The sequence below is a fragment of the Carcharhinus amblyrhynchos genome, chromosome 11, assembly GCF_965287045.1.
Source record: "Carcharhinus amblyrhynchos chromosome 11, sCarAmb.v2.hapA, whole genome shotgun sequence".
Taxonomy (NCBI): Eukaryota; Metazoa; Chordata; class Chondrichthyes; order Carcharhiniformes; family Carcharhinidae; genus Carcharhinus; species Carcharhinus amblyrhynchos.
In genome coordinates, this window is record NC_137334.1 from 5,419,119 (window position 1) to 5,482,888 (window position 63,770).

Here is a 63,770-nt window from a genome sequence, read left to right on the forward strand (position 1 = left end):
TAAGAGGCAAGGTACCTTTTGGTATGTCTCCAAGTAGCCATTCTCCGCAGGTAAGCTTAGACATTGATTTATGCAGACTTTACAATCTGAAAAGAATGAAACACAGCTGAACCTTATCATGTCCTCACCTAATGCTCAAGTACATACAAATACTAGTAAAGATCACAGGATAATAGAGATAGTAGCACAGTGGTAACGTTTCTGGATTAGTAATCCAGGGGTCAGTACTAATGCTCTGGAGACATGAGTTCAAATCCCACCACGACAGCTGCAAAAATGTGAATTCAATTAACAAATCAGGAATAAAATCAGTAATAATGATCATAACCAAATTGTTGTAAAATCCTACTGGTTTACAAATGTCCTTTAAGGGAAGACAGTCTAATCTACATGTGATTTCAGACCCACAGGGATGGGCAATAAATACTGGCCTTGTAAATAATGCCCACATCCCAGGAACAAATTTTAAAAATGACCAATAGGAATAGTAAGCAACCTGATTCTTCTACTCAGTAACACAGAGATGACGAAATCAATCGTGTTTCTCTTTTGATAGGCTAGGTTGAGATCTGTGTGACTCAATGCTGCACCTGGCAGTGCCTTTACTTTCTGAACCACTCAAGGATTGCACCAAAACCGATCAGGTTGATGTAGCTACAATGAATAAGTCTACCTATGGATTTTAGTGAGTAAAGGGTACCAGATGGTAAAAGAATTGGAGCTATACTGCTATAGAAGGATGGCCACAGTGAAATGTAAGTGTACGTGAGTGCATATGCACATGTGTGAAAATTTTCTTCAAAGGTTTTACTCCATTCGTGGTTTCACCCCGTCATGTAAATATATATATAATCTTTTTACATTTTTACTGCCTTCTTAAAGTTACAAAGCCAATGCACAGAGTGGACTGAGCAAACTCGAATTCACCTCCTTGCTTGCTCCAAAAATCAAATTTAAATTGAATCTCATCCATGGTCCCTACAAGAGAGAGACATACAACATCTAATCAGACAAGAAGACATTGCACTTGATATTGGGTTTGATGTAATACTCGTTCTTAGCCAAAGGGTAGGTAATGTTTTTTTAGTGTATATTTTCAAAGTTTTTTACTTCATCTTTAAAGTTACAAAGCCAATGCTCAGGATGGACTGGGCAAATCCAAATCCATTCAAAATCCAACTGAATCCAATTCATGGTCCAATCAAGGGATCATGATATGGATATGCCGACGTTGGACTGGGGTAAACACAGTAAAATGTCTGACAACACCAGGTTTAAGTCCAATCGATTTATTTGATAGTAAATTCACTAGCTTTCGAGGTTACCCTCTTCGTCAGCTGAATGGAGAGTTCTGGCCTCAGACAGAGCATATATAAAAGCACAGACAGTTTACAGATTACTGATTAGAATGCGAATCTTTACACCTAACCTGCTGTTCAAGTCCTAACGTGGCCGACAATGTGAGTGGAAGGAGCACTGATCACAGGTTAAAGAGATGTGTATTGTCTCCAGACAGTACAGTAAGTGAGGTTTTGCAAACCCAGGCAAATCACGGGGGCTACAGATAGTGCGACATGAATCCAAGATCCCTGTTGATACCAACCTCATGTGTGTGGAACTTGGCTATCAGTCTCTGCTCAGCGACTCTGCGCTGTCGTGTGTCGTGAAGGCCGCCTTGGAGAATGCTTACCTGAAGGTCAGAGGCTGAATGCCCGTGACCACTGAAGTGTTCGCCAACAGGAAGGAAGGGAACAGTCTTGCCTGGTGATTGTCGAGCAATGTTCATTCATCCGTTGTGGTAACGTCTGCATGGTCTCCCCAATGTACCATGCTTCGGGACATCCTTTCTTGCAACGTATCAGGTAGACAACGTTGGCCGAGTTGCAAGAGTATGCGCCATGTACCTGGTGGATGGTATTCTCACGTGTGATGATGTCATCCATGTCGATGATCCAGCATGTCTTGCAGAGGTTGCTGTGGCAAGGTTGTGTGGTATTATGGTCACTGTTCTCCTGAAGGCTGGGTAGTTTGCTGCGAACAATGGTCTGTTTGAGGTTGCGTGGCTGTCTGAAGGCAAGAAGTGGGGGTGTGGGGATGGCCCTGGCGAGATGTTCGTCTTCATCAATGATATGTTGAAGACTCTGGAGAAGATGTCGTAGCTTCTCCGCTCCGGGGAAGTACTGGATGACGAAGGGTACTCTGTCCACCGTGTCCCGTGTTTGTCTTCTGAGGAGATCGGTGCGGTTTTTCGCTGTGACGCATCGGAAATGTTGATCTATGAGTCGAGCGCCATATCCTGTTCTTATGAGGGCATCTTTCAGCGTCTGGAGGTGTCTGTCACGATCCTCCTCATCTGAGCAAATCCTGTGTATACGGAGGGCTTGCCCATAGGGGATGGCTTCTTTAACATGTTTAGGGTGGAAGCTGGAGAAGTGGAGCATTGTGAGATTGTCTGTGGGATTGCGGTACAGTGAGGTGCTGAGGTGACCGTCCTTGATGGAGATGCGTGTGTCCAAGAATGCAACTGATTCTGGGGAATAGTCCATGGTGAGTCTGATGGTGGGATGGAACTTGTTGATATCATCATATAGTTGTTTCAGTGATTGTTCACCATGAGGCCAAAGGAAGAAAATGTCATTGATGTATCTAGTGTATAGCATCGGTTGAAGATTCTGTGCAGTGAAGAAGTCTTGTTCAAACCTATGCATGAAGATGTTGGCATACTGAAGTGCAAATTTGGTCCCCATGGCTGTTCCGTGTGTCTGGACGAAAAACTAGTTGTTGAAGGTGAAGACACTGTGGTCCAGGATAAAGCGGATGAGTTGTAAAATTGCATCTGGAAACTGGCAGTTGTCAGCATTGAGTACTGAGGCAGTTGCAGCAATACCATCGTTGTGGGGGATGTTGGTGTAGAGCGCCGAGACATCCATTGTGACAAGGAGTGTCCCTGGTTCAACTGCTCCATGTGTGATGAGTTTCTCTAGGAAGTCCGTAGTGTCACGACAAAAACTGGGGGTTCTTTGTACAATGGGTTTCAGGATGCCCTCGACATAGCCGGAGAGGTTCTCACATAGAGTCCCATTGCCCGATACGATGGGACGGCTGGGTGTGTTTGCCTTGTGTATCTTTGGGAGGCAGTAGAGATCTCCAACGCGGAGAGTACGTGGAATGAGAGCACGGAGGGTGCTCTGAAGGTCCAGATCAAAGGTCTCTCATTCCACGTACTCCGTGCTCTCATCAGACTCACCATGGACTATTCCCCAGAATCAGTTGCATTCTTGGACACATGCATCTCCATCAAGGATGGTCACCTCAGCACCTCACTGTACCGCAAGCCCACAGACAATCTCACAATGCTCCACTTCTCCAGCTTCCACCCTAAACATGTTAAAGAAGCCATCCCCTAAGGACAAGCCCTCCGTATACACAGGATTTGCTCAGATGAGGAGGATCGTGACAGACACCTCCAGATGCTGAAAGATGCACTCATAAGAACAGGATATGGCGCTCGACTCATAGATCAACAGTTCCGATGCACCACAGCAAAAAACCACACCGATCTCCTCAGAAGACAAACACGGGACACGGTGGACAGAGTACCCTTCGTCGTCCAGTACTTCCCCGGAGCGGAGAAACTACAACATCTTCTCCAGAGTCTTCAACATATCATTGATGAAGACGAACATCTCGCCAGGGCCATCCCCACACCCCCACTTCTTGCCTCCAGACAACCATGCAACCTCAAACAGACCATTGTTCGCAGCAAACTACCCAGCCTTCAGGAGAACAGTGACCACAATATCACACAACCTTGCCACAGCAACCTCTGCAAGACATGCTGGATCATCGACATGGATGACATCATCACACGTGAGAATACCATCCACCAGGTACACGGCACATACTCTTGCAACTCGGCCAACGTTGTCTACCTGATACGTTGCAAGAAAGGATGTCCCGAAGCATGGTACATTGGGGAGACCATGCAGACGCTACCACAACAGATGAATGAACATCGCTCGACAATCACCAGGCAAGACTGTTCCCTTCCTTCCTGTTGGCGAACACTTCAGTGGTCACGGGCATTCAGCCTCTGACCTTCAGGTAAGCATTCTCCAAGGCGGCCTTCACAACACACGACAGCGCAGAGTTGCTGAGCAGAGACTGATAGCCAAGTTCCACACACATGAGGTTGGTATCAACAGGGATCTTGGGTTCATGTCGCACTATCTGTAGCCCCCGTGACTTGCCTGGGTTTGCAAAACCTCACTTACTGTACTGTCTGGAGACAATACACATCTCTTTAACCTGTGATCAGTGCTCCTTCCACTCACATTGTCGGCCACGTTAGGACTTGAACAGCAGGTTAGGTGTAAAGATTCGCATTCTAATCAGTAATCTGTAAACTGTCTGTGCTTTTATGTATGCTCTGTCTGAGGCCAGAACTCTCCATTCAGCTGACGAAGAGGGTAACCTCGAAAGCTAGTGAATTTACTATCAAATAAATCGATTGGACTTAAACCTGGTGTTGTCAGACTTTTTACTGTGTTTACCCAATCAAGGGAGACATACAAGTTCCAAGTTGACAAGATAAGGCACTGACCCCATCTTAGGCTTCATCTGACACTTGATCTTAGCAAAACAGCTGAGAATATTAAGACCTAGAATATGTACATACACCAATAAAGCAATATTTCAGGAATAGATCGGATGGAATTGATTAATTTCTACTGTGTAGGGAGAAGTAAAGTTCATTAACAGAATATAGTGTCCATCCTACTTTTCTTTTGTGCAGCTTTCTGAGATTGAAACATGTAGATGAAAGTAACTTAATAACAATCATGAATGATCAGTTAACATATATTTACAAAGGTGAGTCTGATGCAGTGACTGCTATTCAAATTTATTCCAAATGTTAATTGGCAGAGGACAGATAGCTGATGGTATAATCATAATGTTAACACTAGCATGATCAATGGCAACAATTCAATACAGCACCCTCACAATGGCTTTTAAATGTAAGGCGATCAACATTTTCCTACAGTTAAAACTTTTCACAATTCTTGGTTTGGGAATAAAACAATAAATATAATAAGTCTAATAGAGGTGTTAGGGAGGTGCCTTGACTTATGTTCAAACAAATTTGTAAAAAGACATGTGATCCTGTCAGGTTTGTTATAGACATTAAAGTAAATAAAGATTTAAAAAAAACAAGTGTAGGTTTCAATGAAGTCTCCAAGCAAAATGGGTACTATCACAGCTAGCCCTACTCTGAACAGATGGTGGCGCCTTCTGAAATACCAAATACATCTCACACAATCTTCTATGTTTTTGAAGAGCTGCTTATAAGATTTTAAAGAATGTCAAGAATAAATGGTATTTCTTCTTTAAAGCCATTCTTTCTCATTTTCCAAGCATTGGTCAACTTTATAATACCACAAACTAAGCATTTTTAGTATCATCTCCACATGAAAACACCTATAACTTAAACAATTAACCTAATGCAGTGTTCACCACATACTTTTGTTCGTCCATCGTCATCGATGAGGACCTCGACACCATTAGTCGTTTTGAGGCTGGATGCGATGTGTCCGAAGATGACTGATCAGGCCAACTCGGGCACGGAATGTCCTGGGACATATTGGACAGACTTGTGTAGGCACTGTAGTTGTTGTGCTGTGGTTCTGGACTTGCGCAGCTTGTGCTTAAGTTGTGCTTCAGCAATGCATCTTGCTTCGTAAGCTTGACAGCCCTTGTGGATGGGGCAGCATTTCCCAGGTGGTCATGTCTATATCAAGTGACTTCAGGGGAGCCTTGAGTGTGTCTTTGTAACGTTTCTTCTGCTCTCATGCGAGCATCTTCCAGCAGAGGGTTTCCCAAAAAGGAGCTGCTCGTCCGGCATACAGATGACATGACCTGCCCACCGGGTCTGTGCTTTCATCGGCAGTGTGTGGATTGATGGTAGGCTTGCTCAAGAGAGAACTTCAGTGTCTGGTACTTTGTCTTGCCATCTGATGCGTAATATTCTGCGAAGACAAGTCATGTGGAAATGATTGAGCTGTCTTGCATGCCTTCGATACACAGTCCACGTTTCACAGGTATACAGGAGGGTAGTGAATACTGCGGCGCTGTAGACCTTCTGTTTTGTTGCTGGGCTGATTCCTCAACATTTCCATACTGTGGAGCGCAGTCTACTGAACGCAGAACTTGCCTTTGCTATTCTGCAGTTAACTTCTGTATCAATAGTCACTACTTGGGAGAGGGTGTTGCCAAGATAAGTGAACTGGTCCACTGCCTGTACTTTCTGCCCTTTGATTGTGATTATGGGTTCTGTGTACAGTGCATGAGGAACAGGCTGGTGCGTGACTTCGGTCTTTTTAATGTTGATGGTGAATCCAAAGTTGTCACAAGCCGTGGAAGATTTGTCCATACTGACTTGCGTCTCTGGCTCTGAGCCAGTTTAGAGGGCGCAGTCATCGGCAAAGAGGAAGTGTCTCAGAACAGTCTCCTTCACTTTGGTAATAGCTTGAAGTCTCCTCAGGCTGAACAGCTTCCCATTCACTCTGTACTTGAGGCTGATTCCAGCAACACTGTCCTGGAAGGCATCATTCAGCATGGCAGTAAACATCATGCTGAACAGTGTGGGTGCGAGCACACAGCCCTGTTTGATGCCACTGGTGACTGGGAACACCTCAGAGGATTCTCCACCATCCAGTACTCTGGCCATCATGCCATCATGGAACTGGTGTACCATCTGAATGAATTTGGGGGGGCAGCCGAACTTTGACATGATCTTCCACAGGCCTTGTTGGCTGACAGTATTGAAGGCTTTCGCGAGGTCAACAAAGGTTGTGTAGAGCTCGCGATTCTGCTCCTGACACTTCTCCTGAAGTGGGGGCACAGCAAAAATCATGTCAATAGTCCCGTGACCATTGCGGAAGACACACTGTGACTCTGGAAGCAGGCCCAGCTCCAGATGAGTGACCAGACAACTTAGCAGGACTCTTGCGAGGGTTTTTCCTGTGATGGAGAGCAGCGAGATTCCTCGGTGGTTGTTGCATACTTGCCGATTGCTCTTCCTCTTGTAGAGGTGTACGGTGGAAGCATCTTTAAGTTCCTGAGGAATGGATCCTTACTTCCAAAAGGACTGGAACAACTCAGTGAGCTTCTCTATAAGTATAGGACCAGCAGCTTTGTAGATCTCTGGGGGTATGGCATCTGCCCCTGGGGTTTTGCCACTGGATAGCTGGCTGACAGCTTTCGTGACTTTGGCTACTATCGGTGGGTCATCCATGGCGCTGTTGATATCGAGTTGGGGAAGCCTGTCTATTGCCTCATCGTTAATAGATGACCGTCGGTTGAGGACAGCTTCAAAGTGTTCAGCCCATCTTTGCAAGATCTGAGCCCTCTCTGTAATGAGAGTTGTACCATCTGTACTCAGGAGGGGGGAACTCCCGAGAGATTGAGATCCATAGAGACTGCTGAAGGCTTCATAGAACATTTTCAAGTCGTTTCTGTCAGCGTATCCCTGTATTTCATCTGTCTTAGCGCCCAGTCAGGCATCCTGCATTTTATGCAGTTTATTCTGGACTGTCCTGCAAACACTACTAAAAACATTTTTCTTGGCAGCTGATGATGGGTCGTTCTGACAGGCCCAATGAAGATGGCGCTTTTCAACAAGTAGAGCCTGTATCTTCTCATCATTCTCATCGAACCAGTCATGCTGCTTGTGGGTAGAGGTCCCGAGCACCTTCAGTCCAGATGAATGGGCAGTATCCCTGAAGCGTTCACCACATATGTCTAATCACAGAATACAGTTTCCCAGAGGAAATACATTCAGTGTGTAACAAATACATTTTGGAAACATGAAATATATGCTAAACATAACTACAGGGTTATAGAAATCGTTGTCCTATCTGGCTCTAATTCCTATGTTATGGTGCTAAGATATGGGCAAACATGTCCCTAGTCATTGTTACTTCACTGTCAGACAGCCATTGCTTACTGTAATACTAAAATGGCTCTTATCAAAGCCACAAATTACATCCTATATGACCATGATAAAAGTAATCTAACCCTTCTCATCCTTCTCAAACTTTGCAGTTTTTAAACAGAAGCCGCAGCTGGAGTACTGTGTGCAGTTTTGGGCGCCATACTTACGCAAGGATATTTTGGCCTTGGATGGAGTGCAGAGGAGGTTTATTAGGCTGATGCCGGAGTTGAGGGGGTTGAGCTATGAGGAGAGGCTGAATAAACTAGGCTTGTACTCGTTAGAGTTTAGAAGAATGAGGGGAGATCTCATTGAGACATATAAGATGATGAATGGGATGGATAGGATAGAGGTGGAGAGACTCTTCCCGCTCAGAAAGGATAGCAGGACTAGGGGCACAGCCTCAAGATAAAGGGGGGGCGGTTTAGAATGGAGTTGAGGAGGAACTTCTTCACTCAAAGGGTGGTGAATCTCTGGAATTCTCTGCCCGTTGAAGTGGTGGAGGCTACCTCGCTAAATATTTTTAAGACACGGGTTGATGGGTTTTTGATAAGAGGGGATTAAGGGTTATGGGGAGAGGGCGGGAATGTGGAACTGAGCCACGACAGATCAGCCATGATCTTATTGAATGGCGGGGCAGGCTCGAAGGGCTAGATGGCCTACTCCTGCTCCTATTTCTTATGTTCTTATGTTCTTAAGGCAGGCATCATCTCCTTCAAAACTTTGCCACCATTTCATTATCCATCTAGGTGTAGCCGTAGAATAACCAACAAAGGTTTCTTTTCAGCTCCTGCACTTTACCTCTGGTGAACACCTACATTTCAACTATATGCTGGTCCACTGTGATAGTAAAAACAGAGTCCCACATGAGAGCTGACAACAGCCATCTCCACCTCAACACTATCTCTCTCAACTACTCCACTGTCAGACTGCTTATACATCCAGTACTAGATGAATAGAAATTTTCTCCCCATAAACACTGGGAAGAGAAAAGCCAGTGCCTTTGATACATTCTACAAATTCTGTTCCTGAGCTACAAACGCTATCCTGTCCCCTGGTAAATGTCTCAGACTCAACCAGACTGTTCGCAATTTTGATGTCATATTTTACCCCAATATGAGCTTCTGACTTCAGGCACACCATCACTAAGACTGCCTATTTCCACCTCTCTCATATCACCCCATTCCAACCCTGCCTCTGTTCATCCACTGCTAAAACACTCATCCATGTCATTTCATTATTCCAAGGCAATTCAGGTCAGACTGCCACATTCTAATCTCCATAAACATGACATAATCATGACATTGGTAGCAATAATAGGAAGACAGATTATTACTTGAATGGGTGTAAATTGAGAGAGGTGGATAATCAATGAGATCTTGGAGTCCTTGTGCTTTAGTCGCTGAAAGTAAGCACGCAGGTACAGCAGGCAGTAAAGAAAGCAGATGGTATGTTGTCCTTCATAGCGAGAAGATTTGAGTACAGGAAAACGATGTTTTGCTGCAATTGTACAGGGCATTGGTAAGACCACATCTGGAATACTGTGTGCAGTTTTGGTGTCCTTAACTGAAGAAGAATGTCTTTGAAGATTTGCCAGGTCTGGCACGTGAGGAGAGACTAATCATTAAGATTATAGTCATTGGTGTTTAGAAGAGTGAGAGGGAATGTCATAAAAAACTTATAAATTCCTAGCAGGATTAGACAGCATAGATTCAGAAAGAATGTCCCCAGTGGTGGGGAATCAAGAACTAGGGGCCATAGTTTGGGGATAAGGGGTAAATCTTTTATAACTGAGACAAGGGGATATGTCTTCATCCAAAGGGTGGTGAATGTGTGGAATTCACTCTCACAGAAAATAGTTGAGGCCAAAACATTGTGTGATTGATTTCAAGAATAAATTAGATTTTGCTCTTGGCCTAAAGAGATCAAGGGATTGGGGGGGGGGGGGGGCGGCGGCGGCGGCGGCGGCGCATCAGGATATTGAATTTGAAGATCAGCCGTGATTAAAATGACTGGCAGAGCAGGCTCCAAAGATTAAATGGCCAACTCCTGCTTCTAATTTCTATGTTTCTACAATGTAAATCACTGCTGCCCACGTTCTAACTCACACCAAGCTCCATTCATCCATCACCCGTATGCTTTCTGATCTACACTGGCTACTACCTACTGCTTAAGCAATGTCTCTGTGTTAAACTTTGCATTCTTGATTTTAAATCTTCCCCTGGCTCCACAAATATCCCCAAGCTCAATGATGGAGGAACCCAGCACATCAGTGCAAAAGACAAGACTGAAATATTCGCAGGTGATGATCATCAGAATGCAGGATTCTGTTGAAAATGGCAATACTGCAACTCCAATCTTACCCTTATCTTCAGTAATGACATGGTAGAGACCATCAAATTTAATACTATCTTTGGCAACATTATCACCATTGTTTTCTATGAAGCCTATATTTAGTCAGTGATGCAACACTGTAGCCTATCTGGCAACTGGTAAAGAAAACCTAACTCATTAGACTGCAAATCCACTTATTTCAATGGACCCAAAGGCCCAAGTCTATTGCATACTATAAGTAACCTTCTGCAACATCTAATGGAGTCATCAGTCCTCTAACTGAAAGACCCAAATTAATGTGAGAGTTGATAATCCTTATGCCAAAATACCAAAATTGCTGCAATTTCCCCTCAATTTTAATAACAATCCACAAACTTCACACACAATTCCAGAACCATAGCCTTTGATACCATCTTTGCTGCTTGTGAACCTCTGCATTGTCCACTGATGTTATCTAACATTTGTTTTCTTACATGCAGACATTTAACTGAAGTTTGTTATAATCCCCTTAGAGACTGATAACTTTTAAAAAGATACTTTAATTCAAAGTTACTAACCTAAAGGAATTGCATGACAAGACATCAAGTTTTAAGATTTTTGCTGTAGCAAATGAACTAAAGGCAACATTGACTGAACATTACTTAGTAGGCAACTAGTACTCTAAACTACAGAAAATATGTTCCCTTTAAATTTGTAACACAAACAATTACTGCATGCTACAGTTATACTACACTGCCTTCACAAACCAGTCCAATGTCAACTGGCTCGTTTCGCCCTGTTCCACTGTAACACTGCGATCTTCAAAAAACACTTTTCCCAGTTTCCATCAAATTTCCAAACCAACTATCAGCAATAAGGCCAACTCCTGGCAATTCTTTTCCCCACCGTGCCAGGATAAATTTCCAGAGTCTTTAGATTGCCATGGGATATGTATTTTTGATGAGAGACCATTTTCCTGCCTGCATTCTGCCTGGTAGTCCATGGAAAAGCAATATGTTCCTCTCTGCTAACTATATTAGCTGCAGCTTTTTATTGTTATTTAAGAAACCCTTCTCTTTCTTTTTTGAAGTAAGGTCGGTGAAACATGTATTTGTATATGGACAACTGTTCAACTAAATTGAAATGCAATTCTCATTCAATTACATGAAATTCTTATTTTAGGGATTTGGTTTATTGGTTCTATTCACTTATGACTGAGGTTACTTATTTATTACTGACCAATTAAATCAATTTCATGTTTATTCTGTGGTGAATTTTCAGTATTTTACCAGCATTATTGGAATTTCACTTTGGACCTTCCATTCATTTTTCCATGAAAGTTGTAAATGCTTACTCCTCCCTACTGGAAATCTGTACTTTACCCACTAGCGCCCCCCACAGAATCAACCCATCATTGGTGGTGGGGGAGATGTTGAAAACCATTATTACAAACAAATTAAAACTGAATTTGGAAAGGTATAAGTTAATCATGGAGAGCCAGCACAGATCTGTTGAAGATAAATTATGTCTAACTTCATTATGTTATTTGATGAGGTAAAAAAGACAGTCACTTAAGGTAATGTAATAGATATCTATATTGTTGAAAGGTGTTTAACAAAGTGGCAAAGAGGAGGTTTATATTATTGAAAAACTCACAGCTTTAAGGAGAAGTAGTGACAAGGTACAAAATTGTTTCTGTGTCAGGAAGCAAAGTTGCTGCTGGATGGGTGCTTTCAGACTGGGAGCTGGTTCACAGTGATGTTCCCAATTGATTTGTCTTTAGGTTCTTTACTCATTGCAATTTTTTTAATGACTTGGGTATAGGAAGCAGAATAATGAAGTTTGTATATGATAGAAAACTTGGCAAAGTAGTAGTAAAGAGGACAGTTATGGCCGTCAGAGTGACAAACAAAATAGTGAAATGGGCAAAAATACAGCAGATGAAGTTCAATGTAGAGAAATGTGGAGTGATGCACTTTGGGAAGACTAAAGTAGAAAAACAGTATATTATAAATGGCATGATTTTGAGCTGAGTGACCTTAGTGCTTACATAAACAAATCCTTAAATAAGTGCAAGTTGATAAGATGGTTACAAAAATGTAGATTGCTTGTATATATTGATAGAAGAATACAATATAAAAATAGAGATCATGCTAGAACTTTATAAGTCACTCGTTACATCTCAGCTGGGATATTGTAGATAACTGGGCACCACACTTCAGAAAAGATATAAATGGATTGGCAAATGTACAGAGGAAATCTACCACTATGTCACAAGAATGAGGGACTTTAGTTAGAAGAGAGATTGGAAAAAGTTAGCATTATTCTCTTTAGAACAGAGGAGGTTAAGAGGGGATCCAACTGAGGTATTTTATGATGATAACAAGTTTAACAGAGTAAACTTCTGGCAAGTGGATTGTTGTAACCTTTGGCGAGACCCCAAGTCATTGGTGAGATTCTGTTAAGAATCAATAATATTTAGTCTAGATAGTCAAAGGTTGAGATTCAAGACACTTGTTAATAGAATAAAGCCACAAGATTCTACGGGTTTTGGACAACAAAAATAAAGTTTTACTCAACAAGGCCAAAAAGTTCAAACTATTGACAATATCCATCTTACATTCTAACATTCAGGGAAAATACGAGCTACATGCAAATTAAAAGGCAAACTGTGTTTGAACATACCATACTGCATAATAATGACAGATTGCATGAATTTTTCAACAACCTGCCCAGATATCTGTTACTCTGTGAGCCAACTAATCTCACTGAAACTTGTTTTCCTCATGAAGGTTTCCAATCTTCACATTTAAGATCTCACCTGGGAATTCGCTCCAAACATTGCTCAAACTTGGGACAGTTTTAACAGTGGCCAACTCAGCAGAGTTTCAGTCTCACCTTCCAAGATTCTGTTTCCCTGGATTCCAGAGTACACTCATCCAATAACTTACAAACACAATTTCAAATCTTTGGCCATGCCAGCCAGAGCACCGCTGCTCCAAAGGTGTGCAACAGTCTGAGCATAGGGTCACCAATCTGCGGCTGCCTTCTCTTCTTTTCCTCTTTGACTATCAGAAGCTTTCTTTAGTTGGAGTCTGTTTCTCCTTTTCTTAACTCTACTGGGACCTGTTTTGTTTCCTATCTGGGACAATTCTTGGAACCTCTCCATGCCCCCTGTCACCCCCTTTTATCCCTCTTCCTAGGATGCTTACTTGACTCTGCCATACAGTATCTGGTCACCTTACTTGGGTTTTCATGCCATTCTTCATTTTTCTCTATGTGCAGAATCACAGAGCCTGTCCTGGTCTGAATGACGCGAAATTTCCAAACTGCACATGTGTAGCCAGTACATGACCAACTGCCTGGGTTCATCGGGAATTGGAGTTCCCAACTTATCAGGTAAGTTTAAGATTCTTAGCAGGATCAATAACTAGAATCCATACATTTTAAAAGAAGATGTAGAGGGGAGATGAGTAGAATTTTTTACTCAGAATTGCCAGGATCTGGAAAACGCCAACTGAAAAGATCATGAAAGCCAATTCCACAGGTAATTTTAAAAGGGAGTAGGACAGGTGCTAGGGGATGAGGAACTTAATGAAAAGAGCGGATGTGGATTAAGTATGACTGCTCTTTCAAAGAGCTACCTTGGCATGCAGGCTAAATGAGCTCCTTCAGTGCTGTAAGTTTCGACAATTCTATTATCCCACCTCACACTCTGGAATTCTCTTCCTAAAGCCTAATAATCTGACTTCAAAAATCTCCTCAAACCTATCTCTATTACAAATCTCCCAGTCCTTCTCCCATTGCTCAATATCTGTTCCTATGCCCATGAAGTGTTTGGGTACAATTACTGCATTAAGCATATAAATACACATTGTATTAGCGATATAACCGTAGACCAAGTTAAATATGGAAATCAAAGGATTGATACATAAAATCCATAAGAACCTACTTTATTTTCTTAATATTGTATTAGCTACAGGAAGCAAACATGAACACAATTCACAATGCAAAAGATATTGGTTACTAAAGTAATCAGAAGAAAGTGTTAATGCTTCCTTAATAAGCTTTACCAATGTAAATCTTTCAAAGTGTTTCATCACTTATGGATGAAATAAATCTAGAATGTAGATTTTGCATACATTGGATCAAAGTAGGAAACACAGCGTAAAAGCTTTTATGTCAACAATCCTTGCATCAGTGACAGAAAAATTCTACAATTTAAATATGAAAATATAATGCTGTCTTAACACTTTTCACCTTGCATAAGGGTTTCTGTTAGACTAATAACCAGTAGATTAATACTATTGCTTTGAGAATTTTTGTGCATAGATATTCCACATGCTTTGCTTAAATACATAACTAGGGAAAGCAGTTAAAATAGTAAAATAGAGCATTAAAGTCCAATCACCATGTAGCCTCTCCATAATTTCGCTTCATTATATTTTTATAAAAGGTGTACACGCTCACATCTCAATCTCCGGACAATAATCCAATCAAAAAACAAGATATTATTACAAACTCAGTGTGAAGTCCATTCAGACATGTTCAGTGATGTTTCATTGATGCGATTAATCACTTTCCAGCATGGAATTGTTAACTCCATTTCACACCAAGCTGAGTCAACAGGGGTGACTAGACAAAAGACAGTAAAGCTGCTTTTAAAGAGCCGAAACAATTTGAACAGAATGTAATGATTAAAAAACAATGCTCAATTTACTTTTGTGCTGTGCTTGCTTCTTTAAGAGACATAATTGGCCTATCATATCCTACAGAGCACTTTTCTAAGGAATGATATATCTATAGTATGTTTAAAAGAAATTTCTGAAAAGCCTTACTGGCATTTTATCTGTATTGACTTCCTGTAAGCCTAACATTGTTTTATTTTTGCTGTAAAAAGGACAGTAAAAGGAAACACTAATTCACGTTTTCCCACTGAGTGCCACGAGTCTGTTATTCACAATAATTACTACTCAATCTTATTAAGATATTTTGTCTGACCAAAGTTCTCTGGGGATAATACTGTGAGCTTAATGACCCCATTGTATTGAAACAGAAAGTTACCAATTTGGAGAATAATCCAGGCTGAAATGAGTAAAGGATATAATATTAACCACTCCACGATGGGTAGAAAAGAGGTTGGGGGATTAAATAGGTAAAAATGTGAAACCTGACTCCAATCTGCCATGAACATGCCTACTTCAACCATGTCCGGTCTGGGGTTGGCCAAGTAACCTGCTATGAAGAGGTGCATTCATGATTTAATTTGTGTAGGGGGCTCTGTGTCTGACTTTAGGAGCCATTTAAATTTAATGGCTGTGGAATGTGTTTCCCAAGACACATGAAACCCAGCATCCAAACAAAGGTGGGAGCTGCCAGATGCAGCAAGAAAGTGGTTTTACAGCACTGCAGAAGTTCTTGCCTAGCTCCTCAAGTAAGCTATCGTTAACTCTCTCAATTTCCTATTCTCCAACCCCCCTATACTCACCCCAGCACATGGGCTCTCTGTTCTTCCCTTCTGCCTCACCTGAGCCCCTTCTACGTGCTCTGAGCCCGCTCCACCAACTACCGACCTTCTCGATTCATGGGAACAAATTCTTGCTGCTATTTTCCACTACAGATTTTCAAGCTGATAACCTTTCAAACATGAAAACAATCAAGCTAAATAACATCCAATAATTACTTACCACTTTTTATGTGCTCACCATGGCACTTTCACATAACTCCTAGCCACTTACTTGCCACCACAATAGTCAGATAATAGAAATTGTTTGAGCAGGAGCATCACTGAGACCTAGCTTTTCATTAAAAAGATCCTTGTTTCACCAATGTTCTTTAGGGAAGAAATCTGCTCTCCTTCCCTGTCTCTCTTTGTGATTACAACACCACACCAATATGTTTAACTCTTAAGTGCCCTCTGAGTGGTCTTGCAAAGCCTAAGATGCTAGCATGTTTGCAGCAGCTTAGCAGCTTATGTCAACTAGGAATGGACAACAAATGCCAGTCTGCCAGCAATATCCATGTTGAGAAAAATTAAAACCTTAGTGGGGCACATAGTGCAAACAACATGCACAATTTTGGTATGAAAAAAATGAAACAATTGGGAACTTTTTAAATCCAAATTTTAACAATCAACCACCGTACAGAATCTAGGACCTTTTCATAGAATCATACAATGCAGAAGAGGCCATTTGGCCCATCAAGTCTGTACCAACATATTAGAAACACCTGAACTCCCATCTAATCCCATCTATTAGCATTTGGCCTTGAATGTTATGACCTGCCAAGTGCTCATCCAGGTACTTTTTAAAGAGTGTGAAGCAACCTGTCTCCACCATCCTCTCAGGCAGCACATTCCAGACTATCACTCTCTGGGTAAAAAAGATTCTCCTCTCATCCCCCTTAAACCTCCTGCCCCTTACCTTGAATCTATGTCCCCTCGTGACTGATCCTTCAACTAATTTCCAGTGGAAATCAGCAAAACATAATTTTAATGATAAAAATTTCAAAAGCAGAGTACTGCAGATGCTGAAAATCTGAAATCAACACAGAAAATAAAGAAACACTTCTGATGAAAGGTCTTGATCTGAAAGGTTTCTCTCTCCACAGATACTGCCAGATTTTCTTAGTATTTTCATTGTTTTCTATTTTGGCTTAAACGATCCTCAGTCATATACCTTATTCGGGAATATTTTTAAGATGTCAGCTTTTCTACATTTGGTAGCTTGGCATGTATGTCACAGGTGTGCTGGGGCCAATGGATACATTGCTTATCTTGCAACATGTCAGAACTCATCTAACAATAAAACTGAGCCACAGATTGTCTCATACGCAGGGTTTCCAGTTCTGGCTAGACATATTGCTTTGATTTCATCAATAACTTTTACCTCCAAACAACGCTCCCACCATTGGTCAGCCCACGTCCACCCTCACAGGGCATTGCCTCCCCATGCTAATTGGAAGGCAAACAGCCTCAAATGGAAGATTCTTCACTGTCAAACAGTCTTTATTTTAAGAAAAAAACTTCTCCAATATTTTTATAAACAATGGAGAAATGTTCACCAAAAATGAAAACAACATTTTAAAAGTCCCTTTGCTGTTGGTTTATTTGCAGCAGTGTCCTGTAAATTTAACTCTAATTCACCAGGACAATTCTAGAGAGTTGGCAACCCTTTGCATACGAATTAGGAAATGGGATGGTCATTCAAAAATGCCAACTGTTTGAAAGAAACGGCAAACAAACATTTCACAGTGGCACAATAGTTAGCATTGGTGCCTCACAGCGCCAGGGATCTGGGTTTGGTTCCGGCTTGGGTCATTGTCTGTGCAGAGTCTGCATGTTCTCTCCGTGTCTGCATGGATTTCCTCTGGGTGCTCCGGTTTCCTCGCACAATCCAAAAGACGTACTGGCTAGGTGCATTGGCTATGCTAAATTCTCCCTCAGTGTACCCAACTGGTGCTGGAGTGTGGTGACTTTTAGGGGATTTCACAGTAGCTTCATTGCAGTGTTAATGTAAGCCTACTTGTGCTAGTGATGGCAGAACCCTTAAGAGTATTGATAGGCAAAGTGATCTGGGTGTACAGGTACACAGATCACTGAAAGTGTCAATGCAGGTGGAGAAGGTAGTCAAGAAGGCATATGGCATGCTTGCCTTCATTGGCCAGGGTATTGAGTTTAAAAATTGGCAAGTCATGTTGCAGCTTTATAGAACCTTAGTTAGGCCGCACTTGGAATAGAGTGTTCAATTCTGGTCACCACACTACCAGAAGGATGTGGAGGCTTTGGAGAGGGTACAGAAAAGATTTACCAGGATGCTGCCTGGTATGGAGAGCATGAGGGATGAGGAGAGGTTGGAGATACTTGGTTTGTTCTCACTTGAATGAGGTTGAAAGGAGACCTGATAGAAGTCTACAAGATTATGAGAGCACGAACAGAGTGGATATTCAAAAGCTTTTTCCCAGAGTCGAAGAGTCAGTTACTAGGGGGCATAGGTTTAAGGAGCAAGGGGCAAGATTTAAAGGAGATGTACGACGCAGATTTTTTACACAGAGAGTAGTGGGTGCCTGGAACTTATTGCCAGGGGAGGTAGTGGGAGCAGATACGGTAGTGACTTTTAAGGGGTGTCTTGACAAGTACATGAATGAGATGGGAATAGAGGGATATGGTCCTTGAGAGGGTAGGGGGACAGCATGGTCAGTGCAGGCTTGGAGGGCCAAAGGGCCTGTTCCTGTGCTGGAATTTTCTTTGTTCTTTGTAATAAATAAGCTTTAAACAATTGGAAGGCAAACAGACTCAATTGGAAGATTCTTCACTGTCAAACAGCCTTTTTAAAAAAACTTTTTCGAATACTTTTATAAACAAGGAAGAAGTGTTCACCAAAAATGAAAACAAGAACATTTTAAAAAGTCCCTTTGCTGCTTGTATGTTTGCAGCAGTGTCTTCTAAATTTAACTTTAATTCACAGTAACTTTGTTACAATGTTGATGTAAGCCTACTTGTGACATTAATAAATAATCTTTAAACAATTGGAAGGCAGACAGACTCACTTGGAAGATTCTTCATTGTCAAACAGTCTTCTCTTCAAAAAAAGTTCTCCAATATTTTTACAAACAATGAAGAAGTGTTCACCGAAAAGAACATTAGAAAAGCCCCTTTGCTGCTGGTTTGTTTGCATCGGTGCCCTGTAAATTTAACTTTAAATCACAGTAACTTCATTGCAGTGTTTGTGTAAGCGTACTTGTGATACTAATAAATTAACTTTAAAGAAATTCTGAATTAGGAAAACGGATTGCCACTCGATCCGTTTGCAAGAAACTGCAAAGAAAGGCTCCACACACACATTATGAACAGGAACGTTCGCCCCCCGCCCCCACTAACTATGTGGCTGTCGAGGCCCAGGAATGTGCAATGTGAAAATCTATGGAACAGCGGCAGAAACATAGCAGAATGACTGATCTACTGCACCTGAATGTCACACTGCCATCTATTCCTTCTCCAGACTGGCAGTGTTTGCTGAGTGGACTCGCCATGATGCTCAGGTAGGTTCAGCCAGGTGAACCTGTCCAAATCCCCGCGCGCCTGCAAGTGCCAACGGTTTCTGCGCGTGGGTGCAGGTGGCGGCGGCGCGCGGGCCGGGGCTGCCGGCTTTGCAGCTCGGCGGGATTGCACTGCAAGGTTGAAGCATTTAGACTCTCCAGGTACTACTCTCAATCGCTGCACCATCAAGGATTCCCGTTCTGCTTCTCGCTCACTCTACATTATTTTACAATGCTGCAAAAACGTGGTTAGTCACAACAAGACGGCTAAGCTGCCTTGTCATCTCTTTCAATGTCTTAAGGGTACTGTGGCACCAACCTGCGCCACAGGGCGGTTATTCTCCATCTTGGGCATCAGAATGGATGTAGTGGGCTGAACCCCGTTAAGAGCCGAGGATGGGGCCATGGAGCTTGCCCATCACAGCAAAATATTGTTGCTGCCATGCTGTGACTCTCAGCAGATGCCATCATCTATTACATGGAACAATTTAACGCTGAAACCTGTAGTGCAGCCAGTTCAAAAAGGGAGACAATGGCGACCAGGAAAACTATTTGTCCTACTGTTAGGGTACTGATCAGAAACCCCAAAGTTTGCTATGAAGCCCAGCTAGACCCCAACGATTTTGCTACCCGAAAGACACACACACACACACACAACAGTTTTGCTATTTTGGCATTAGTGTGAGGATAAGTTGTTTACGGTTTAAGTTTATTAATTAGTGTCACAAGTAGACTTACATTAACACTGCAATGAAGTTACTGTGAAAATCCCGTAGTCACCACACACTGATGCCTGTTTGGGGACACTGAGGGAGAACTTAGCATGATCAATTCACATAACCAGTACATCTTTTGGAGTGTGAGAGGAAACTGGAGCACTCAGAGGAAATCCACACCAACATGGGGAGAACACGCAGACTGTGCGCAGACAGTGATCCAAGCTGGGAATTGAACCTGTGCCACACCTATTTCATTCCAAGTGTGATTATATTGACACACTAGGAAGCTTTTATCAAAACAACTTTATTTAACAATACAGTTTAACTGACAAAATGAATCAACTTAATATTTGAACAATACTTAAACATGACAAGGTACAATTCTTAACTGCTAACCTATCCCTATGAGTTCCAATTCAAGCAATATTCCTTTCATAGATTTAAACTCTTCAAAATCAATTGGCAACACACAGGCTTGCGTACTTGTACTTGGGCTGCCAATCCTTGAGTCTCCAAAACACTTCTGCAGCAAGAGAGAGATAGAGATACCCATTTCTCCAAGCAGGTCCCAAACAGCAGTCTCTGGAGAGAGAGAGACCAATTGCTTCTTTCAGCATCAACAGTAACTGCCTGCTTTTCCTTGTAAGGTTAGTTTATCCTTTTAAGCACGTGACTCTGCCAGTCGACCTAAGCAAAACCCTACTGTGAAGACCCAGAGGGAAAAAACAGAAACAAAAATGCACCAACTCTGATTAAAACACTAAGAAGTCTCTCAACACCAGGTTAAAGTCCAACAGGTTTATTTGGAACCACAAGCTTTTGGACCGCTAGTCCTTCAGGTGAGACTCACCTGAGGTAGGAGCAATACTCTGAAAGCTCGTGATTCCAAATAAACCTGTTGGACTTTAACCTGGTGTTGTGAAACTTCTTACTGTGCTATCCCAGTCCAACAGTGGCTTTTCCACATTCTGATTAAAACAAACATCCCTACGCTAAAATCAACCATTAGTCTGCATTCTCAGCAATTAAGCTGCCAATTTGCAGACAAATTGGCCCTGTATAAAACAGGGCTTTCTTTTAAACATACCCGCTACAAGAAACATTTATGTATATTTTTTAAAGGAACACTATCATCACTCTTCCGCTCTTAACAATTGAGTGAATATGAAAATGTGGCGTCATTTTCCAAAACCTCATTTCACATTCTTAGTACTTTATAATATATATTTGTATATATACATTTTATTATATCCAAGCATACAAGCATAACAGTAGTATAATTCAGTTAAGTCTTTGTCTTCCAGCAATGAATTTTCCTTCTTCTTTCATCAAATTTGGGATAAAGCATCTGCAATCACATCTCTCTTCTGGCTTTTCTCGACACACTGCTGTTGTTCAGCTGCTTCCTCTTTTTTTGCAGAGGCCGACATTTGTTTTCGATCTTGCTTTAATTCCAAGGTTGAACTTGACTTAGTTGTCATGATTGTAAATCAATTCTGGTAATGTCCTCAGAGAGCTGGGCAGGATCTGGAGGGTAAAACTTTACGTTGAATGCATACTGGCACAGACTACTTAAGATTTGCTACTTAATTTGCTATTTAAGTCCAACCAGTTCTTTTGGTTTTCAGAGTCCCAAAATGTCAAAATGAAGCAATTCTTTTCAGAGAGTTGAGATGCTCACAGAATGTGTCATAGAGAACTTGTCCCTCTGCATACTTTCTTAACGTCATATGTATTCAAGACCATCCAGAAGGGTCACCTTATCTCTGTCCTCTTTCTTGTTAACTGGTCTTAGTTCCTCTGTCAGGCAGTCCAATCCCTCCTTCTGTTGCAAAATGATTTGTTCAAAATTATTTCCAACATTCCCAATTGTACATCCTTCTGTCCCAAAGTAGTTTATCAATTCATTTGTTTGTTCTGGGTGTTCATCATCATTTTCTACATATTATTTTGCAAATTTATATAGCAGATTGGCTTCGTTGGTGTCAGGATTTGTTGTAATTATGGTTTTGGCAATCGTTGTGACAGTCATGCTGTCACAAAAACAAGTTCCATCAAACAATTTTACTTCACATTGCTGTCCCTTTTCTTCTGTCTACAATAGTGAAATACTTCTCTCCTCAATCTCCCTGCTTGGATCACAAGTTGACTGTGAATTGATCTACATTTTCTTCCTCTACCTCCAGCAGTTTCACATTGTACTCATCTGCCTCCATTTGTATCTTCATTAAGGGGCGACATGGCGGCTAGCACTGCTGCCTCATAGCGCCAGGGACCCGGATTCGATTCCCAGCTTGGGTCACTGTCTATGTGGAGTCTTCATGTTCTCCCCATGTCTACGTGGGTTTCCTCCGAGTGTCCTGGTTCCTCCCACAGTCTGAAAGATGTGTTTGCTGGACGCATTGACCCAAACAGGCTTTGAAATGTGGTGACTAAGGAAATTTCACAGTAACTTCATTGCAGTGTTAATGTAAGCCTATTTTTGACTAATAAATAAACTTTAACTGAGATTTGGAACTGTCAACCAGCCCTTCGTTATGTTTGATTAAGACTTTCAACCATTGCATCTCAGACTGAGCAAACATTAGCTTCTCTTTCTGAAGCTGTGCCAACTTTAGTGGATTAAGCCTGTATGGATTTTACTCAGCTGGAACAGCATTTTCTGCACCTATCTCATGAGCAATTAGTTAGTTCTTCCCAGTTTGTTCCCATATGTAACTTCATGAGACTGTAATAACTCTTTCAGGTCATTTGGATTCCCCCCCCAGAGGGTAACTCTGTAATTTATTCCAATATATGATTCCTTAAATTAGATGAGGAAGTAATGTCAAATTCAGAATAATCCGGATTTGTTTCTTCACTCTGGGAATCATAACAACTAACACATCCCTCTTCTGCTTTCTTTTCCTATCAAAATACCATTTGAGCATATTCATATAAGAACATAAGAAATAGGAGCAGGAGTAGGCCATCCAGCCCCTCGAGCCTGCCCCGCCATTCAACAAGACCATGGCTGATCTGTCGCTGCTCAGTTCACTTTCCCGCCCTCTCCCCATAACCCTTAATCCCCTCTCCTATCAAAAACCCATCAACCCGCGTCTTAAAAATATTTAGTGAGGCAGCCTCCACCACTTCAACGGGCAGAGAATTCCAGAGATTCACCACCCTTTGAGTGAAGAAGTTCCTCCTCAACTCCGTTCTAAACCGCCCCCCTTTTATCTTGAGGCTGTGCCCCCTAGTCCTACTGTCTTTTTATGATATGATACAGTTTTCCTTCTATCAGGTATTCTTATCAAATACTTCATCTTACTCAATTTCCTTTCAAATTGATAAAAGCCACTAAAATTTGCTTTTATTGGTTCACCTGGGCAGCACAGTGGCATAGTGGTTAGCACTGCTGCCTCACAGTGCCAGGGACCCAGTTCAATTCTGACCTCAGGTCAGTCTGTGGAGTTTGCACATTCTCCCCATGTCTGTGTGGTTTTCCTCTGTAAGAAGTCTGACAACACCAGGTTTAAGTCCAACCGATTTATTTGATAGCAAACTCGCATTTGCAAGATTCGCAATCTAATCTGTAAACTGTGCTGTTGCATGTTCTGTCTGAGGCCAGAACTCTGCATTCGCCTGACGAAGGGGCAAACCCCGAAAGCTTGCGAGTTTACTATCAAATAAACTAGTTCATAGACACTTAAGATGGCTTTTTTCACTTCATCATAATTCCTTGATACATTCTCTGATAGTGATGCAAATACCTCACTAGCTCTACCTACCAACTTTGTTTGAACCAACAATACCCACAAAGTCTGTGGCCATTTTACTTGTTTAGGTATTTTTTCAAATGAAATGAAAAAGGCTTCTGCATTCTTCTCATCAATCCTTTGCAATGCGTAAACATATTTAAACAGATCCACACCAAGCCTTTGACTACGAGGAATCTATTCTTCCTCACTGTCCTCATCACTACTCCCAACTTTTCTTACTTTGCCTCCATCAGTTTATGTTGCTGTTTTTTACCCCCAAGTCAAAAACTCTCTTTTTCTTTTTGTTCTGCAATTGCTATTTTCTTTTTGTTCTGCCAGGACTATTCTTTTTATGCTGCTCTTAATTGCAATTCATACTGCATCAATCCTTTTTCCTGTTCAGACTATTTGAATTATTTTTCTCTTTGTTCCACTGCAACTGACTCTCTTATTTCTGCCATGTTCTCTCTTCTGCTTTTAATTCAAGCTGTTTCATTTTTAGCTGAATTCGAGCCAATTCCAATGCTTCTCACTGTGTCTGGCAATTTTAAACGCTGAGCTACCATTACAATTATCTCTGCCTTCTTCGCCCCTTCATGTAAGTCAGCTGCAGCTTGTTTGCCAAATTCCAAAAGTTTTGTTTTAACCACCTTTTGTAAACTACTCTAAGTGACCTCTTCCACACTCAGGAAATATTTAGCCACTGAAAGAGCCTTTATTTCACAACATACTCCGTATTTAAACTAATTGAATGCAAAACCGGAGAAGAAAAAACAGGACCTCAATACCCACTATCTTATGAATTTTAATCCCAACTTTATTAGGTACGGATAAAAGAAAAACCAAAGTATGTTATGAAGCCTAACTAGACCCCAACAGTTTTTTTGTTTTGGTGTTAGTGTGAAGATAAGGTGTTTCACTCCAGGTGTGATTCTAATGACACACTAGGAAACTTTTATCAAAACAAACTTTATTTAACAATACAGTTTAACTAACAAAATTAATCAGCTTAACATTTAATGTTTGAACAATACTTAAACATAACAAGGTCCAATTGTTAACTGATAACCTATCCCTAGGAGTTCCAGTTCAAGCAATATTCATTACATAGATTTAAAACTCCTCTTCAAAATCAGTTAGCAACACACAGGCTTAAGTGCTTATATTTGGGTTGCCAGTTCTTGAGCCTCCAGAACATCTTTGGAGAGAAAGAGAGAGAGAGACAGACCTATTTCTCCTGGCAAGTCCCAAATAGCAGCCTTCACAGAAGGAGAAGGACCTCTTGCATCTTTCAGAAACCAACAATAAGTTCCTGTGTTTCCCTGTAAGCTTAAACTCTTCCCTTAAGCACATGACTTTGTCAATCGGCCAAATCAAAACCCTACTCTGAAATCCCAAATAAAAAAATGCATTGACTCAGATTAAAACAAACATCCTTAAACTAAAATCAATTAACCCTCATTCTCAGCCTGTGAGCAGCCTGGTTTGCAGACAAATCAGCACCATATAAATCAGAACTTAATTTTAAACGACCCCTCACAGGAAACATGATATAAATGCATTTCTTAAAGGCACAGTATCATCACACTATCCTAACTTCACCAATCGAACCAAAAATTCCCCTCCCCTCTCAGCATAGCGTACAATTAATAAAATTATTCCAGGGGTTCTGATATGTATTGTTGCCCTAAATTTCATTCTATGTGCTGGTCACCCTTTGTGTGAAGAATCTATTGATAGTAATCCTAAATTTAATTTGAAGTAGCATTCTGGTATTGTTTATGTATAGGTTTGCTGACTGTGATTAAATGTATTGCTGGAGGTTTCAGCAACACATCCATCCTTGTAATATGCTGCCTTCCAGTGCCAATTTGAAAGCAGGATTCATTTCCCCATTGGATAATGCTTGACTGTCACCCAAATTGCCTTCACTCTTCCCCCATTTTCAATATTATTATGCCTGGTAAAGGTATATGTTCAAAGAAAATGTTCTGCTGGTTTCTCTCCAGGTTTACACAAAGCAGTGTCCTGGGAAATTGATCTTCAATTCTTGGAGACTCTTGGCCAATCCTTGGAGACTCTTGGCCAATCCTAGAGGATTGGCAAACCCAATGGCATTTTCATCTCTACCGCTCTGTAAGGTTCAACACTTAACTGCTTTGTCTAGTTTACCTGGTTTTTCCTCAGTCCTCTGATACCAGGTCAACTTTGAATGACATTAAAGTTTGTTTCTCAGTGACCAGAACTGAATGAAAGGGTTGATCAGCCCAATTTCACTTTTCTACCTGGTAGAGAAATTTAATTTCCTTTCCCAATTCCATCACCACATCACAATAATTCACAAGTGCCAGAGAAGAACACAATATTTGAGTGAAAATAATAAGTTTAAAAGCACAAAATATATAAACAGAAAGTGAATGAAAACAGAACAAACATGAATAAAAAAGCCAGAATTTCAAAACAATTAGAAAAACAAAAAGTCATTGGGTCAGAGTGCCTGAAGAAAATCAGTGCTACTTTATTTGATAGCTTAGTGTACCCTGTAACGTAGTATTGAGCTAAACAGTTCAGGGAGGTCCCAGGCTCAATTTGTAGTCTTAAATTATGATCTTAGTCTGAAACGCTGAAAGAATCAAGCTAGATCTTAATGCTTCAGAAGGTAAGGAGAAAATAAATTCAGCCCTATCCAATGACGTCTGCTGAGAAAAACATTTGCAAAGATCTTAGTTGCTAGAATCCATCATCAAAGAAGAAATAGCGAGGCACCTAGAAAAGAATGGTTTGATCAAGCAGACGCAGCATGGATTCATAAGAACATAAGAATAGGAGCAGGAGTAGGCCATCTAGCCCTTCGAGCCTGCCCCGCCATTCAGTAAGATCATGGCTGATCTGAAGTGGCTCAGTTCCACTTTCCCGCCCTCTCCCCATAACCCTCAATCCCCTTGCCTACCAAAAACCTAGCCTCCACCACTTCAACGGGCAGAGAATTCCAGAGATTCACCACCCTTTGAGTGAAGAAGTTCTTCCTCAACTCCGTTCTAAACTGCCCCCCCTTATCTTGAGGCTGTGCCCTCTAGTCCTGCTGTCCTTTCTGAGCAGGAAGAACCTCTCCACCTCTACCCTATCCATCCCTTTCATCATCTTATACGTCTCAATAAGATCCCCCCTCATCCTTCTAAACTCAAACGAGTACAAGCCCAGTCTATTCAGCGTCTCTTCATAGCTCAACCGCCTCAACTCTGGTATCAGCCTAGTGAACCTCCTCTGCACTCCCTCCAAGGCCAAAATATCCTTGCGTAAGTGCGGCGACCAAAACTGCACACAATACTCCAGCTGCAGCCTCACCAGTGCCCTGTACAGTTGCAACAAGACCTCCCTACTTTTATATTCAATCCCCCTCGCTATGAAGGCCAGCATCCTATTTGCCTTCCTGACCACCTGCGGCACCTGTAGGCTGGGTTTTTGCGACTCATGCACAAGGACTCCCAGGTCCCTCTGCACCGTAGCATGCTGCAGCTTTTTGCCCTGTAAGTAGTAGTCCTTCCTACTATTATTCCTGCCAAAGTGGATAACCTCACACTTGCCAACATTGTATTCCATCTGCCAGGTCCTCGCCCACTCACTCAGCCTATCTAGATCCCTCTGCAGACTTTCTACACCCTCCGCACAATTTGCTGTTCCACTTATCTTTGTGTCATCAGCAAATTTCGACATCTTACACTCAGCTCCCTCCTCCAGATCATCTATGTAAATGGTAAATAGCTGAGGTCCCAGCACCGATCCCTGGGGCACTCCACTAGTCACCAACCGCCAATCCGAATAGCACCCATTGACACCCACTCTCTGCCTCCTATTTGACAGCCAATCCCCTATCCACGCTAACACCTTACCCCCAACTCCATACCCCCTAACCTTCTGTAAGAACCTAAGGGATAAGGGGAAGCCGTGTTTGACAAATCCATTAAGGGGAAGCCGTGTTTGACAAATCCGTTAAGGGGAAGCCGTGTTTGACAAATCCGTTAAGGGGAAGCCGTGTTTGACAAATCCGTTAAGGGGAAGCCGTGTTTGACAAATCCGTTAAGGGGAAGCCGTGTTTGACAAATCCGTTAAGGGGAAGCCGTGTTTGACAAATTTATTGGATTTTTATGAGGATGTGACTAGTGCGGTAGACAGAGGGGAACCGGTGGATGTGGTGTTTTTAGATTTCCAAAAGGCGTTTGATAAGGTGCCTCACAAAAGGTTGCTACAGAAGGTTAGGGTGCACAGAGTTGGGGGTAAGGTGTTAGCATGGATAGAGGATTGGTTGTCTAATAGGAAGCAGAGCGTTGGTATCAATGGGTGCTATTCTGGTTGGCAGTTGGTGACTAGTGGAGTGCCACAGGGATCGGTGCTAGGGCCTCAACTGTTTACCATTTATATAGATGATCTGGAGGAGGGGGCTGAGTATAGGGTGACAAAATTTGCTGATGATACGAAGATGAGTGGAAAAGCAAATTGTGTGGAGGGTGTGGAAAGTCTGCAGAGAGATATGGATAGGCTGAGTGAGTGGGCAAGGACCTGGCAGATGGAGTATAGTGTTAGCAAGTGTGAGGTTATTCACTTTGGCAGAAATAATATTAGGAGGGATTATTATTTAAAAGGCGAAAAGCTGCAACATGCTACGGTGCAGAGGGACCTGGGGGTCCTCGTGCACGAGGAAAAACCCAATCTGCAGGTGCAGCAGGTGATCAAGAAGGCGAATGGAATGTTGGCCTTTATAGCGAGGGGGATAGAATATAAAAGTAGGGAGGTCTTGCTGCAACTGTACAGGGTACTGGTGAGGCCGCACCTGGAGTACTGTGTGCAGTTTTGGTCACCGCATTTGCAGAAGGATATATTGGCCTTGGAGGGAGTGCAGAGAAGGTTCACTAGGCTGATACCGGAGATGAGGGGGTTAGCCTATGAAGAGAGACTAAATAGACTGGGTCTGTACTCGGAGTTAGAAGGCCGAGGGGGGATCTTATAGAGACGTATAAAATAATGAAGGGGATAGATAGGATAGAGGTAGAGAGATTCTTCCCGCTTAGAAAGGATAGCAGGACTAGAGGGCACAGCCTCAAGATAAGGGGGGGTCGGGGGCGGGGGGCAGTTTAGATCAAAGTTGAGGAGGAACTTCTTCATTCAAAGGGTGGTGAATCTCTGGAAATCCCTGCCCGTTAAAGTGCTGGAGGCTACCTCGCTGAATATATTTAAGTCACGGGTAGATAGGTTTCTGATAGACAGGGGAATTAAGGGTTATGGGGAGAAAGCGGGAAAGTGGAACTGATCCACTTCAGATCAGCCATGATCTTATTGAATGGCGGGGCAGGCTCGAAGGGCTAGATGGCCTACTCCTGCTCCTATTTCTTATGTTATGTTCTTAGATAAGGACAAAATTGAGCAATGTTGGAGCATGTGGAACTAAAAAGAATTACTGCCATTTCTTTGACCAATACTAATGTATAGTGAAATATCATGTTTCACTATGACACCAAATATTTCCAGTTACTTACCCAAGTCTTTGGAAGTGTTGCTACAATCAGCTCCCACTGGCACTCTTGGCCTTTGCAAAAAGTTGTGAAATCTCAACACAAATAACCTCCTGACCCTCAAATGCCAAGGCTCAAGTATGAAGAATGACTACTTGGATTTCAAGAGAAAATGCAAAGATTGAGAATAGGTGACCAGTGATTGGGTGCTTAGTAGTTCATTTAAACATTTTAGATAGAAGTAAAGCAATTGTAGGACAATATCGTTTGGTATAGAATACTCCAAAGCAGCACCTAAATCACTTGGGAGTAACACTTGATCCTTGGAGTGTGAAATATACGCTCTTATTGGAATACGGTAGGGAGTTTATTTATCAAATCTGCTTGATTAACATGGTGGTTTATTATCTGATTCAATTTAGTTGGCTTCTAAGCACCTTGTGCTTGATCTTTTTTTTTAAAAAAATCAACTGCTCACAACGGAGTTTGTTTAGTTTCCATTGTCAATGTCCCAGGTTGATACGGACAGCTATTGGGAAAGATCAAAAGGTTAGGATGAAGTACGAGCATCACAAGTGTAACATACAACATTAAGTGTATTTCCTTAAGCATGGATTTTTTTTTAGCTATACTGCAACACTGATAATTGGCATAGGGATCATGCAAACCGAGTAATAGGAAAATCATAGAACTATAAACGCAAGCAAAATCATGTTTTATTTTCCAAGTAAAACAAACAGTTGACTTTTCAGGCATGGGTCATATAAATTTTAAATATAAAACTGGAACCAATAAAAGTTTTACATTAAAAACCTAGACATTTGTCATCAAATGTAAAGCTTGCTCCAAATAAACCTGCGTCTGACTCAAACTCCAGTGTATTGAATAACTTCTCACTCACTGCCATTATAAATAGGGCTAGTGATTTGTCACAGTGCAACACCCCATGAATTTCTACAAAGCTCCTTTAATTTGACTTTTCACCCAAGTTGAGAGATTTTGTACCAAACTCAAATTTCAGATTCTGAGCAATAATAAAACATTTGTCCTAATCATACAACTTCCTAGTTCAGGTGTAGTCCCTAAACAGAGGGCCTTGATCCAAAACAGAATGTTTCCCAGTCTATGTTATCACTGACTACTATCACTACATTACATGAGATTTATGCATTTTAATCAATAAAATCAAACTTGAATAGAAAAATGATTTATGGTTGAAACCTGAATAGGCATCAATAAATACTGGAACTAATGGATTCCTTTGCAGGCTATCAATCACATCACCACACATGCAGCATCACTTAAACTTACACCTGACCTGAGCAGCAGCATGAAAACCTAACAAACCAGATACAAAAAGAAATGTTGAAAATTGCTGTTTCTGCTCTCAGTTTGACAGTTAATATACAAATATTCTTTCCACATCTGAAAATAATGCCCAAAATTTGTTTTATTCTATATAATCTTGTTGTATTTTTAGCATCATAACAATAGAAAGGTCCATTCCAGAATATCTTTATCTAAATGCAAAAACAGACAGACCACCTATGTTAAGATTACAGCCAAGCAAGCCCATGCTTGAACTGTAACGTCCAACTAAAACCCGAGCTTGAAAGACTCTATTCACATCCTGTGCCACATTAGTTTACATAACCAAGATTAGCAATGAAAATGGGAGTGTGGCAAATAAAATTAAAGGGAAATTATATTTGTTTATCCCTTAAAATCGACCAATTAAATTTAAAACGTCATGCTCTATATATTGTTTGTCTAATGCATTGGCCTCCTTTCTCCCACACACACACGCACACACAAAAACTTCATTAAAAACTTGGTATAAATTCTGGCAAAATGCTTCCACCAGACCAGGAACTGAAGAGGAGAGGGGCATGTGAAATTATAGTTTGTCAGGTGGCATTTTCCTCTCTTCTCCAGTAAATTAATGTATCGTCCATTATTACTATTTGATGATCATTGCCGGTGTCTCGATTGCTTGGATCAACAACACTGTCACATTACAGCAAAGTTCATGAATGTTGTCCATTTCAGCTGCATGTTCCACAATTGCCGTCAGCTAAGGCAGTTGGTTTCTCAGCCTCCCCAAGGCCTCTAGCTAAATTTTTCACTACAAATGTTCAGGAACAGAAACCGTTTATCTAGTGTCATCTTGTTAAATGTTTCAATGTTGTCAACTTTAAAATATACTCAATTGCTGCTCAGGAGGCAGTACACAAGTAAAAAGTTGATTATTTTGGTAGATGTGATGTCCAATACATATTAAAGTACACCACCATGTTTGTATTTAAATTCCAAAATACAATTAATAGGTATCAGGGAAAAAAAATTTCTTCCCTCCTCATTCTTCTGAAGCTATTTACTCCAGAGACTGTGGTCATTCTATGGTATCTTGCTTAAGTGGCCATTATTTCATAACCTGATAGTGAAAATTAGCAGACAACTTGAATATAAATGTGAGAGGTAAAGGAATCATAACCAAGCCCAATCTCGGTGTACACATACACAAACACACATACATTGATGGATAATGATCAGGTGCAAGAGACTTCCTTACTCCAGAGTTGTTCAATACAGATGTAGCACTGCTATCACCACCTAAACAGGAAGTCAATTAAGCACAAACTAGAGACCAAAACTGAGACCTTGGTCGATGTTCTGCACTGAAAAAGCCCATTGAACTATCAGTGAAAGAACAAATTTTCCATTTCTACCTATACAACTCTTGTAATCCTTGAGAAATTAGGTTATGTAACAACAGGATTCAAATGCTCAGTCCTACCAAACCACTTCAAAAGTCCCATCCCTCCTCTCCAAACTACTGACAATTTAACCATTCTCATCCTGTTTTCTATTATTCCCACACAAGTCCTCTAGATAGTCTGCCTTTATATTCTCAGTACTGGAGGCATGTTGGTTTTCTGAAGTACTAGGTTGTACATCTGAAGTGATCGTATGCATGTCTCTTTCACTCTTGGCAGGATCTGCTGGTGTTACAGCTGCTGCAGTAGGTGGTTTCCTTTTCAATTTGATCACTCGATTCACTATTACCTTCTTTTCCGGCAGTTTGACTGCTGCAGTGCAACAAGACTCTGTGATGCTTCCAGCATTCTGGGATCTAACAGGTTGAGATGTTTGGGTACCTGATCCAGAAGCAGACCCTGTGGCACTGGAAGATGTTGTCCTGTGGTTTACAAACACCCCAGTGCTTAATCTCTTTATGGTTGTGGCTTTCAGATGAACCAAGGTGTTCGACACTGTTTTTGAAGCATCACCTGGTGTTGACAGTTTGACCAATCCAGAATTCTTTACTTTAATGCGGGTGCTGGTGGATGGGCCAGAGAACTCTACGGGTTTCAGGTTTTTTTTGGGAGTCTCCATTTCTGCCTCATTGACATCAATGTGTCTAGAAGATAAATAAAACATAGATTTGAAGGAGCAACTCTGACTGAATCTATAAAAAACAAAGTTAATCTTTTAAGTATTGATGTTCTTTAAGTTATTCTTTAATTGGTCATTTGGCAATCTAATTTGGTACAAATTGTAAACTGAGAGTTTGATGTGAATTTTACAAAATAGAATATTCCTCATTTAGACCATTTATGAAATGGGACAAAGGAGAATATCAGTAAAGGGACTATGACTTCTGCGATACTCAAGAAGGGCATCCCAAGATAGTCCATACTAATTTTTGAAAGACAACATCAGCTATCCATAGCAACTGTTCCAATAGAACAGTAGATTTTAGTTTAGTTTGATCATTTATATGAAGTTTTCACATTATATTCATTGTTGTAAGCCAACAAGGTCAAGATGCCATTTTATACTAACATTGGGCCAAAGAAGCCATTTTGTAATCCATAAAACTATACAACCTACAAACCCATTAAATAGTACTAATCAAGAATTACTGTATAGTTAGCAGATGATAGAATAAGTAAGGCCCCAATTTTTAACTGAAGCACAAGTAATTAATCATGTAGGCTAGATAATGTACTGTTTGAAGTTTAAAGTATTAATTTGCTGCAAATCAGTATTTCTAAACATTCTGTTGTCGTCTGTGGGAACAGAGAGTACTCAACTATTGTCTCTGACTATTTAGGGCAGGTGCAAGAGAATGAATGGAGACTTGTCCAAACTCAGATAAAAGACCATGAACTGTCCCATTGTTCTCCTTCATGGAACAATGAGCGTAAATGGCTAAATCCAGTAAAATTAACCCAGTAATAACAATGTCCAAATGGATAACAACAACAGGATTGACTTGAGATGAGGTGATGCTAATTCAAGGGTTAAAAGTAGGTTTTGAGACCATCTTGGTCTATAGTCGTGGTGGTACAGAGTGCTCTGCAGGGTAGGATTTGTGAGAAATCACTGTCTGTGAGGGAACCTGAGGAACACTTACACTTCTACTTGGGATGATCGCCCAAACTGATGGTGTAAAAGTCAGTCACAAATGTTACTTTTATCCTTTAAATGAACTTAAATATGATTTTCTTATGTCAGAGTCCTGTTTTGTCTTACAGTCAGTCTCATTTGAACTAAATCGTTCTAGAGGGTCAATTCAGAACTGGCCAATTAAGAATCTAACTACATCCTTAAAACAGACATATGTAGAAAAGCAGTTTTATTAATTGGTTGTTCTAGACTCGGATCCCGGTTTGTAAACTATGTTCTATTATGTATAAAATAAGACACAGAGAAATTTTAAAAAGCCACAACACACAATGAAGTGAAGTACCTACCGCTTCTGAATTGGTGCCAACTTTTCTTGGCTGCCCTGCAGAGGTCGGCCTTCCAGAGTCCAACATTCTATCAATTCCTGAGGCACTCTCCAATAACTGACACCTGCAGGTAAAGTAAGACATTGAATTTGCTTGCTACAGGTGATATTGATGCAAGTTAAGAACCTATCACCAAGACAAATTGATTATGTTCAAATGCAAGAATAAAAAGAAAATTACTTTCACTGAGTATTCTGTTAATGTGGGGTTCAAAACTGTAAGAATTAAATAGAAATATCAATATTTGAGCAAATTATATCACTTTGCAGACTGTTCATCTGATTTTAATTCCACTATCTTTGTAAAGTTTGAAAAGTTATTAAGATACGTAATCTTATGTACTGTTATACACATATCTGTCCCACTTTGATTCATGCTCAAGTGTTGAGGATAAATAGTTCAGTCCATTTCTAAAAATCATCCTTTGTTTGAATTTTGAATCACAAAGCCATCTACAGAAAAGTCTTTCTTTTTAAAGAATATGGAAGTCTGAAATTGAGAGAAATACAATAGCACAGCTGCACTCTGATGAGAGCTAGTTTGTTATCTACTTATGTGATCGAATCTTGTATTTGGCAAACAATCAATAATGCACCATACCCCTCTCGTTTAAAACAGGATGACTCTTCCTATCAGCTGAAGTACACTTATGTCTCAACTCAAACCAGTCACAGTGTGTCACAATGAGAAAAGTGAATTCTTTGTTAACAGCTGGAATCAATCATTCACTGCTTACAACTTGTTTTTTTTCACTGAAAACAGTAAACTCTAAGAAAACCGTATTACAGTGATAACATGGTGAATAACATGAAATTCTAGTTATGTTGAAGTCGTCAACCATTCCTGCCAGCAGAAAAGCAAATCTCAAAGAATGATGCCACATTGAGCCAAAGCTCTGCATCGGTAATATCGGATTTGCAAACCTGTCTAAGCTTGTCTTATGACTAAGCTGACCAATCAGAGCAGAGTTAGATCACAGAAGAATTTGACATCAAGATCTCTCTATCCAAGGATGGATAATACCTACGAATATGGCTAAACAGAGAAAGTTAAAAGTGTTGTCGACCCAAAGATGAAGTTGATACAGCAAGTGGAAAATCATGGCGCAAAGTGGAAAGTGCAAAAGAGCGGGAGATTCCTCTCCAGCAATGAAGAGGATGAGAACGGCTGCCTATTCTGATGTGATGAAGCTCTGCTAATATGGTGCAAATCAATCGAAGCAGAGAACATTCCCATCCCCAGTCCAATCTTTAGGAAAGGGGAGGCATTTTGGCAAACAGGCCGGGCGATTGGCATTCACCTGTTGCAGTGGATGGCTGGAGCACACTAAGACAAGGCAAGGCATTGTCTTTTGTGTGGTAAGCATTGAAGGTGAAGCAGTTACAGCAGCAATGAGATGATTGGCTCCAAAATGGTTTGACCCATGTCTTAAACAAGTATGTACACTGCAATATTTTTAACACAATGAAACGAGACTGTTTTGCCATCTTTTTCCAGATCACTCTTTGATGATAATATGTAATGGTAGAACATGGAGCAAGAAATATGTCGCTGTTATCATCTGCGCCAACATGGATGGCAGCAAAATGCTACTGCTTCTTGAGATAGGAAAGTCCAAAAAGCCTTGTTGCTTTGCAAATGTCAAGACATTGCCCACAGAGTCCAAGGCTAATAAAAACCAGCTGGATGACCTTCGGCATTCTGAGGCATTGATTAGCAAAATGGACAAAAGGAAGATCATTACCCTATGCTCTCCGACCTCAGTGGCCTCAAGCTGATGTTCTTATCTCCCAACACCATAGCCAAGCTCCAGCCAATGGATATGGGGGTGATTCAGTACTGAGAAACCCACATCTGATGCCAGCTGATCTCTCAGGTTATTGACACCATCGATAAGGAGTACAATCCAACTGTTCTAAAGGCCATGTTCATAATGAAGAAGGGGACTAATTTCACCATGCTGGGTGTAAACAGGTTATGGCAGCACAAAGCACTGAAAACGAGGAGCATTATCAAGCCTACCAACTTGATAATGAGGCTGTTTTGCTCATCTGCAGGAGGCTGGTATGGAAAGTCACGCAAAATAATTATGGAAACTTTAGCAGAAGTAGACAGTGTGGTACACTGCATGATGGAACTGACAAATGATACCTTGTCAATGCTGTATATTCTTCGACCTTCTTCTAGAAGCCCAAAGCGGCCAATTCCATGAAGAGCCAATGACCCCCCCCCCCCCCACCACCACCCCGCCACCCCACCACCCCATTCACCTTTGGCTCGATCAACACAAAGGCAAAGGTGCTACAGGATTTTGCACTGCAGCATAAAAATATCATAACCATGTCTGACTGCATTGATGACGTGGTGAACTGTATGATGCACATCTAAAGACACCACACACTAAGCTGAGAAAGGTTACAGGGATTTTCCAATCTGCACTCCCAACATTTTTCAAAGCAAAGCTCTGGCCTTTTATAAGGTCAGGCCATTGTAAGGTTGGAACAAGTTGAATAAAGATTTTATCACTCACTTACTGCTTTACTGTATTTTAGTTTAGCATATGAAACTGTTGTTTTCAACACGGACAGCATTTGTAAACATATCAGATTACATATGCATTCATGCAGGGATGGGCCAGCTATCATGAGGCTCCACTTAACGCAAGTTTGTAGGTGGCTCCTCCGGGATTCAACATGATCAGGATCTTACTTTATAATGTGCTTTTGATCGAACCAGGTACTTCCACACAAATTATTTACTTCTTACGGTTTAGAGAGGGTGTGAATTTTGATGTAGAACAATGCAGTTATTTTGCACAAAATAGGCTCCCAGTTACATCACCAGATGCTCCATCAATTCAGACATTTAAAAACAGAATAAATGCAGTAAGACTTCAGGAAGAGATGGAAATTCAGAAAGATGCGATTGAATATTCTGAGGAATAAAAGCCGATGGAAAACACAATGGGATGCAATAGATACAAGGTCAGATAAATTTGCTGCATTGTTGCTTGATTTGCATGGGAGAGGAGGAGAAGACAGTTGATGTAACTCTATTTAGAACCTTAATTGAATTTGTGAAATCCACTAAACAGCAGTTTGTGCAAGCTAGGTCTCTGGGACAGAGAGTCTTAGAAGGATGAATGGGTTATACTTATCTTTCTAATTAACTCAAAGCAACAATGGTGAACGTACTCTGCACTCTACCACTGTTTTCTTGACAGTATATTTACAACTTTTCCATTCAATTCTTCAACAGAATAGATTGGAACTGGATCTTCAACAAAAGATGTGCTTTTAACATTTAAAATCATGCCCTGAATAGACGACAGTGTGAAAAGTGTTGAGCTAAAATAAAGATCAGAAAATTGACTGAAACAATAGATCCACATGAACCACCACTTGTGACATGCTTATGAACCGTCGATAGTTGATCAGAAAGCTCTCACTGTCACAAGGTGCACTGGAACTTGTCTAGTAGCTGACGGCTGAGTTCTTCCTTTTGGGCTCTAAGTGAAAGTTGGCTCTTTACCCAAGTCCAGTGACAGTACTGCAGTAGATAGGTATCCAATATAGTAGAAGTGATTAAAAGAAATATATCTTCTCCTGATGCACTGACTGGAGATATTTGTGATTACTGAAAACATGGCCCAACATATATCTGAGCTTTACAGCTCACCTCCAAAGTCTTAAATGTTTTTATGTTGACATGAAGCGCAAGTACCTCTTCCCTCCCAAGAGTCAAAAGCATCCATCATTTTTTTCAGCTCACCAGCCGAGTAATAGCTCCATATATATTGTAGATTGTTCCCAGCTTCCCTGCAAAGATGAAAAGAAACAAATATGAAGCAACATTAATGCAGGAAATACAATTAGACATTCAATACGTAACGCAATGGCTACAACAAAAGTTATAACTATTTTTGCAGATTATAGTTTATATTTTTCCTCTTGTATCTATTTATTACCATACAAATATACAGATTGATAAGTTATCAAGAAGTCAGATGTTGAGATGGATGAAAGTGTAGTTTTAAAAAGAACAATGATTTCTCTCACAAACTAAGGCTAGAATGTCTGGGACAGTTAGATAAGTCTGGGGAGGAAATTAAGTATAACAAGTGGTGCAGGACATAAATAGAAGGAATATTGGGTGTATTGCTCATGCAAATATTTATTGTTGTGCTTTTGTGCTGAATTCTGAAGATCCATCAAAATTAAAACATGAAAAGGACTCAAAGTGGATGAATAAAATACAGGCTCATAATAAGTTATATTCATTTATAGCATTCCTTGCATTGTCTGTGTAAAGGATAATTTTTTTTTAAATGTTGAAGTTTTTTAAACAACAGGACTATAACTTTGGATTCACCAATTCAGAGCTATCTACCTTCAGAAGAATTTCAGCAGATTTCAAAGGATTATGTATGAATATTCAAAAATGAACCCTCTCAAGACTTAACCATTTTTGTATCCTTTTCGCTGAGAGATAGTAACGCTATGGCTTTGAAGGGAAAATGAAAGGCAACTAAATACATAAATGGATTTGGGCAGTAGTAGGATGAGGAAACATTGTAGGTAACAGGGCTTGTTTACACCGAGAAGGGTGATCTTATCGAATCATAATGATCTTTAATTGGGGCACATGAGAAGGAAAGGACAGAGAAAGGAAGGGAAAGGGAATCAGGTCACAGAAGGGAAGAGAACGCATTGAGGTAGAGGTCATGTAAGGAGTAGAAAAGAGCATTGCAAAGAGTAGGGAACACAGTGTGAGCACAAGAGTTAGGAAAGAAATAGTATGTGTGAGGAGTAAGAGGGAGAGGGAGTGTGTGTGCAAGAAATGGGAGAAGAGTGTGGACAAGGGATAGGAAAGTGGGTGCGGTGCAGGCAAAGGGTTGGAGAGACCATGGCGCAAGCATGGCGTTGGAGATGGGCAGTGAGAGTGTGATGCAGGCAAAGGATAGGAAAGAGAGACGACATTGTGGGCAAGGAGTATGAAAGAAAACACTGTATGGACAAGGGGTAGGAAAAAGAGAGTGCAGCGCTGCGAGAGGTCATCACCTTTGGAATGCCACTCTGCTCCTTAAATTTCTCTGCTAAGTCAGAGCTCCACAATTTATGGGCAGGACTTCTGATTCTGGCTTCTCCAGAAATGCAGAGTGTACCTGAAATCCAACTGTTTCCTCAGGACACTGGATCATCAAGAGAAGACAAGCCACAAATCCTTTTATCAAACTACTCGTAAAATTCTGCTAAGTATTCACTAAGTTGCAACAGCTTATCAGTGTGAAAATGCAGACAGAACAAAGGAGCGAATGGATGAATATGTAGATGTGTAAGGGGGTAGGGTGGCCAGTGAAGGTGGAGCTTGGTTGGCAACTGGACATGCTGGCAGGGTGGCATTTGAGCAGGGCAGGCAATTGGGTAAGATAGTAAGTGCATAAAGGTGGCAGGTAGGTAGCTGGGCGAAGTTGTCAGGTTGGGTCGGGGTTGGGGGGTGGGAATCGAATAGTGAGGTCAGATCAAGATGGGTCAGTAAAGATTCGGGATCTGTGAGGGGAGTCAGCATGGGGTTGGATCAGTGAATTGGGGTGCAGCGGATGAGTCGGGGGTCAAGAGGCTCAGTTGGAAAAGGAGTTAGGCTAGGATTTTTCTGTCTAATATTTCCTTGGTAACTATCCAGATAAGTAAGCTGGAAGTTTCCAACATCTCCAAATCGAATTCAGAGTTAGAAAGTTTTTCAAAGGGGCATGGGGAGCAGGATAATTGTCCATCAGAAGTTCAAACTTCCCTGGCAATTCCCAGAGTCACTGCATTTGGATAACCAAAGGGTTCCATAGCTTATCATGAGGGTATGTCTACTCTTCAACTATGCAGGGACCACATGATCTGCACCATCATTTACTGAACATTTGCATTCTATAATATAGAATTCTTAAATATTGATGAGTGTGTCGTAAAGTATAAATAAAGAAATGTTAATTGGAATATCAGATCTGACTGTGGCACCTGATGAGAGAATCAGCAAGAGGAAAAACCTACTCAATCAGGTCTTACTAGTCCTAGTCCTCACCAATTAACCTGCCACAGATGCAACTATCAATGATAGCAATTGTAGAAGTGACCACCTCTCAGTCCTGGGGAGAAGACATTGTCCCACCTTCCCATTGAAGATACACTGCATTATTTTGTGCAATACTACCAATATCTTAATGGGATAGATTTAGAATGGATCCAGTAACTCAAAACATGGCATCCACAAAGAGCTGTGGGTGACCAGTAGCAGAATAGAAATCAACCATAATCTGTAACCTCATGGCCCAGCACATCCCTCACTTTAATTTAGCATTAAACTTGGAGACCAAGCCTTGTTCAATGAAGACTGCAGGAAAGCATGTGTGGAACAGCACCAAGCAAAGCGTCAGCATGGTGAAACTATAATATAGGTCTACTTTCCTGCCAAACAGTGGAAGCAGGATGTGAAAGATAGAGGTAAGCAATTCCACAACAGATTGGATATAAGCTCTGCATTCCTGCCACATCCAGTGATGAACAGTGGGGAACAATAAAACTACTAACAGAAGGAGGCTCCACAAATATCCTTATCCTCCATGATGATGGAGCCCAACATACTCACATAAAAGATAATGTTGAAGCACTTGCAATCACCTTCAGCCAGAGATGCTAAGTGAATGGTTGATTGTGACCCCTTTCCGAGGTCTCCAGCATCATAGATGTCAGTCTTCAGTCAATTCAATTCACCCCACTCGATATCAAGAAATTACTGCGAGCATTGGATACTGTAAAGACTATGGGCTTTAACAACATTCCAGCAAAAGCACTGAAGACTTGTGCTATCAACTAGCTCTGCCCCTAGGCAAGTTGTTCCAGTAGTTACAATACTGGCATCGAGCAATGTGGAAAATTGCACAAGTTGCTCTATCCATAAAAAGCGGGCAAATTCAAACTGGCCAATTAGCACACCATTAGTCTATTCTAGATCACAGCAACATGATGGAGGGGATTACATAGCAATAACTTGTTCACTGACGCACAGTTTGGTTTTTTAGGTTCTGCCAGGGATATTTAGCTCCATGACCTCACAAGAATCTTGGTCCAAAGATGAACAAAAGAGCTGACCTCACATTGATGTTAAGGGCAATCACTCTTGACTCAATGCAGCATTTGACCAACTTTAGCATCAAGAAGCTCTAGCAAAACAGAAGTCAATGGGCACTCTCCTCTGGCTGAAGAGGCTTCAAAAATTGCAGTTATCGAAGATCAATCATTTCAGCACCAGGACACCACTGCAGTGGTTCCGCAAAACAATATCCCAAGCCCAACCACTGTCAGCTGCTTCATCAATGAGTATCCCTCCGTAAAGTCAGAAATGGGGGTGCCTGCTGACAATTACACAGTATTCAGCACTATTCACAACTCCTAAAGCTGTCCGTGTCCATTATTAACACCACATGAGAAGGGGTATATGACTCTGATCAAACCACTCTAAGTCTGACTGTAACACGGTTTTCTTGAAGGATTTAGAATGATGAAAATATTTTCTCAAGATCTGTGCTTGGCCATTTATGTACTGATAAGGAAATGAGTCAGACAGGCTGTTTTTGAACATTATAACAAAGGGGATAGCTATTACTGAGTTAAAAAGCCACTCTGATAAAGAGAGCAGATTTTAAAAAGTAAATCCATACTTCTTGAACTTTTGTGACACACACACACACCGTGTGTGTGTGTGTGTGTGTGTGTGTGTGTGTGTGTGTGTAAGTGTAAGTTACACTATAAATAGTTACTTTCTTAGCCACATTAAAACTCAGTGCGAAAAGATCAAAACAAACTTGAGAGTTCACTGTTTACGAGTCTCTGGCTGGTCAGTGTGGAGAAACTTTTCCAAGTTCCTTTAGATTGCAGGAGGTGAACTGAAGCCCATGTAAATGCAATTGCTGGAGGCAGTTTTTTTTTTAAGAAGTATCATAATTTGTCTCTTCCAGAAGTTGTTGAAGTTTGCACCTGAGATTCCTTTTGGTGGGTTTCAGAGATAGGAACACAGATCTCTATAGAACCACTGTTCCATCAGACTTTGTGTCTCCACAGAAGAGATAGTCTTCCAGAATTGCAAGGGCTATCACCAATAGATTTCAGTAAATTCCTTCAAAGTGGTTCTTAAGATCCTCAGGTGTAAAATTCCAAGAAGGATGTCTGAATTTTAATTCACAGTAGAACTCTCCAGAAATTAGAATACTTGCAATATCAGATGTCAGGTGCCTTGTGCCAGCCACCTTTATTCAGTGTATTTTCTTGTCTTTAAAAAGTCCTTTTTAACCAGTTCAGAATATGTTCGGCCAGCTAAATGACAAATTAATAGTACTCATGCACATGTTACATCATCATGACACGATTTGCAGCAAAACCTGGACAACATTCTGGCTTGGGCTGAGAAGTGGAAAGTACTATTTGCATCATACAAGTACCAGTAAGTCTCCAACAAGAGAGATAAAACTCTCTCTCCTCAAGATCAGTGGCATCAACATCACTGAACCCCACCCCTCATCAACATTGAGGTGTTTACCATTGACCAGAAACTTAACTGGACCAGCCATAGAAATACTGTGACTACAAGAGCAGATCAGAGGCTAGGAAAACTGAGACAAGTTATTTAACTCCTGGCTCCACAAAGCCTGCCCAGCATCCATATGGCACAAGTCAGGATGGAATACTCTCCACTTACCTAGATGAGTGGAGCACCGACAACATTGAAGAAGCTCAAAACTATCCAGAACAAAACAACCCATTAAGTTTGCACTCCATCCAGAACCTTGAACATCCACTCCTGCCACCACTGACACACAGCAGCGGCAATGTGTACCAGCTACAAGATGTACTGCTGCAACTTGTTAAGCTTCCTAAGTCAGCATCTTTCAAATCTACATCCTCTAAGAATTGTAACATACTCAGTTATAAAAGAAATACTTTGATAGCTCAGCTTAACCAATGAAGGTACACAGTTGCTAATATAAGAATTCTTCACTGGATGACTGAGCTCATTATATTCTCAATCAATTGACATAACAGCTCGGTGAGCCAAATTTAAATATCTGGTAATTCCTAGATACAAACTGGCAGTAAATCCCTAAAGGTTCTTTGGCAGGGAATTCAGGAGGCAGGATTCCTCTGGTATCTTTTGATCAATATATTTACCAACCCCAATATTCTTTCGTGCAAAATAAACAGATCACAGGTCAAACAAGTCGTGCACCACAAAATGGAAAAATTTACATCATACACAGTAAATAATTGCCAGATCAACCACTTTTACCTCTTATAGATGCTTCGACTTTTCATCCTGCCTCCCAATTGTTTCTCAATGGCTCTGATCCCCTCAGTCTTTGATGCAAATACTCCTAGGATCTTGCTCTCACAACTGGCACCACAAGTATTGAGATAGTGCAAGATCCACACCGTGGGGTTTGTGCAGATTAACCCATAGGAATCACATATGTCTGTCAATGCCTATATTTAACAAGTGGATCAATAACAATGAAACCATTGATTACTTGAAATGATTGACATAGCTACTTTAATTATACCTATCTTCATTTGGAGCAGTATTGGGGAGATGCATAAGTAAAAACAGTTCTTAAATTAGGCCAAACTTGGCAATTTTCTTAGCCCCAATTAATTTTTGCTGTATTGTCAAACAAATACATATGTAATACACCAGCTGACAGTAGCTTCTGAAAGCAACATACTGTTAAGATCATAAACTCCAAATTTAATAATAACATTGCAAAATATGGGATACAGTAGCAGTATTTCTATGTATCCTGCTTTAATGTTAATTTCCAATAACACAAGCAGACGGGTATAGTTGGAAGTTTTGTAAACAGTTGTGTTGCGTTCCTGTTCTGGGCTAAATCAAGTAATTGCACCCAAATTGTGCTTGATGTTGAATTAGTGAGGTTACCGTTCCAAATTTCTGCTAAAATTCATTTGCATATTCATAAATATTAATTTTTCCATGAACCAGTGCAACAAAGCATTGCAACCATCATTATTGTTAATTTATTTTTCCTATCCCTTGTTCCATTTAAGATTTGGGATCTTTTTGATCAAATTGAATCTTCAACCAACATAAAAGGTTACAAGAACACAAATGGAGATTTTCTCAAGAACTTTATTGCAGTGTTAACGAAAGCCTACTTGTGACTAATAAATAAAATAATTAATAAGTGACTTTGGATATAGCCCAGTAATGCTTACAATTCTGCACTGGTTCAGCCACTTGCACTGGGAGTCGTGTGCAAAACTTGCATAACCAAGCAGAAACTCTAACCCAATAATCCACTGTTCCAACTAAAAACTGAAGTCTGAGAATAAAAGCAAAATACTGTAAATGCTGGAATCTGAAACAAAAGCAGAAAATTCTGGAAAATCTCAGCAGGTCTGACAGCATGTGAAGAGAGAACAGAGCTAACGTTTCGAGTCTGGATGACCCTTCGTCACAGCTCAAGTCTGAGGAATGTATTGGAGATCTTAAAAATGATGCCACTATCAGCTTTTAATAATTTTATTGGTGAAGTTTACAAGTGATCACTAGTAAATACCCCTGTTTCTCATCAGGCAGCCTCAACTTTGTGACAAAACTGAGACAAATCAATCTTGACCCCATCAGATGTCACATGTAACTTCAAGGTTTCTGGACAATAATGATCCAGCTAAACGCTGGCCAGTTTTTCACTTCCTGATCAAACGTCCTCATTGCAGGGCAAACTAAGATCAGTTAATTCCAGAATCAAACCTGGATTCACCTGATCTGCATGGCTCAGGTACACTGGAAGAAAAGAAAGAATCTGTACTTACATGGTGCTTTCACAGTGTCAGGACATCCCAAAGCACTCCACAGCCAACTGAACTAAATAGTTTCAGAAAAATAATCACCGTACCGTAGGAAACACGGTAACTAGCAAGGTCTCACATAGAGTAGTGTGGTAATGACCAGAGATAAATATTGGTCAGGATATTGGGGTGAATTCCTACGCTTTTTTCTCCAAATAGTGGAATGGAATGTTTTTGATGTCCATCCTAGAGGATGGGGCTTCAGTTTAATGCCTCATCTGAAAGACAACACCTTCAACAGAACAACACTCCAATATGGCACCAAAAAAAATCAATATTTAGACAAGTCTGGGGTCTTAACCACATGATTTTTTTTGACTTGGAGAAATAAAGCACTACAACTGAGCCAAGGACAATACTTGATAAATTTGCAGAGTTGCCAAGGAGAATAAAAAACTTAAGAGTATTTTGAGCCAGTGGAAGTATTGTTTAGTTTGTTAGTTTAACTTGTTACATACTAGCTTCAATAAAATTGAACATTCTTCAACAGTGTTTTCCAGGAATGAAAATAACACAGTGGCAGATGATTAAGCAAGAATTTGTCATCAATCAAAATCATAAACAAAAACTTTCATGATCAATTGTCAAAACAATGTTCTCTTATTTATTTTCATTTGGCTTAATTTTTTGAAAAATGCCATATCTTTTTCAAGTAGCATTACAAATCAAATTACAAATTTCTGAGTAAACTTTGAGACAAATGTTACAAACCTTTTTGATTTCAATATTAGATCGGGAGCAATGTCTCTCCATCTCACTTGACAGATAGTCAGTCAAACTGTAGGGATAGGGAATACCAAAGTAATCTGCCTCTTCCTGTAATGCTACACGAGTTCTCGCTTCCTCGGGGATGCAAAGCTCCCCATGTAGATAATCCAAGAGATATTTGAAGAGTTTGCCATCTCGTTCAATAAGGCAAGCCCCTATAATAAAAGAATAGATTTTACACTCTTAAACTTCAGCATTGCCACATCTCAAATTCAAGATCAGTTGATAGCTCAAGAGTTTATCTTCCAATGCGTAAATCTCATATTCACCTCATGACTCAGCTAAGTAAATTGTGCCATTCTTCAGTAGGCTGTTGCACAGTAATTCAGTATCACAAGTAAAGTAATCCATCTCAGTTAAAGAAAAAAAGGCTTCTTAAAGCAAGAGGTAATGAGGCATGGTAACCTAATAGTTGCTTTGTTTCTCTTCCTCAAGGTGCACAGGGCAGACTTTCAACAAGCAAGTCTTCACCTGGGACAGGTCAGTAAGCATGTCAAGACTTATAACTTGAACGACACCATTCCACATCAAGCATGGCTGACCAGGAGTTTCTCCCATGTTTATCGCCAGCCACTGACATGTGTTGGAAAGATTTTGGAAGTTGATACTCAACCTGTTAGCCATGTTATGAATGTACCTTCCTTGGCCATCAAGTCCTGGGGTGGGACTTGAACCTGGAGCTTCTGGTTCAGACTTGGAAGCTACCCACTGTGCCTAGAGACCTCCAGCCTAATGGCTGTAACTGGACCACTAATCATGAGGCTTGGACTAATGATGCAGAATTCAAATTCAATTAAACATAATCTAGATAAAAAGCTATTTTTCCATAATGGTGATCATGAAACTATCAAATTGTTGTAGAAAACCATCTAGTTCACAAGTGTCCTTTAGGAAAGGAAAACAGCCAACTTTACCTCGTTAGCCTATATGTGACTCCAGACTGAGAGCAATGTCATTGACTCTTAAATGCATTCTGAAATTATCTGAAGTCTGTAGCTCAGACTGAAGGGACAGTGGGAAAAAGCAGCTTAGAAGCCATGACAAGCCAATACAAAAAGAATGGCACTCCCGGTCATGTTGTTTCTAAGCAGAGTTTTACATTACATAAATTATTATTTGCTTCCATTTGTGATGAAGCAAAAAATACTCAGTGCTATAAAGTGACAGATGTAGAAGTAACATTTTGTGAAGGAGCATACCAAAAATATAGAACTTCATACAGTTCAATTTTACTTTTGGGGTCTATAAGAGCTGCCTCAAAAACATCCATTAATCTGAACAATAGTTAAATGATTTAATGTTTCATTCCCTAGTCATGGGCAGAAAATCACCTATAATCATTTCTCTTCCCATTCTCAAACCATTATCTCTTGAATTCCTCAAGGATACAGCCTTTACCTCCTATTTCTCACATACATGCTGCTCCTTGGTAACATCAGGTTGATCAGAACCAAAGTGCATCAGGTTCCATATATACACTGACTTCACTCACCTCTGCCACATCAGCAAGTCTTTTGACTCCTCCAAAGGCCTTAAATTGCCCCACTGCTCACCTGACATTCCCTCCAAGAAAATACTGGGATGACCGAAGTACTATTTTTAATGCCCACTCCAAACTCCATTTCTTAAGCACCGACTATATCCATCACCACGGCAACTGTCTAAGAGCGAACTCCACTGTTCAGAAACTTGTGTTACATTTAAGTACATAATCACTCTATCACTGAGTCGGTCAACTTTCATCTCTGCAATATCACCCAACTCTGCAGCCTGATCCGGTACACATGCTGCTGAAACCCTCATCCATGACTTTGCACTTCTAAACTTGACTATATCAGTGCATTACTGGTCAGCCTCACATCTACCACCCTCTATAAACTTGTGCTCATCTAGATTTCTACAGCCTGTGTCCAAACTCGCACTGCGCTGGATCCCAGTCAAGCAACTCTCCAATTTTAAATTAGTTTTCAAATCCCTCCTTGGCCTCGACCCTCCATGGTGTTATTCTATGATTCTATAATTCTTTATTTGTGTTCAAAAGTCCAACAACCCTCAGATAAGTGCATTTTTCCAATTCTTGACACTTACAAAATTCCCAATTTTAATCACTTTGTCATTGCCAACCCCACTTCCAGCTCCAAAATTCCCTTCATAGAGCCAATTTCCTCCATTGAGCCAATTTACCACTCATTATGTGGTGTTCTTAAGAAATATGCAAAAACATTTTAAGGCAGAATGAATTTCTGGCCACATTCATGCCATTTCTTACCTCTACCGTTTACATTTCAATCTTGCCACAAGATGTAAATCCATTACTACAATTAAAATCATACTTAATTAAAATTAAAATAACATGTTGCCAAACAGATCAAGATCAACTTTAGCACACAACCTACATATTCTGTCTTGACACAAGTTAAAAACATTCAAGTTACATTTACAAAACTAAAGCATTTTCACATGCGAATGCACTTTCACATGCAAATTCTCCAATTTCTGTGAGAAAGTAATCACTGCCACTATTTTGCAAATATTTCAATCCAAATTCTAAGTGAGCATATACAACTGCAAGGTAAACACTTCTGGATCTCATGCTTGAAACAAGATTCCTCTTTTATTTTACATCTGCCGTTCTGTTCCCATATAGAACTCGGAGGTCAACATGAAAATTCTTATCCCTGTGTTTAAGTCCCTCCATGATTCACCCATTCCGATCTTTGTAATCTCCATCAGTCCCACAGTCCTCTGAAAAATCTGTACTTTTCTAAATTCTGGTCTCCTGAGCATCTGTGATTTTGATCACTCCTCCTTGGTGGTCTTGCCTTCAGTGATTAAGACCCTAAACTCTAAATTCCTCCGTAAATTTCTGCCTCTCTCCTTAAAACATAGATCTGGTCAACTATCACCTTTATGTGGCTTGATGTCAAATTTTGTTTGTGAATACTCCTGTGTAGCGCCTTGGAGCATTTTACTATGTTGAAGCTACTAAATGAATGCAAATTGTTGTTGCTGCTGCATGTAACTGTAGCTAAAACTGGCCTGGGCCAAAACTCAGCATTAGCACAAAAGCAGCAAAGTAAACATCTTTTTCATAGTCAAATTGTCTTTGTCATGTACTTGGTCTGAAAACAGGGCAATATTCTAGCATATTCACTGAACTAATTACATTAGTATAACTAATGAAACGTTCCTACACACTATTTAGTATCAGCCATGACTATTTTCATATTGTGAATCTGGGATTAATTGGCATTAACACTTCACTATTTTTCCCAAATCAATGTTTTGTTTATAAACAAAGAAAACCAGTGACTGGAAATCTGTAAGCATGCTGCACAAATTGGTTTGAGCGACAACTTGCATCCTTTTCATTACCTGATTCATCTAGTTTCAAAGGAAATCGTCCACTAAACATTGCACTAAGCATTGAGTCTTTAAAACGACAGAGGGAATTGCGTCTGGCTGTATACAAGCAGCCTCCCACATTCAATCTGAGAATCTCAGAAATAGCTTCCCTCTCACAAGACGCCATGGTGCACAACATCCAATCACTTCATCGCTGAAATTCTAAGTGCAGAAAGCAAACAAAAGTTAATAGTTTGTTGTTACAAAGACAACTCAAATGCTACTTAGCATTTAAGATTGCTACCCTAAGCACTACTTACTAGTCAGGACATATGTCCAGAAATTACAAAAACAATAACTGATTTAAAATTAGTAATATCTAACTGTTGTTTTGATTACGCATTTGTGAAGTACCATGGATTTTTTTTTACGTCAGAGGATTTATACTGTATCATTAATGTACAAAACAAATGCTACTCAGCCAAATCATAGAGAAATCTAAGACAACACAAAACCCAGATGAGTTTTGATGGCATGTTGCAATAACTATTGCAAATTATTGGTAGGGTCTAAGGAGCTTTGGCCTTGAGGTTAGCATACTCACTTTTCCTACCCTAATGGGGCATGAATGCGATTTAATAACAAGCAGACTTGCTTTTAGGCAAAGAGTACGGTTTTTAAAAAAAAACAGATCCACTTTTAGCTTCATGTTGATCAGGACCTGTCAAATCCCGGGTATTTTCATTGCGCTTCAGATTATTTCCATTCACTCCGAAAGGGGGAACTCCTCACAGACAATCTCTTTACTTCACTCCCATTAATCTCCATCTCAGTAGCACAGATTGGAAAGCCAGCCACCATCTCTTCCCCTTCCACTCTGCTTCACTTACCTTCCCCACCTCTGCACAGGCGCACAATGATGACGGTGACAGCCAAGAGCAACCGCAGCGCCTCCACCTCACTGACAGACTGCCCTAGACCTCCGGCTGCTTTGCCCCGGGGTGGCCGGAGTACAACACAGCCCATCTCGCTGCCGGGCCCGGGGAGGGCGAATGGAGTGCGGGTTGACCTCCTTCTGCTTTGCTCCCTGGTGGCCGGAGGAGGAAATTCCTCTGGCGTCTTTCTGTGTCCACAATATGCTCCACAGGACCAACTTTGAGCCTGGTAAATTGATCAAGAAGTCAAATCCTACTTTAGTACATCTTGGAGGGCAATGGTGAGCAGTCAGTGATACTATTTTTATGACTTTGATTGTAAAATGTTGTATTTAATCTTTGGCAATCACATTCCATGATTCTGTTGTGTTTTGTGTGACAAAACAGAAATCAATAACCTAAATTGACAGTTTTGGTATGGACTATTTCCCCTCCTATAGCACCATTAGTTTAGGCACCAAAGCATCCGAGGGTTCTGAAAGAAATGGCGGAGGTGATAGTGGATGCCTTGGTGGTTATTTTCCAGACGTCGCTGGATTCCGGGGAAGTGCCGGAAGATTGGAAAGCGGCTAATGTTACGCCGTTGTTTAAGAAGGGTGCCAGGCAAAAGGCGGGGAATTATAGGCCGGTTAGTTTAACGTCTGTTGTAGGTAAAATGTTAGAATCCGTCATCAAGGAGGAAATAGCGAGGCATCTTGAGGGGAATTGCTTGATAGGGCAGACGCAGCACGGTTTCATTAAGGGGAAGTCGTGTCTAACAAATTTACTGGAGTTCTATGAGGATGTGTCTAGGGCAGTGGATAGAGGAGAGCCGGTGGATGTGGTCTTTCTGGATTTTCAGAAGGCGTTTGACAAGGTACCTCACAAGAGGTTATTGCAGAAGGTCAGGGGACATGGAGTTGGGGGTAGGGTGTTAGCGTGGATAGAGGATTGGTTGTCAAATAGGAGGCAGAGAGTGGGGGTCAATGGGTGCTATTCGGATTGGCAGATGGTGACTAGTGGAGTGCCCCAGGGGTCGGTGCTGGGGCCTCAGCTATTTACCATTTATATAGATGATCTGGAGGAGGGAACCGAGTGTATGGTGTCGAAATTTGCTGATGACACCAAAATTGGTGGAAAGTCAAATTGTGTGGAGGGTGTGGAGAGTCTACAGAAGGATCTAGATAGGCTGGGCGAATGGGCCAGGAACTGGCAAATGGAATTTAATGTTGGCAAGTGCGAGGTGGTCCACTTTGGTAGGAATAATGGTAGGAAGGATTATTACTTACGTGGAGAAAAACTGCAGCAGGCGACGGTGCAGAGGGACCTCGGGGTCCTTGTGCATGAGTCGCAAAAACCCAGCTTGCAAGTGCAGCAGGTGGTCAGGAAGGCGAATGGGATGCTGGCCTTCATAGCGAGGGGGATTGAATATAAAAGTAGGGAGGTCTTGCTGCGGCTGTATAGGGCATTGGTGAGGCCGCAGCTGGAGTACTGTGTGCAGTTTTGGGCACCGTACTTACGCAAGGATATTTTGGCCTTGGAAGGAGTCCAGAGGAGGTTTACTAGGCTGATGCAGGAGTTGAGGGGGTTGAGCTATGAGGAGAGGCTGAATAAACTAGGCTTGTACTCGTTAGAGTTTAGAAGAATGAGGGCAGATCTCATTGAGACGTATAAGATGATGAATGGGATGGATAGGATAGAGGTGGAGAGACTCTTCCCGCTCAGAAAGGATAGTAGGATGAGGGGGCACAGCCTCAAGATAAAGGGGGGGCGGTTTAGAACGGAGTTGAGGAGGAACTTCTTCACTCAAAGGGTGGTGAATCTCTGGAATTCTCTGCCCGTTGAGGTGGTGGAGGCTGCCTCGCTAAATATTTTTAAGACGCGGGTTGATGGGTTTTTGATAAGAGAGGGGATTAAGGGTTATGGGGAGAGGGCGGGAATGTGGAACTGAGCCACGACAGATCAGCCATGATCTTATTGAATGGCGGGGCAGGCTCGAAGGGCTAGATGGCCTACTCCTGCTCCTATTTCTTATGTTCTTATGTTTCTGAACCAAGTTGGAGTCTTGTGCTGCAATGCCATCACGTTGGCACAGTGGTTAGCACTGCTACCTCACAGATCAGGGATCTGGGTTCAATTCCTGGCTTCAGTCACTGTCTGTGCAGAGTTTGCACATCCTCCCCATGTCTGTGTGGGTTTTGTTGGGTGCTCCAGTTTCCTCCCACAGTCCGAAAGACATGCTGGTAAGGTGCATTGACTGTGCTAAATTCTTCCTCAGTCTACCCGAACAAGTGCCGGAGTGTGGCGACTAGGGGATTTTCACAGTAACTTCATTGCAGTGTTAATGTAAGCCTACTCATGACACTAGTAAATAAACTTAAAATGCTATCTTGATAAAGGAGTTTAAGGGTGCTAGGAAAGGCTCCCTCAAGATTGACTAAGCCTCTGAGAACCAATTTATTGGCTGCTGTTCCTATGATGCTGGCATTGGACTGGGGTGGGCACAGTCACCAGACCACCTAGGAAGGAGTAGCGCTCCAAAAACTTGTGATTCCAAATAAACCTGTTGGACTTTAGCCTGGTGTTGAGAGACTTCTTACTGTGCCCACCCCAGTCCAACGCCGGCATCTCCACATCATGCCTATTTAAAGAAGCTGCAATTTGCTGGTAGCCCTGCAATTAATAATCTCATCTAACAATAATCAGCTGAATTGGAGGTAGAGAAGTCTCAACTGACACAATTTGAAGCCTTGATCTGTGTTCACTGTATATTTCCTCCTGCTGGTTGACTTGTTAAACTATGTTTGAATTAGGGGATGACCACAGAGGTCAAGAAAACCAGGCACCAGACCACCAATGCTGCAGCATAGGATGAAAGATATTGTTGCAGGCACACTGCACACAAAGATGGGCCTCTCATTCGGAAGCCTGTGTTCAGCCCTCAGCTAAATAATAATGATCATCTAGCTAACAACATGGCAAGGAACATGGTGCTTCACTGCAACAAAGCAGTCAGTAGGAGGCAGAGGGAAGATTCGATTCAGCGAGCATTTCTACTGACCTCAAATAAAATTGCCAGATATAAAAGCATCCTGATGCTAGACAAGGGAACGACCAGCTGAAAAGCAGATTGGTACAAAACTGAACAAATGATCACCCTAATTGAAGAAGACTATTGATACTCTTTGGGGGATTGCCTGCAACATTTTGTCAAGTCTTCACCAATACTCTTATCAACATTTGTTTTGGAATTTCTCTGACAATTTCACCGAAAGAGAACTGTGTTGTTGCACTATGTTAGAGACCTTACAAGATTGAGCAGGAGAAAGGGAATACTTGGCTTTAGTGATCTTGTTAGAAGTCCCCATTTATCTGGAGGAGGAATGGGAGGAGAAGATGAAGCCTAGCAGAGGCGTTGGAAGAAAGAGGGAATGGAGTGCAAGACAGGCTCCAAATTCTTGATGACTTGCTGTATGCGTCACGATCTGACAATAATGAGAGACCAGTTGTTCCCACCAGCAATTATGCCAGAGAGTCAAGAAGAGTACAAGGAAGATGACACAAAAGCAACTTAGTCGGAGTTGAAAGATGAGTGAGACCAGAGGATGCAGCAATAGGTTCTAATAAGAACATAAGAACATAAGAAATAGGAGCAGGAGTAGGTCATCCAGCCCTTCGAGCCTGCCCCGCCATTCAATAAGATCATGGCTGATCTGTTCTAGGTAACTGGTCTGTACCTGGGAGGGACACTCACCACCATCTAATCAAAGACTCCTTTTGAGAGATGTCCTCCACCATCAGACTTCAGACCACTATTGCCAAATGCCTTACCTTTCACGATTGAGAATCTTTTAAGAAATCCACCATCTTCATTAACTCTTTCAACCCCTTACTCATGATTACTTATCTGCTTGTCATAATCAGTCATGTGTTCCACCACCTTGTCAGCCTCCTCAGGCAAGCTACAACAAATTTTCACAATATATGGCATACCAGAAGTAATCGTTTCTGAGAATGGCACCACTGTTGCAGCCAAAGTGTTTCAATACTTTGTCAAGACTAATGGCATCCAACACATAGGAATGGCCCCACTTCCATTGGATTGGCAGAAAGGACAGTGCAAGGAGGAGGGTGGAAGTGGGGGTAGCTTGGCTACCTGGGAAGATACTGGGCCAGTCGCATATATCATCAACCTGCAGGGCCGCAAAGTGCGGAAGCACATTGATCACATCAGAAGGCAGGAAGCAGCAGCCCTCGCTGCCAATAATCAGAATTCAGTAATAGAGTCTAAGTGAGTCGGCGCTAGCAGAACCCGGTACTCCTTAAGGGGAATCCCACAGAAGCAGAGGAGGAGGGTGTCGGCCCTAGCTCAGTGTTGGAATCTATCAACCCACCTACCACTGCCATGGATTCTGATAGCTCCAGTTTGGAGAACCCAGTCACTGAGTTGCGAAGCTCCACAAAAATCAGAAAGTTTCCAGATCGATTAACTTGTCAATTTGCCCCTTTCTGAAGATCCTGTTTTGACTGTACAAATAAGAGGGTTTTTGTATGTTTGTAAGGTAACTTAAGGAGAAAGGCATGTGATAGCAAGACCCTTTTATGGAGCTATTGTTAGTGGGACACATACCTCGCTCGGGACCTATTGGAACAGAGCTTATTATTAATCTTCTTTTAGATTTCTAACTTTTCTCAGCTCTGATGAAAGGTCCTTGACCTGAAATATTAACTCAGTTTCTCTGGTCACAGGTGCTGCCATTACTTGTAGCATTTCCAGTCTTTTCTATTTCTCTTTCAGAGTTCCAGTGTCAGCACTATTTGGCTTTTGTGGTATATAATCTAGGCTGACACTGCTGTACAGTGCTGAAGGTGTGCTGCACTGTCGGTGGTCCCCTTTTTCGGATGAGAATTTCAGATGATGCCTGCCTTACCTATCTGTCCTGCTGTCTTTAGGGATCTATGGACATGGACATCAAGGCACCTCTGAAACTCTGTACTTCCTAGCATCCTACTGTTCATTGTGTATTCCCTTGTATTGTTAGTCCTCCTGAAATGCATCACCTAACATTTTTCTGGATTAAATTTCATTTGCCATTGTTCTGCCGATCTGACCATCCTGTCTACATTGTCTTGGAATCTAAGGTTTTCTTCCTCGCTATTAACTACATCAAAAGTTGACAAAAGTTCTTTTGGTCAGAATGAAATGATGCAGGGACTATGGAAAGAGTTGTGTGACTTGGAAAGGCCTAGGAGGAGACTATTTGATCGCAGTCAGTAGGGCTACAGTTCCAGTTCCCCTTGTGTTGTAGCATCACAGGGAAAGGGAGCAGAGGCAGAACAGAAGGGAGAAGCTGCTCATAGAGGGAGGATAATGTGGGCACTCAGCAGGAGGCCTTATCCACCTAGGGTCATCATCACCTCAGTCAGGAAATATGCCTGCAGTAGCTGTTCCTCACCAAGGAGGTAGTCATAAAATTATACCCTTTCTGGCAATTGGACTTGCAACCTCAAAGCAGGAAAAGGATGGTGGTGCAATGGCTATTAAGATTATATTGCCTTCAGTGTTTATATCAATGAGCCTTCCCATGCTGGAGCCAGTGACATTGATAACATCACAACTTTTCATCCATCACTGCAGGTGCCAAGTCACAGAGGCTGTGTAGATCAGGAGAGGGAACTTCATCGGGCACTAAGCAGGGTGAGTTGGCAGGTGACTTTACCAAGAAAGTGGCTTCCCCACGGTGCAGGAGGCCATTGACCACATACATGTGGCTTTGCAAATGTACCAAAATGGCACTCACACGTAACAACATAGTGTTTGTGAGATTGTGCAGCTGTCTGGAAGAGGAAAGAGTGGCGGGAAAGCTCGGGCCAAGGCCAAGTCTCGCTCCTCCCAGGCTGGACTGCAATTCCTAGTGGGCTGTGTTCACAGGCTCCTGAGAAAGGGCAACTATGCTGAGCGTGTGGGTGCCAGAGCTCCAGTCTGTCTGGCTGCTGTTCTTGAGTATCTGACCGCTGAAATCCTTGAGCTGGCCGGGAACGCGGTCCAGGACAACAAGAAGACCACCGTATAGGTGAATGCTCACTGTCCTGACAGCAGCCAAGCTGCATCAATCCACGACAGTTCCAGTCAACTTCAGGACTTTACCTCGAACCAGAGGGTGGCCCTTGGTGACAAGGATTGTGTGCTGTGGCGTGTTAATGGCTACTCTCCACCACATCAGGACAACGTTTGTATAAAGACTTCCATGCAATGATTAGAAATACTGTGGAGCCGACTTTTGACATCCTGAAACAACGGTTCAAGAGGAGACCTCCAGAACCCTCCATCACAACATATCTTTGGCACATTTTAAGAGTGCAGCATCCATCCAGTATTTCATCTTTCACCAAAGCTGACCAAAAGCGTACTGTGGATATATGGGGACAATCTTTAGGTGAACCACAGGAAGCATTGGGTGGGGCAGGTGAGAAATCTACCTGGTGTCATCAGCAAGCAGCTTAAACCATTTTTGATGTTTGGGTCTCATATGAATCTTTGGTGAACTGGGATGAATGAAGAGTGGAGAGAATCTTCTGAGTCCAGGAGGAAACCTTAGCATCCAGAGGAAACCCACGCAGACACGGGGAGAATGTGCAAACTCCACACAGTGCCCCAAGGCTGGAATTAATAAGACATAAGAACTAGGAGCAGGAATAGGCCATTTAGCCCCTTGAGTCTGCTCCACCATTCCATAAGATCATGGCTGATCTTTTCATGGACTCAGCTCCACTTACCCACCCGCTCACCATCACCCTTAATTCCTTTACTGTTCAAAAATGTATCTATTCTTGCCTTAAAAACATTCAATGAGGTAGCGTCAACTGCTTCACTGGGCAGGGAATTCCACAGATTCACAACCCTTTGTGTGAAGAAGTTCCTGCTCAACTCAGTCATAAATCTGCTTCCCCTTATTTTGAGGCTATGCCCCCTAGTTCTAGTTTCATCCGTCAGTGGCCTATTGAACCTGGGTCCCTGTTACCCCTTGCATTTCTGTCACATTAATCTGGATTCAGTAAGTGATCAGAGACACTTTCTTTGTTTGAAACTTTATGCTGAAGCTTTATTAATAAGAGCAGATGCATTTTCCTGCTGTCCTGGTCAACATTTCTTTGAACCAGCACAATCAATAGGAGATTAATAGATCTTTTATTGTTTTGCTGCAATGTGAGACCTTGCTGTTAATAAATTGGCTGCTACATTTGTGTAGCTAATAGTTTAAAAGCAGTTCATTGGTTGAGAAGCACTTTAAAGACCCTAAAAATGTGCAATTTGCTAAATAAATACTAGGGTATGATCTTACCAGTCATTCATGCCATCCTCCTTCTGCAGCAACATTGGAGAATTTAGCATCCAGCCAAATCTCCATTCACTACAGCAGGATGGGAAAATCCTGCCAGCATGAATGGCTGTAACATTCTGTCCTTCTTTAGGTAGGCCATCTTTCCATAAAAACTGTCCCCATCTGCACTCATGGATTACCATCTTGACTTGTTACTACCACTGGCTTCCTCAGAACAGCTATCACATCAAAAACAGATTTATGTATTGTTCATCATTTTTGAGTTACCCCTTAGTCTTCTCAAGAGAAAACAAATCTCAACATACAATCCTTCAGAACTTTAAATTCTTTTTTTATTTGTTGCATTGTAAAACAAAACACAACTGAAAGTACCAACACAAGGTTCAGAATCAATTAAACATGAAAAAGTATTCAGTTCTTCTTTTGAACTAACATTAATCAGTGAATGTATTTGAAGAAAGATTCCAGGCAGACCACAAGGCAGATTCTTTATAGTCCTTCCTAGGGGCACAAGAGTATTTCAAATCAACTCAGAATGGTAAATGTTGCAGCCAAGCAAGAAGCATAATGGGCTATATGGTATACATAAAAAACATTTTAGTAACTAAAATTAATGAAATTTAATCACGTTGGCAGATGTACATGGGGTTTTAAGTACAAGACTAAACTTGCAGTTGTCAGAGACTAAAGAATGATCAATCATTACTCTGTAGGCTTACTCTCCATTGACTGCAAATAAGTAAAAAAAAGTCTAGCCTCTTTTGCCCTTTTTCAACTTGTTTAGGATAGCTCTCCTTTTACTGGATTTATGACTGAGACTAATCATTGAATCAGAGGTTTAAAGTTTATTTATTAGTGTCACAAGTAGGCTGTTCAGGTACACTGAAGTTAGCGTGGCCAATCCACCTAACCAGTATGTCTTTCAGACTGTGGGGGGAACCTGGAGCACCTAGAGGAAAGCTGTGCAGACATGGGGAGGACATGCAGACTCCTCAAAGACAGTGACCCAAGCCGGAAATCAAAACGGGTCCCTGGTGCTGTGAGGCAGCAGTGCTAACCGCAACGCAAATCTTAAGATACAATATTATCTTTGGCACTTATTATTATCTTCTCAATAAAATGATAGCATAATTATTGTGAATTACATTCATTTAAAAAAAGTAATCTGTGTTCATTATTATGCAAAGCTACATTTGTATCCTCACACGAGAATACAGACAGTAAGATTTCACCTGCAAACACACATCATGGAAACATAGGTCTGGTTGAAAGTCTTCAATATTCCAAATAGGAACAGCAAACCTACTGTTTAAATAGATACAAGTGATTCTTTAATTTTCATTTCACTTGCCCTCAAATGGGGCACAACAAAATCAGAGTTTATTCCAACTCAGTATACTCTGGATAAATCTCAGACTGAGCAAGCACAATTGCCAACACTTGTAATTTCTTCAGTAGTTGCTGCAGATTATTTATTATTTATTAGTGACATAAGTAGGCTTACATTGATACTGCAATGAAGTTACTGTGAAAATCTCCTAGGCGCCACACTCCGGCGCTGTTCGGTACGCTGAGGGTGAATTCAGCCGGGCGAATCCACCTAACCAGCGCATCTTTTGGACTGTGGGAGGAAACTGGAGCACCCGGAGAAAACCCACGCAGACGTGGGCAGAACGTGCAGCCTCCGCATAGACAGTGACCCAAGCCGGGAATTAAACCTGAGTCCCAAGTGCGGCAGTGCTAACCACTGTGCCACAGTGCTGCCCAAATGTACAAATAGGAACAACTAGCCCACTGCTTAAAAAGATACAAGTGATATCTTAATTTTCATTTCCTAAAATGGGGAACAACAAAAAAATCAGAGTATATTCAAGGTTATTGGATAGGCACATGGAGCACACCAGAATGATAGGGAGTGGGATAGCTTGATCTTGGGTTCGGACATAGCTCGGCACAACGTCGAGGGCCGAAGGGCCTGTATTGTGTTGTACTGTTCTATGTTCTGTGTTCTATGTTCTATTCCAACCCAATGTACTCTGGTCTGGATAAACATTCAAGGTGAGCAGCACAGTCTTATCACTTCCTCAGTATTTGCTGCAGTTACTCAGGGAGATTTCACTATCAACCAATCAGGTTTTGGTGTGATTGCCGCCCAATACTAGCTTGTGATTGGTTTGGCACAAAAATTACCAAGCAAAGTACAGCCGTAAATTGACCAAAGCATGTAAATACAGGCAACAATTAAACTGCACTAATAATATAGCAATATTCTTAGTTTTAAAATAGGAATGGAACTCCTCTTAAAATATGATTACAAAGAGCATGTGTAGGACAGTCATAGGTCTCTGAGTATTAGATCGGTTATGAATGATTTCTTGACAGAAAATCCTAAGAATTATCCCACACTGACAATGGGTGGGTTAATTCCACTTGGAAATACATGTATCCAATCAGAGTAAAACACTGCGGATGCCGGAAATCGGAAATAAAAACACAAAATGCTGGGAATACTCAGCAGGTCTGGCAGCAGACTGAGAGGGAGAAACAATTAATGGGCAGAACATTACCACCTTTGTCTCTACCAGAATGGTGAGACCAGTTTCAGGTCTGGAATCCAACTCTGCACAGCCCGTCCCACACTGTCTCTTTGTCAGAGCAAGACAAATGTCACCCATGCTCCCTGATCAATCTTGGTGGGATAATGAGTCCATCCTGTTAAAGGAAGGATGTCTCATTAAAGGGGCAAGAGAAGCTCACCTGCACCTGGATTTTTACACTGCAACAACGGTAGAAATGGAGAGCAAACCTGGGAAAGCAGCTCCCTGCTCTTACCTGGATGCCCTGCTGTGGGAACCGGGGGACTGAAGCAGGTTGATCTTTCCCGAGTACGGGAGGAAACTCTATAACCAAACAAGGGCGGATGGGAGTGGCTAAGGAAATCAGCGGCAGGTGTATGGTGACTAGAACTCAGACGTATTGTGCCAAGAGGATCCAGGATGTAAGGAGGATGGAGACAGGGCTATAACATTTACCGATGCTCTATGTCCAGCGCTCTCTTTGCAAAGCACTTCTGAGCTCAACACACCTCGTATCTCCATTCATTCTTCTCTCGGTGGGCACCTCACCCACCCATCTAAACAGCCGACACTCACACCTGCCCTCAGCCTTCTCAAACTTCTGCCTCACAGTCACCCTCCACAAATGGTGCCCTTGCCCCTTCTTTCCACAAGATGAAGGGAGCAGGCGGTGGGATCTTATTTCCTTCCAGCTGGATCTTGGTGTACATCCCACCCACTCTATGGAGATATTTGTGCTTGAGGAGAAGGCGCCTGGTGTTGTTGCTGATGTTGTTCCTGTGCTGCTGGAGATACTGGTGCTGGTGATGACCTCTATCCCTGAACCCCAGTGGAAAGGGGCATTGGAACTGCATAATCTGATATCCTGTGCCAAACTGAAGGCTGGCAGCAGGGACGTGCAGCTGAAGTGAGTGAATTGCTGGACAGGTGAAGTTGGTAGTCACATGTCAAGCAGTGACAAGAATCTCTGAGAGAAGAAGTGCTTTTAGCTGCAGCTTTTCACCAGGTCATGGCTGGACCTCTTCGGTGTAACTGAAGAGAGCCTTCTCAGATTGTCAGTTTCACTGAAGATCTCTTCTCACTTTGCATTTGCCTTAGTGTCAGGAAAACATGTTCCATGACTGGGAAATTCATGATCTAAGATAAAAGCATCTTAGAATTCACCTCTGAACAATCTCAACAACTTCAGATGGAAGAGGGCTCCTGCTCACCTTCCATGCCCTCCACCAGGGAAGGTGGGGAGAGGGTGTGACTGATCTTCTGGCCTGAGGAAAACTTTCTCATTCCACTCATCCCTCAACCCAATAGCCCGAGAAAATCCTGCTCAGTGTGTCAGATTAATAACCTTTCATCAGAACTACATGCATCGATATGAAATGTTAAATCTGTTTTTTCAAATTGTGAAGAATCAGCCGGACCTTGCAACATTTTCTGTTTTTATTCAACATATTTGGACAAGTTTTCACTGACTCTACCATGTTTACTTATAAAATTCTCCTTGTACATAGACCACGTGCTGTGTATTTTGTTGTCCATCTTCTCTCACTTGCGTGCTGTGCAACAGTTGATGTTACTGCTTTGCCTCAATTCAGTGGGTTTTTGGCTAGCTTACTGTGACTGGCTTCCGCTTCTGAGTTATGTTGGAATATTTTCCACAGGAACTGCATTATATTAAAAAGTAATGTCCTATTTTCTTCACAAAACAAGAATCTCTGGATTAAGTTAAGAGTACATTTCCTGCAATGACTGAGCCACGTTCCATGATATTTACTCTTCCAGATGGACAGCACTAAGAAGGTGCAATGGCTTCCCTCCGGTAGTAGAAACTGTTGTTGTAATCTGGCCTTCAGTACATTAGTAGAATTATTTGTTTTGAGAATCGTGTATTAATATTTAGAATTTCTTAAATGGGGTACAATCACCCCAAGCTGCTATCAAATAGCAGTTTAAAAAGGAGTTATTCGTTAACAAAATTAATGAAATAACAACTTCCACTGAGAAGTTTAGGGTCAATGTGAGAACAGGTTAATCCAAAGTGTAAGATAACTAAAGGCCAAAGAATCTACAATGCCACAAAATGTTTCTACTCTCTTTCATTTCATAGAATACCTACAGGTAAGACAACAGTCCCATCCGAGCCCTATCCTCATAATCCCATGTATTTATGCTTCTAATCCGTCAACACTGAAGGGCAATTTAACATGGCTAATCAACCTAACCTGCCTAACCTCATGGGGCCAACTCCTGCTCACTGTTCCTGCATTCAATATTTTAGAAATAGACAACTCCTGTCAAATTGATGAAAGGTCAGGTTCTGTTTTCTCATCTGCAACGTGAAAGGTGGCCCCAGTCTATGTTCAAATTCACTGTTACCCTTACAGTTGATGAAGTGTTCATTTATGTACTTTCACACCTATTAGATTTTCCAACTTTAAAGCCAGCAAAAACACCATGAACTGATTGCAAAACAGATTGAAGGAAAACAGTTTTACGCACTGTAAATTGTACATAAAACTGAGGATAAGCAATTGATAACTATTGTTCTCTTTCTTTATCTCAGGTGTGAATTAAGCTGCTTTCAATTGACAGAATTTTCTTTTCAACAATAAATTTTGATTAGACCTTACAGCTAATCTAAAACTTTTGGATACTATCCACACCTTTCCAGGACTAAAATGAGTTATTTTGAGATCAAACACATAAAATTGATTTTGTCATTGCAGACAGAAGTAAAGCTTGACTATGTCCCCACGCTGAATCAATGGGAAAGACTTTCACTCTTTCACTGCAACCCCACTTGTTGGACGCCTTCACTAACAGAACAAACACATTTAAGACACACAAGGAGATATTGCACCCTATTCAGAATCTAACTTAAGATACAAGACAATCAATCCATTCCAATGAAAGTAACACATGCCGGACAAACAGCATCAACGATGGCAGTCCATAACTTGTCCTAGAGGAACCTTAAGATTAATGTGGATATTTGGTAAATATAAAGTAACTGGAGTAGGAAACAGCAATGTACATTGTAACATATGTTCTGGCATTCACTAGCTGTAGCTACAATGACAGACCATGGGAATGAGTTGAATTCAACCACAATTACATGACAAGTATGGCTCCTGCTCTGTCCAAGACCACAAAAAACTTCAATGAATGAAGCCCAATCCATTAAGCAAACCAGTCTCCCATCATTGACTCTGTCTACACTTGCCACTTGCCTCAGAAAAGCAGCCAGCATAATCAAGGACACCACGCACACTGGACAAACTCTCTTCCACTTCTTCCGTCAGGAAAAAGATACAGAAGTCTGAGGGCATGTACCAAGCAACTCAAGAACCAACTCTTCCCTGCTACCATCAAATTTTTGAATGGACCTGTCTTGTATTAAGTTGATCTTTCTCTACAACCTAATATGACTGTAGCAAAACATTCTGCACTCTCTCCTTTCCTTTTCAATGTATGGTATGCTTTGTCTGTATAGTGCGCAAGAAACAATATTTTTCACTGTATCCCAATACATTTGGCAATAATAAATCAATCAAATCAAAGTTGCAATCAGTTTAAATTCAAACTTGGGGTTTCTGGTGAATCTTTTGTCTGTTTATTTTGAACACTTTACTTAATGGCTCTGCAGTTTTCAAGGCACTTTTCTTCAGTGAAAAAGTAATTACATTTGCATTATCCATATCAATAATGGATCAACACAAAAATGATTTTTGCTTTTGTGTTCAAATATCAACTATTGACAGAGAGTTCAAAAGACGTCTGCAGATTTATGATTACAAGTTCAAACTTTGGGGA

General features: G+C 41.3%; 1 protein-coding gene across 3 annotated transcripts; it reads right to left on the minus strand.

Annotated features, from left to right (window-relative positions):
• Window positions 1–30,003: 30,003 nt before the first annotated feature.
• On the minus strand, window positions 30,004–50,064 carry LOC145349870 (BTB/POZ domain-containing protein KCTD18-like). Of its 3 annotated transcripts, none has more exons than XM_080198484.1 (7): window positions 50,018–50,064; window positions 49,158–49,349; window positions 45,726–45,937; window positions 43,435–43,628; window positions 37,828–37,922; window positions 34,066–34,168; window positions 30,004–32,726 (listed from the first exon to the last, which is right to left on the minus strand). In XM_080198484.1, exons 2-7 carry the CDS (start codon window positions 49,324–49,326, stop codon window positions 32,150–32,152), a joined length of 1,350 nt encoding a protein of 449 aa, XP_080054610.1. In that variant the 5' UTR covers window positions 49,327–49,349; window positions 50,018–50,064; the 3' UTR covers window positions 30,004–32,149. The 3 variants fall into 3 exon arrangements, with proteins under 3 accessions (XP_080054610.1, XP_080054608.1, XP_080054607.1); XM_080198482.1 differs by lacking the exon at window positions 50,018–50,064 and adding an exon at window positions 49,849–50,002; XM_080198481.1 differs by lacking the exon at window positions 50,018–50,064 and adding an exon at window positions 49,732–50,002.
• Between the last annotated feature and the right edge of the window lie 13,706 nt (window positions 50,065–63,770).

What these genes read in the sequence shown, in the direction of transcription:
- LOC145349870 (XM_080198484.1), bottom strand. Translation starts at nt 49,326, where the DNA reads ATGTTGTGCACCATGGCGTCTTGTGAGAGGGAAGCTATTTCTGAGATT. An exon ending in TTTGAAACTAGATGAATCAG is followed by an intron (nt 45,938 to 49,157) that starts GTAATGAAAAGG and finishes CTTTTATTATAG; the next exon opens with GGGCTTGCCTTATTGAACGA. An exon ending in AGTCGAAGCATCTATAAGAG is followed by an intron (nt 37,923 to 43,434) that starts GTAAAAGTGGTT and finishes TCATCTTTGCAG; the next exon opens with GGAAGCTGGGAACAATCTAC.